Source organism: Dendropsophus ebraccatus, chromosome 14, assembly GCF_027789765.1.
Source record: "Dendropsophus ebraccatus isolate aDenEbr1 chromosome 14, aDenEbr1.pat, whole genome shotgun sequence".
Lineage (NCBI taxonomy): Eukaryota > Metazoa > Chordata > Amphibia > Anura > Hylidae > Dendropsophus > Dendropsophus ebraccatus.
In genome coordinates this window covers 73758299-73830387 of record NC_091467.1, presented here as the reverse complement: position 1 = coordinate 73830387, position 72089 = coordinate 73758299, and the positions used below count along the sequence as shown (strand labels likewise).

At 45.4% G+C, this 72089-nt stretch overlaps 2 protein-coding genes across 4 annotated transcripts in view; one reads left to right on the top strand and one right to left on the bottom strand.

The window, feature by feature from the left end:
• TOP1 (DNA topoisomerase I) overlaps positions 1 to 22281 on the top strand; it is a 26142-nt gene extending 3861 nt beyond the window's left edge. Inside the window, exons 3-21 of the mRNA XM_069951999.1 lie at positions 7671 to 7758; positions 8283 to 8682; positions 8989 to 9041; positions 9800 to 9892; positions 9982 to 10054; positions 11078 to 11175; positions 11271 to 11386; positions 12929 to 13050; positions 13151 to 13273; positions 14313 to 14500; positions 15068 to 15212; positions 15857 to 16000; positions 17614 to 17799; positions 17908 to 17976; positions 18068 to 18182; positions 19172 to 19299; positions 19390 to 19484; positions 19627 to 19776; positions 20733 to 22281. Of these exons, the coding sequence (XP_069808100.1) occupies positions 7671 to 7758; positions 8283 to 8682; positions 8989 to 9041; positions 9800 to 9892; positions 9982 to 10054; positions 11078 to 11175; positions 11271 to 11386; positions 12929 to 13050; positions 13151 to 13273; positions 14313 to 14500; positions 15068 to 15212; positions 15857 to 16000; positions 17614 to 17799; positions 17908 to 17976; positions 18068 to 18182; positions 19172 to 19299; positions 19390 to 19484; positions 19627 to 19776; positions 20733 to 20835 (2489 nt within the window). The 3' untranslated portion in view covers positions 20836 to 22281. The remainder of the gene's footprint in view (positions 1 to 7670; positions 7759 to 8282; positions 8683 to 8988; positions 9042 to 9799; positions 9893 to 9981; positions 10055 to 11077; positions 11176 to 11270; positions 11387 to 12928; positions 13051 to 13150; positions 13274 to 14312; positions 14501 to 15067; positions 15213 to 15856; positions 16001 to 17613; positions 17800 to 17907; positions 17977 to 18067; positions 18183 to 19171; positions 19300 to 19389; positions 19485 to 19626; positions 19777 to 20732) is intronic.
• Positions 22282 to 39714: 17433 nt separating this feature from the next.
• CEP131 (centrosomal protein 131) lies at positions 39715 to 70954 on the bottom strand. Of its 3 annotated transcripts, none has more exons than XM_069953043.1 (27): positions 70789 to 70954; positions 67833 to 68015; positions 66957 to 67039; positions 64518 to 64632; positions 63988 to 64109; positions 63788 to 63901; positions 63089 to 63238; positions 62093 to 62210; positions 61312 to 61428; positions 61051 to 61216; positions 60208 to 60302; positions 58919 to 59086; positions 58629 to 58835; positions 56867 to 57004; positions 56057 to 56182; positions 55188 to 55304; positions 53230 to 53259; positions 49997 to 50099; positions 48221 to 48422; positions 47183 to 47290; positions 46154 to 46271; positions 45853 to 45927; positions 42189 to 42331; positions 41254 to 41431; positions 40985 to 41181; positions 40515 to 40575; positions 39715 to 39948 (listed from the first exon to the last, which is right to left on the bottom strand). In XM_069953043.1, the coding sequence occupies exons 2-27, from the start codon at positions 68004 to 68006 to the stop codon at positions 39877 to 39879; spliced, it is 3297 nt and encodes a 1098-aa protein (XP_069809144.1). In that variant the 5' UTR covers positions 68007 to 68015; positions 70789 to 70954; the 3' UTR covers positions 39715 to 39876. The 3 variants fall into 3 exon arrangements, with proteins under 3 accessions (XP_069809144.1, XP_069809145.1, XP_069809146.1); XM_069953044.1 differs by having other exon boundaries at positions 67833 to 68012; XM_069953045.1 differs by lacking the exon at positions 53230 to 53259.
• Between the last annotated feature and the right edge of the window lie 1135 nt (positions 70955 to 72089).

The following is a 72089-nucleotide window of genomic DNA, read 5'->3' as shown; positions in this document are numbered from 1 at the left end:
CTGTAGTATATAGCTTGTATGGCAGAGTAGTGGGGGCTGCAGTATATTTGGTGTATGGCAGAGTAGTGGGGGCTATAGTACATAGGTTGTATAGCGGATGCTGTAGAATATAGGTTGTGTAGCAGGAGCTGTAGTATATAGGGTGTATGGCAGAGTAGTGGATGCTGTAGTATATTGGTTGTCACTCAGCTTTCCTCAATTCCTGCAAGGTAATGTCTATTCAGCTGTCACTCTTATAGTAGCGGCCATGTTGGGTTACCTTCCTGCTTGGGTGACACCTGACATAGCGGCTGCTACAGCAGTGACTATTCCGCTATATAAGTGAACGGGCTCCAGTAATGTGGAGCGGCTGGGTGACTGTCGCTTCCATAGTCTGTACAATGTCAGAGCTGTGACTGAGCAGCGACTGTCGGGCTGAGTTGCCTCTCAGGAGTTAGGACGAGCTGGGTGACAGCTGACAGCATCTCTCCTGTAAGTAACAGCTTCAGTATAAAACTGGACATAGTGGGAGATCTGCTATAGCAGTTGTCACCCAGCTTTTCCAGCATCTGCTCAGTCATGTGACCAGTATATGGAGGCCCGGATGAGGACATGTGACTCCAGCTCTCCCTGTTAGTGATGATGCATGATGTGTATGTAGATACGGTGTAGTCACCACTGCCAGGGAGTCTGTATATATACTAGGCTGCTAATTATATCATTAGTATATTACACACTGGCTTTAAGGTGCTGTTCACACCTGCGTCATCCGATGTCACGTGACCTACAATGAGGAAGAAATCTAAGCTGTAGGCTTCAGGTCTGGCGAGAACACAGATAAAGTGAGAGATTGGCCTCTGTGAGTAGTAGTGGAGGCAGTGCCCAGGCACACGGCTTCTCTTGATTTCCTTCCAGCCCGATGCAGCTATATACATAGTATATACACCGCCTGCCAAAGTACTGGATTACAAGTCGATCTATTATAATCCCTCATGTGAGGAGCAGGTTAGGGGGAATAGCTGGGAATCTGCCATATGGGGGTTCTGTCTGATCCTGGAGTACCCAAAACTACATCTCCCGTCATGCCCTGACAGCCCATGCCTACAGCTTTTGCCTTTGGCTGTCAGGGCATGATGGGAGTTGTAGTTTTGCAGAAGTTGGGACGCACTGATATAACTTGTTACAGAGGCTGGAAACAACCTTGTATCTTAAACAAACTTCCTTTTTAGAGTTTAGGATTTTTATTTATATTTTTTTTTCTATTTTATGTGGATATTTAATGGAAAAACTTGAATTTACAAATTTAAAGGGATTGTTCACCAAATATATATATTCTTTTAACCTCTTAAGGACATAGGACGTATGCGTACGTCATATGTCCTCACTTGCACTTCAAAGCGGGGCCGCGAGTAGCCCGGGACCGCTGCTATTAGCGGGTACGGTCTGATCGCCGTGCCCGCTAATTAGCTAATCGGAGGCAACGTTTCCCTGGGGTCTAGTGGGGGAGATCGCTCCTCCGGGACCTTGTCCCGGAGGAGCGATCTCCGTTACTGATGCCGGCCGGGGACGCGTCCAAGATGGCGCCGTCCTCGGCTCGGCACTCGTTCGTTTTCGGCTGCAGCAGCCGAAAGCAAACGAGTGCCGATCTCATGGATCTCTGCAGCATATCTATGCTGCAGAGATCTCAATGAGAGATCCAAGTGTATATACTAGAAGTCCCCCAGGGGGGCTTCTAGTATATGTGTAAAAAAAAAAAAAAGTGTTAATAGTAAAAAGCCCCCTCCCCTAATAAAAGTCTGAATCACCCCCCTTTTCCCAGGTTTTAAATAAAAGTAAACAAATAAATAAATAAACATGTTTGCTATCGCCGCGTGCGTAATCGCCCGAACTATTAATTAATCACATTCCTGATCTCGTACGGTAAACGGCGTCAGCGCAAAAAAATCCCAAAGTGCAAAATTGCGCATTTTTGGTCGCATCAAATCCAGAAAAAATGTAATATAAAGCGATCAAAAAGTCGTATATGCGCAATCAAGGTACCGATAGAAAGATCACATCATGGCGCAAAAAATGACACCTCGCACAGCCCCATAGACCAAAGGATAAAAGCGCTATAAGCCTGGGAATGGAGCGATTTTAAGGAACGTATATTGGTTAACAACGGTTTGAATTTTTTACAGGCCATCAGATACAATATAAGTTATACATGTTATATATCGTTTTAATCGTAACAACTTGAGGAACATGCATAACAAGTCAGTTTTACCCCAGGGCGAATGGCGTAAAAACACATTTCCCCCAAATAAAAGAAATGCGTTTTTTTTTTTTCAATTTCACCACACTTTGAATTTTTTTCTGGTTTCGCAGTGTACTTTATGCAAAAATTCAGCCTGTAATTGCAAAGTACAATTAGTGACGCAAAAAATAAGGGGTCATGTGGGTTTCTAGGTGGAAAAATGCAAGTGCTATGACCTTTTAAACACAAGGAGGAAAAACCGAAAACGTAAAAACGAAAATGGGCCATGTCCTTAAAGGGTTAAATAAGCTGGTGGAAGAGATTGGTAATTCACTTACAGCAGCTGATAAGTATTGTAAGACTGGAGAGAATACACCACTTCCTGTAGGACATACAGCAGCTGATAAGTACTGGAGATTATTAAATAGAAGTAAATTACAAATCTGACACCAGTTAATGTGAAAGAAAAAAAAAAAAATGGCTCTGCGTATACACCGGCCTGATGATGGAGCCTTATAGGATTGTACACTAACCTGGAGTGGTATATAGCCATGATGGCTCCACATAGATACGGGTCAGTCCGTGCACTTAAAGGAATTATCCAGGCTAAGGGTCCTATTACACAGAGGGATAACCAGCCAAATCTGGACAATTATCACTCCATGTTTATGCTGTGTTTACACGGAACAATTATGGCTCGAACTTGTGCAATAACTATCACATTTGAGTGATCGTTCCGTGTAAATGTGATCGTTCCGTGTAAACACGGCAAATGATCAAGCGACGAGCGAGAAATGGTTCATTTTGATCTTTCAATAAGTTCTCAAATCGTCATTCGCTGAAAATTTGCAGATCGTTTTGTGTTAACAGTCTTTTAAAGATTCACCCTATGTGAAAGATGGGCTTATGCGATCTTAAAAACGATCACAATAGCGATTTTTCTTACGGATTTTCTAACGATTTTTCTAATTTATTCATTTAAACACTGATCGGTATAAAAACCAAATCGTTAAACGATTGAGCGAATTATCGCTTTGTGTTATAGCAGCATAATAGAGAGCGATCAGCCGATAACGCTATCATTGTCTGATCGTTTCTCTGGGTCCAGAGCGGGCATCACTACATGTAATAGCTGCTGATTGTAGTACTTACCTTATCATGTTCCCCGGTGTTTTCGGAGGACTTCCCTGGTCTCTGCACTGACAGACCACGGCCACTAAACCAGTCACTGGCCACTGTTTGTCTCGGACAGTGATTAGGCGAAAGGCTGCGGCCGTCAGTGCAGAGACTGGGAACAGAAGGCAGATTGACAGACTGGAAAGTTGTAAGGGGAGTGAATACTTTATTTTACACTAAAGGCTGCACGGACATCACTAACGGTGTGTGTACTGTTGCCCATTAGTCGGCCAGTGCAATAGCTCAGTAACTGCACTGATCTAGCAGCTTGGGACTTGCTTACGGTTTGTGATTGGGTCGTGTAATGGTGGGAACATGGAATTACCCTGAACAATTAGTGAGCGAATGCTGAATTAGGGCCCATTCACACAGAATTTCAAGGGGAGCCTGTACTGCGGTCTCGTGCACCCTCCACATGGCATCCTAGTCAATGAGTAGGACAGGCAGAACTTCAAGCGGTATCCGCAGCTCATGCTTCCCTTGAATGTCATTGTAGCTAGAGATGAGCGACCCTGGAGCAGCTGGAGTCGATCCGAACCCGATCGTTCGGCATGTGATTAGCGGTGTCTGCTGAAGTTGGATAAAGCCCTAAGGCTATGTGGGAAATATGGATATAGTCATTGGCTGTATCCATGTTTTCCAGACAACCTTAAGAGCTTTATCCAAGTTAAGCAGCCCCAGCTAATCAAATGCCGAAAGTTCGGGTTCGGGTGGACTCCAGCTGCTCCAGGTTTGCTCATCTCTAATTGTAGCCATTCACACTTCTCTCTCTTTCCCCCTTTTCCAGGAAGAACTGCTGCATAAAGTGCTTTATGCAGTTTTTTTCCCTGATTGTGTTATATTAGTATACATGATTGCTTTTATTTTTTACGTTTTTCCTCCTTGTGGCATCTGTCATGACATGTGATTCTATTGAAAAAATGTGATAGCTGGCACGATGGCAAGGCCCAAAACAACAGAACCTTACCACCTGACCTGATAAACCTAATAAAACACCAAAAAGTAAAACTGAACTTAAACCTAACACTTGGCTGCAGCTCTTTTATTTAACCAGACAAATGCATTAAGGCCCTATTCCACCAACAGATCTGACGACAGATTATCTGCCAAAGATTTGAAACCAAACCCAGGAGTGGATTTGAAAAGAGGAGAAATCCAGTCTTTCCTTTATGACCTGTTCTCTAATTATAGTCTGTTCCTGGGTTTGGCTTCAAACCTTTGGCAGATAATCTGTCGTCAGATCTGTTGGTGGAATAGGGCCTTTACAGTTGTGGTGTGTGTGTGTTTTTTTTTTTTTCTTTTCCTGCTAGATGTGAACATGGCTTAACCTAGTGACGGGTATGTGAGTGTAAAGACCATGGCTGGTCTCCATTGTTACCTGGTGGGGGGGACAGTCTCTTCTGGGCTGGGGTATAATGCTGTCTCTGGCCTGGAGAGTGGCTCCTGGCTCTGTCAAACACAGCACCACAGAGCACATACAGTTAAAGGGCCGGCATTGGCACCTGAAAGCACTTCCTGTCCAGAATTCTGCATGCCCCCTCATAGGGTTCCATGGAAGATCCATGCCTGACTTCTGCATGCCTCGTCATAGAGTTCTATGGGGAATCCATGCTGGAATTCTGGGCAATTACAGGACCAGTTCTATCATTTCTGCCCTCTTCTGGCACAGACATCTGTCAGGGAAATCCTAAAGGGTTGGGTCAGGATTTTCCTGACATGTGAAGGGGCCTAAGACTACCAGTTAGCGCACCTGATTTGGGGGTCAGCAGGGGGATTCGCCATTGCTACCAATAATGATTTATGCTCTATGGAGCATCCTTATGTACACGCACTGACTCCGTTATACGTCTGTGTAAGCCCACGTTACTGAGCCGTGTGTGCCTTACGTGTAGTTCATCCTCCAGGAGAATCTATCACATGGAAGCAGACGTCTCCCGCTCTCCCGATTGATACACATAATGCCCTCTGTGGATTCTCCCACCGTCCCATAAGCCTTTGAAAATCGTACAGTAGCAAATTGCACACGATAAGAGACGTTTGTCTGGGTACGTCTGTCTGGGTATAAGCCATGTTTGTAATCCCTCCTGGGTGCCGGATATTGGGGAGGGGGCAGGAGCCATCCAGAAACTTCCATTGTAGACAAACTAACATGTTCAATACTTAACCCCTTAGTGATTGTGAAGCTTCTGTGTTGTGTTGCCTGCTATGATGGAGCGGAGTCTATGGGCCCTATTCCACGGGACTATTATCGTTTGCATAATCATTAACGATAAACAATCCCAACGACCGCTATTGCGAAAGACCTGAAATCGTTCACCCATTTGCAAGGAACGATAATCGTTACTTATGATCGTTCTTGCAGTCGTCTTGTCGCTATTGCGTTCGTTACTACTGCGAACTACCGAATGACATCTTATTCAATGCGAACGAGCAACAAAAAATAGGTCCAGGTCTTATTGAATGATCAACAATTTCTTGTTCGGTCGTTAATCGTTACCTGCTATTGAAAAGAGCGATTATCGCTGAGATTCGAACAACTTAACGATAATCTGAACGATAATCGTGCTGTGGAATAGGGCCCTAAGGCATAGGTGTCAAACTCAGGCCCTCCAGCTGTTACATAACTACAACGCCCATCATGCCTGGAGAGCTAAAGCTTTGGCTGTCCAGGCATGATGGGTGTTGACTTACAGTATATCCTAAACACTGAGTTGGATTGAGATCTGAATAGGATCTTTATGGCGTTACAAACAGGACATTTAGGTGGCTCTATATCCTAATATATATAATTAAAATATTTGTATATGGTTTGCAGCCATAAGATGGATTATGCTGTATTGATATTCGCATTATCTGGTTGTGACCACAATCTGGAATTTTCTGGCATAGTGATAGTGTTATAGGCAGTGTGACCCCTCTGCATTTAGTGGGGGGGCTCTTGGTGTATTAAGAAATAGCTATGATAGAAGGCAATTATATGTATGGACAGAGCTGTACACAGCGTCTGCCAGTCCAGGCACGGCTCCTGCCGCCATCACACTGACAGCCGCCACACTTCTCCTACAGATACCGTGACCTATCAGTCTGTGCCACTACAGAGACCTCCCAGCATTGAGGCCGTCCCCACAAGCTGTATTACCAGCACTTAGCACCACAACATCTTAGTTCAATCTCAGGAGTCTGATGAAAGTCATGTGGACCGAAACACTGTTTTAAATCTTACAACAGTGCGGAGCACCTAATATTTTATATGCTGCTCTTAGCTTGACCCTTCTCCAGCATCACTTTACTATTGCTTCTAGTACGCGGATCCACATCACAATCTTACTTATAAAAAGAGAGAATTTGGCCGTCCTTAAGACCCCACATGATCAGAGCTGTCGCTGCCATGTCAGGTACCCCATAGTGGTAAAGGGGGGATTCCTTCCTGGTGATCAGAATAAAACCCTGCAATAATGTCCAAACGCTAGAAATCTACATGCTCACCTCTAAATTTCTGTACAAGAAAAGTGTTTATAGTGTGTGTATATGTGTGTGTGTGTGTGTGTGTGTGTAATATATATCACCTATACAAGAAAAAATTTAGAAGCGAGTGTGTTGCATCCTTTTAAAATCTGGGCTTAGTGGTGGAGGGGGGTGTATATATTTTTTTACGGACTTTGTCTCACGTTAGACTTTATTGTAAGTGTGTACACAGGATACACCACCAGCTGCCCGACTTCCACCGTAAACACCTTTTACACCATCCACTAATTCTGTCCATCTCCTCCTCCTCTCCTGCATAGTCTGACGTTCCCCAGAATGCATCAAGTCCGTTGCTTTTGTCGGTTATATTTTTTAGTGTTTAGTTTACTTTGCTATACAGTGAGAGATTGTAAGGAATGCTAAACCAGCAAAAATCCCCAGTCGCTGAACCCTCAGGACTGTAGAAATGTATGCCCATAAGGGGTTTACCCTGACGTCTTGGGCCGCTCCTGTTACATGACACTACTATGTAAACTGGTGTTCTCTGCGGATATATACAGACAGCAGGTCATGGCCATAAATAGTGAGTGTCATGGGGAAGTGTCTTGTCTTCTCTATGGATGTCACTGAATCAACACGGAACATGTATGTTTGTATTGCATATGCACTATATGATATATATATAATTTTTTTTTCTACGTGTAGCTTATATTTTAGCTGCTTTTGTGCATCTGTTGCCCTCTAGCTGTTGCAAAACTTCAGCTCTCCCCTGCCCTGAAGGCTGCAGTCTTATAGTTTCCTGTTCTTCTTTCAGATTCTCATAAACATAAGAAAGACAAGGAACATCGTCACAAAGAACACAAGAAGGACAAAGATCGCGAAAAGTCCAAGCACAACAACAGGTCAGAAGATGCTCAACAGCCCTAGATGTCTTCCACTATCTCTCATACTTATAACTTGCTGCTACTAGTAACTATTGGAGTTGTCAACACCGAGACACCAACTGTAACTTTCTCTGGATTAGACATATAAAAGTTGCTCAAAGACTTTTTCCAGTTCTCCAGTACTTCTGCAGGAAGGGGTGTAATTTCTCCAGTCTGACACAGTGCTCTCTGCTGCCACCTCATGTCAAGAACTGTACAGAGCAGCACCAAATCCCCATAGAAAACTGTTCCTGACATAGACAGAGGTGGCAAGAAAGAGCACTGTCAGACTGGAGAGCATACACCACTTCCTGCAGGGCATACAGCAGCTAAGGACTGGAGATATTTAAATATGTAATAAAAATCTTTATAGCCTTCTAAAAAAATGTTTTACCCAGAGTACACCTTTAACATATGGAACACGTCGAAACTTATTAACCAGCCTAATCTACAATATACAGATAGATATTTATGGGTGTTCCTCCTCCCCTTTTTGTCCCCAGTGAACACAAAGATCCTTCCGAAAAGAAACACAAGGACAAACACAAAGATGGAGAGAAGCACCGAGAGAAGGATGGAGAGAAGCATCGGGAGAAGGATGGAGAGAAACACCGAGAGAAGGATGGAGAGAAGCACCGGGAGAAGGATGGAGAGAAGCACCGGGAGAAGGATGGAGAGAAGCACCGGGAGAAGGATGGAGAGAAGCACCGGGAGAAGGATGGAGAGAAACACCGAGAGAAGGATGGAGAGAAGCATCGGGAGAAAGATGGGGAAAAACATCGAGAAAAGGACGGCGAGAAGCACAAAGAGCATCGGGAAAAAGATGGAGAGAAGCGTAAAGATGGCGAGAAACATCGAGAGAAACATCGGGACAAGGATAAAGAGAAGAGGAAGGAGGAGAAGGTGTGTGTGTGGGTTATGTTAGCAGATAAAGGCCAAGTTATCCTGGATTAGAAAAATATGTCTGCTTTCTTCTCTTATCCTCAGGTTGGTTATTGGGGGGGTACTGCAGCTCAGTTCTGCTGAATTGTAATACCACACACAACCTGAGGATAAGGTTGGTGCTGTTTTTGCAAGAAAGTATTTTTTTTTCCCCACTTTCTATATTCCTGGATAACCCACTTTAACCACCCAGTTCATGATCTATCACTGAAGCTTTCATTGCTGTGCCTGGTTGAAGTTAAAACCTCAATGTGTCTTGTCTTGCAGCTAAAATCTTCCGGTGATGGTGTCAAAGGGAAAAAAGAAAATGGCTTCTCCAGGTAAGGGTATAGCGAACAATGGAACAGTGGTGGGGTTTACGGACTTAAAACTGGAGGGAATGGCCACGTCTTTCTGTATGGCCGGTGCTGGTAGACATGGCAGACGTATACGGCCGGGTTCACACAAGGGATTTCTTAAACCAATATCAGGATAGAAAGACACTGAGAACACGGATACACTGGAAAGAGGTTTTTGTGATAATCCCAGTGTAGCCCCTCTCAGCTTTTTAGACTCTGGATGTTGTGAAAAATGTTTTATTCACTAACCACAAGCAGATCTTTAAGATGGCAATGAAGGAAATGCTAAGTATATTAGTGAGAGCTCCTGGGCCTTCAAATTACTGGGGCACTGACATAGACACCCACTATATCTAACAATGGTGTGTTTGTTCCTTAGTATACTTTGTCATGACATTCCCTACCCAGTGTGATTGGCATATACAACTGTGACCACTAGGTGGTGCTGTGGTTCTCTTTAGTGTGTGTTTGTTTTTTTTTTTGTTTGTTTTTTTTTGTTTTTTTTCCTGGCATCAAACATTGATCTATATTACATACACAGAAGGACCAATTTGATTTTGGTATTTCATCATTATATTAGAAGTAAATTACAAATCTGTAACTTTTTAAAACCAGTTGATTTGAAATGTAGTTTTGCTAGAACTGGAGGGCCGCGGGTTTGACACCTGTGCTTTAAGATTTGCCAGGTCATATATAGGTATAAGTTCACCTTTCATTATTCGCCCTTCTTTCTTCACCAGTCCTCCCCATATTAAGGACGAGCCAGAAGATGAGAGCTACACTTTGTCACCCAAGGAGCATAAGGCGCTGAAGAGATCCCGTGATGATGAAGAGTATGTGGGGACCAGGGACGCGTGCTCGTAACTTCTTCTGTAGTTTTAGTTATTGTTCGTTCTCTAAACTGTTCGTCTCCATTTTTCAGCTCTGACTACAAGCCCAAAAAAATAAAAACTGAAGATGTTAAAAAAGCTAAAAAACGAAAACAAGAGGAAGAGGTAAGTAACCTGGATACCCTACTACTCCATACTACTTTCCTATGAAATAACAACGATCCTGCATCACCCATTATATGGCTGTGCTATGTGCCAATCCTCTTACTAGAAATGCTTGACTCAATAGCCAAGTGGGCGTTAATTGGGGGCGTGTCCCTACACTGTCTGATACAGCCCTGATTGGACACGGTAGAGTCACATCCTAATTCGTTACACCCACTTGGTTATTGAGTCACTCAGTTATAAGAATTGGTGATCCAGAACTGTTTAAAGGGAATCTGTCTATAGGTTTATGCTGCCCTCATTTTTATAGCAGCATAAACTAGTGATGGAAATGCTGAACAGATCTGTGTATTACTTCATTCTGTTCAGCCGTTCTCCTAATATGCAGGAGAAAAGGACTCTTGCCGCACCCTTTCCCCCTGCCCTCCAGCTGCTGATTGACCGTTTCTGCCTATACACAGGCTATTCATGGATAGATAATAGCCAACAGCAGCTGGTGGGCAGAGTTTTCTGCTGCTCATGAATATCCAGGACTACTGGGCTCATGCACATAATAGAGAGGACTACTTATTGTCCATGTTATTCAGGAGATCTCTGGGTCAGTTGCACAGAACAATGTAAGCGATCAATCATTCTGTTTAGCTTCTGTCACTAGTTTATGCTACACTTAAATCCGACAGTGTAAACCTACTGACCTATAAACCTGGTCTCTGTAATGGGCATTGCATGTATTTACCAAACCCAGACAGGGATGGTGACAGGTTTGTTTTTAAAGGGGTTATCCAAGACTAGATAAACCTAGATAAACCAACTTTTCTTCCAGATACTCAGCCATTCATGCCATTGGTTTGTGTGTGGTACTGCAGCTCAGTTTCATTAAAGTGAAAGGAGTTGAGCTGTAATACCACACACAACCTGAAGAAAAGGGGGCGCTGTTTTTGGAATAAAGCATCTGTGTTTATAATCCTAGCTAACCCCCTTTAAGGTGAACCGCAGCTTAGTTTATCTTGATTTTCTTTCTAGGATGTCAAACCTAAGAAAACAAAGGGCAAGGTAAAAGGTCCAGAGGGAGAAGGCAAGAAGAGAAAGGTGAAGAAGGAGGAGGAAGAGAAATGGAAATGGTAAGCCCATCTTCTGAATTTCTTACACACTCGCCTGCTCTTCTGTTCTGGTTCTTTATGTAATGTGTTTTTTTTGTTTTTTCTTTAACTCTTAGGTGGGAAGAAGAGCGCCACGCTGATGGTGTCAAGTGGAAATTCCTGGAACACAAAGGCCCTGTATTTGCGCCGCCCTATGAGCCTCTCCCTGAAAATGTGAAGTTTTATTATGATGGTAATTGTCCTACATCTTTCTATATCCACTTGTCCCCCCCATATCCATTACATGACATTCAACAATGTTTAAAGCCTACTCAAACTGGCATCAGAAAGCCAGTCTTCCAGTACTTATCAGCTGCTGTATGTCCTGCAGTAAGTGGTATATTCTCTCCAGTGTGACACAGTGCTCTCTGCTGCCACCTCTGTCCGTGTCAGGAACTGTCCAGAGCAGCAGCAAATCCTAATAGAACACCCCTCCTGCTCTGGACAGTTCCTGACACGGACAGAGGTGGCAGCAGAGAGCACTGTGTCACACTGGAGAGAATATACCACTTCATGCAGGACATACAGGAGCTGATAAGTACTGGAAGACTGGAGATTTACACAGAAGTAAATGACAAATCTATATAAGTCTCTTATGGGCGGACATGTTTTCCTCCTTGTTAGCCAGGTCTTTTCCAGGCACCTGAGGTGGAGCAGCATGGACTTCAGAGGCAGCCGGCTGCTAAACAGATTGCTGAGCTAACTATCAATAAGCAATTTGCTTTTCATCCTGTAACTTTGCTTATCTCTACTTACAGACCTGGCTAATAAGGAGGAAAACATGGCCGGCCATAGGAGACGTAAATAGATGTAATTAAAGTGTGGACAAAGTTATATTCAATGAATCACCAATGTGTACTGGCAAAGACTAGCTATTATTCAAGTCCTCACCTCGGGAAACAAGCGCTATTTGCAGAGGAACTCCGGCAAAACATTTTTTTCAAATCAAATGGTGTCAGAAAGTTATATAAATTTGTTGTTTACTTCTGTGAAAGTCTCCAGTACTTATCAGCTGCTGTATGTCATGCATGAAGTGGTGTAGTCTCTCCAGTGTGACACAGTGCTCAGTGTTTTACATGATGAATCAATCCATAGTTCTTTGGAAGGCAAAACGGTTGCCAAACTACTATTCCCATCATGGCTGGATAGCTTTAGCTTTGGCTCTCCATGCCTGATGGAAATTGCAGTTTTGCAACTGCAGGAGGGCTGAGAGTTTGACACCTGTTGGATGCAGCCCCAAGGAGTCTGGGAAAACATTGAGGTTCACCCAGCTGCAACCATCAGTATAGAAGGATGAAACCATTGGACACAATCTGCGATTATCTCAGATTGTCGAATATCACACTGGGCTTGCATTCTTAGGGTATAAACACACACACACACACACCGTATACGCAGCGTATTTACTGCTGCGATACGCAGCAGATTAGATCTAAATAACTGAACACAGCATCAAATCTGCTGCGTATACGGTGTGTGTTTGTACCCTTAAAGAGGTTTTCCAGAATTAAAGGCACAGCTATTTTTTTTGCAAAAAGTCACCCCCTCCCTCCTCCCCTCTTAAAAGATCAGTTTCACTTAAAAACATTCATACAATTAGTCATTTTCTGATGACCCATTCCCTTTAAAGAATTGTAACCGTAACAATGGGGTTCTTGGTGAAGATGCACGTTAGACACCTTCTCTTCCTCTTTCAAGCTTTGTTCTCAGATCGCATCTGTTTTATTGGCTGCAGGTAAACACATGAAGCTCAGTCCCAAAGCTGAGGAAGTAGCCACTTTCTTTGCTAAAATGTTGGATCATGAGTACACTACAAAGGACATCTTCAGGAAAAACTTCTTTAAAGACTGGAAGAAGGTATTGTCTTGCCGTACTATTGTCTTGCCTGTCCGGGTTCTTTTTCCTCTTGCTGTTTATGCATCCCGGCTCTTAATTCTCACAACCCGACCTCTCTTAGGAAATGACTTCAGATGAGCGAAACCTGATCACCAACCTAAACAAGTGTGACTTCAATGAGATGAGCCAGTACTTCAAAGCCCAGTCCGAGGCCAGGAAACAGATGACCAAGGAGGAGAAGCAGGTATTAGGAATGACCGGTTTAAAGGGGGTTATCCAGTATTAGGAAGGCAAGGTGGCTTTCTTCTAGGAACAGTGCCACAATTGCTGTCAGTTTGTGTGTGGTATTGCAGCTCAGTCTCAGATGGAGCAGAGTGGTAATGCAGCACACCGGGAGTGGCGCTTGTTTCTAATCCTGGATAATTAGGGGTTTTTAATTTTGAAACATGATCTGTTGGTGTCGCCTATCCTGTCAATAATTTTAGAGGGGGGGTAACCACAAGAACCCAGCAATATTGTTATACAATAAACAGACTGGCCAATGCTGTATTCATTCTCTATAGGGCTTCTAAACAACACCAAACGCCACGCTTAGTAATGTTCAGAAGCCCCATAGTGATTGAAGTGCTCACTGCACTCGTTTCTCCTCCACCCAGGAGCCACAGGGGGCATAGTGGCCCAATGGTCTGCTAATTATCCCTGTCCATGGGCAATGCACAAGGTTTTTATCTATTCAACCAATGCAAATCGTTTAAATAAAACTAATATTAGAAAAAGCTGTGCCATCACTGCCCCCAGGTTTTCTGTGGTATTACAATTCATCTACATTCACTTCAATGGAAATGAGCTGCAATACCACACTCAACCTGAGGACAGGAGAGGTGCTGTTTCTGCAAAAAACCAACCATGATGATCTAAGCCTGAATAACCCTTTTTAACACCATAACATCTTAAAGGGGTCCCCCCACCCCCCAGTTTAAAAATGGCCACTTTCTTCCAGAAAAAGTGCCTCTCCAATTTGGGTGTTAGGTTTTGCGGCTCAGTTCTTTTGAAGTGAGTGGAGGAAACAACCTGAGCACAGGGGTGGCACTGTTTTTTGCAAGACAGATGTGTGTTCTTATCCTGGATAACCCCTTTTTAGAGCAGACTTGGTCTCTTAGTTGTATTATCACCTTGCCCCTGAACCATCCAGACTCCACTGCAACACTCCACTGAGACCTGAGATGGGACTGTGGTGACTTTAGGATTTTTCATTGTCTTTAAATTTATTTTTTTATCTGCAGAAAATCAAAGAGGAAAATGAGCGTCTGGTTACAGAATACGGTTATTGTATTATGGACAACCATAAAGAGAGGATCGCCAACTTCAGGATAGAGCCCCCTGGCCTGTTCAGAGGGAGAGGAAACCATCCGAAAATGGGCAAACTAAAGAGGAGGATTATGCCGGAGGACATCATCATCAACTGCAGCAAGTATGTAGTGGAGGACTCGAGTGCTGGGGAGACAAGATGGCAGCCTTAGATCCAGCATTGTTCATCATGTAGACTGGAGCATCCCGAGTCGGACCTTGTACTATGTTACGGTGTTCCCCTTAAATGGATAAATAACTTTGGTACTATTTAGAAGTGCACAGCTCAGCACTTGAGCAGTGACATGAGAGAAGCAGCACGCTGGGAGGAGGCCAGCTCCATAGACTTACAATGTAGCTTGTCTGCTGTATTGAGGCAGGGGAGTGAAGTACTTGGCCTCGCTCTTCTTCTAGACAACCAGACCCTAAGTGATCAAAAAGTTTTGACTGTAGATGAGCAAACCAGGTTACCAGTGGTCGAAGAACTTGGATGCAGCCCCAAGTCTGCCTGGAAAATAGGGATATAGCCATCGGCTGTATCCACCAGCACTGCCGAGGGCTGCATCCAACTTAAGCCACCAATAATCCGGGTTTGGATTAACCGGAGCATGCTTGAGGTTCACTTAGTCAGGGACACTTTAAAAGCACCATTTGGTTTAGCGTCTCAAGAACGTTTCTTCTATCTGTACAGAAATTCCAAGATTCCCACAGCTCCTCCTGGTCACAAGTGGAAAGAGGTTCGACATGACAATAAGGTCACCTGGTTAGTGTCCTGGACGGAGAACATTCAGGGATCCATAAAATATATCATGCTGAACCCCAGTTCCCGCATTAAGGTAACAGTCTGGTGTATAGACTATAGAAGTTTTTTCGTATTTATTCCCCCAGCTAAATCTTATTGTGCTCATTTAGTTTATTTGCTTTAATTTAGTCCATAAAGGGGTACTCTGGCGCTTTTTTTTTCTTCTCTTCCCCCCCCCCCCCCCCCCTTTCAAATATGTCTGTTTTATAGATTTGTAATTTTTTTTAAATACTCATGTCTTCCAGTACCTTTTAGCTGCTGTATGTCCTGCAGGAAGTGGTCTATTCTCTCTGGTCTGACACAGTGCTCTCTGCTGCCACCTCTGTCCATGGCATGAACTGTCCAGAGCAGGAAAGGTTTTCTTTGGGGATTTGCTGCTGACATAGACAGAGGGGGCAGCAGAGAGCACTGTCAGACTTGAGAGAATAAGCCACTTCTGCAGGACATAAAGCAGCTGATAAGTACTGAAAAACTGGAGATTTAAAAATGGTAGTAAACTGCAAATCTATATAACTTTTTCTGAAAGTTGCCAGGAGTACCCCTTTAAGAGAACTAACACCAATGTAATCTTCGTAGTGTGTGAGAGAGAACTGGAAAGATACTTTTTTTTGGGGGGGGTGGGGGGTAAAAACCATCTTTTTCCTCTTCTAACCTGCTGTCTTTTTACCTTTTGATCAGGGAGAGAAAGATTGGCAGAAATACGAGACGGCCCGAAGGCTAAAGAAAACGGTCGACAAGATTCGTAACACATACAGGGAAGACTGGAAATCCAAGGAGATGAAAGCCCGGCAGAGATCTGTAGCACTGTACTTTATAGACAAGGTGAGAGCGAGGGCGTGCGCAGTCTAGGAGACGTGCTCAGCAATAGGGTTCCCAGCTTGTTATACACAGATCGTTTTCTATAAGACTTCTTAGCTGTAGACATTAAAGGGACAGTGTTATCAGAAAACGACTTATTGTATAAATGTTTTTATGTTGAACATAAGAATTTTTTGGTGACTTATTTTCTTTAATTTTCCATTTTCTATGGTCTAAAATTGGGAAAACTTGCAGTTTTCATTCTCACCACTGGGGATAAAACTGAGCTGAGACTTCCTGTTGTGTTTGTGGTGATAAGAGGAGGCTGCAGTAAAGTGATCTGTACAGCATTGCAGCGTCATGTGACACCAGTAGATAGAGGAGACAATAGCAGCTCCCTGTGGAATGACCTCTTCACAGGTCACAGAGCGCGCTCAGTAATGTCTCATTCATCTCAAGTAAACGTGTAAACAGAAAAAACACAAGGCAGAGCGCCTCATAGCGTGACACCATACATAAAAGTGGCAATGGGCCTAATAACAAAACACACAGGTTTAGGCTCACCTGGTGTAGTTGTGATAAGCCACAACTACTATACAGCGTGTCAAGGAAGCCGATAGAATGGTCGCTGCTGAGGACTCTCACCCGCAGACTCTAGGTGTGCGTAATCATAGACAAAATCCAAAAGGGCGAAAAGGAGATAATGTCCTCGCGCAGACCATAAGTACAATTTCTGGTTTTATTGGTACATAGATATCCACAGGTAACGCGTTTCGAGAGCCCTATGCTCTATCAAACCTCCAGGATGATCATCCTGGAGGGTTGATAAAGAGAGCATAGGGCTCTTGAAACGCGTTACCTGTGGATATCTATGTACCAATAAAACCAGAAATTGTACTTGTGGTCTGCGCGAGGACATTATCTCCTTTTTGCCCTTTTGGATTTTGTCATTCATCTCAAGGGGACAGTCTGTCTATTGTTGTCTATGTCCATGAGGCATGCTGTAAAGCATCTCACTAAGTTCTGTTAAGAACTGTCCAGGCAATATGGCCACCCCCATAATGTACAAAAAGTGAAACAAAAAAATTAATCAGTATAGAAACAGATTAGACAAGTTTTTTTAATTGGTAAAAGAAGATTTAGGTGACCCATTCCCTTTATATGGGTTACACAGGATTAGAAAAAGTACAGCTGCTACTTTTTTTTTTTTACCACAATATTTTCTAGTTTCCAGATTAAAATACATAGTATCAATAAGAATAGTATAAACGCAGAGCAGTCCAGATGTAATAAATGTATAAGCAATTGGATGTTGTGCATATTTATATCAGTAGAAGTACTTTCTTACAGAAATGGCTCCACCACTGTCCCCAAGCTGTGTGTGGTATTACAGTTCTGTCCTATTCATTTCAATGGATCTGAGCTGCAAATCCCACAGCCAAACTAAGGACAAGGGTAGCGCTGTTCCTGAAAGAAAGCAGCCATGTGTTTGTAATCCTTGATGACCCCTTTAAAAACTTTTATGCCGCTTTAGGGTATTTTGAGCATATTGTGGCGGCCGTATTAGAAATAAAAGTTGGGACTGTCGTCCGTGTGATTTTCCGATGTATAACCATAATGCCTTTCTGTATTTACAGCTGGCTCTGAGAGCTGGTAACGAAAAGGAAGAAGGGGAGACCGCCGACACTGTAGGCTGCTGCTCTCTGAGAGTGGAGCACATAAAGCTTTACCCAGAAATAGACGGACAGGAGTACGTGGTGGAGTTTGACTTCCTGGGTAAAGACTCCATCCGTTACTACAACAAGGTGCCTGTAGAGAAGAGGGTATGTACTCCGTTCTGCAAAACTTTTTGTAGTAAAGTCTCCGCTGGACTTTCTTTATGGCCGTATCCCGATGTCTCGTGGCTGATAGTTTTGTCTCTCTTCAATCAGGTCTTCAAGAATCTGCAGCTTTTCATGGAGAACAAACAACCAGAAGACGACTTGTTTGACAGGCTGAATGTAAGCGTCTGGCAGGGATGTTCTGTAGCAGAAGTGAAGGGTGCAGGTCTCGTACTGTATTAAATATTTGTATTGTTTCCCCCAACAATAGACGAGTATTCTAAATAAGCATCTCCAAGATCTCATGGATGGACTGACGGCCAAAGTGTTCAGGACGTACAACGCCTCCATCACCCTGCAGCAGCAGCTGAAAGAGCTCACCAACCGTAAGTGACGTCATCATTCTTGTGTATCGGATAGTAGCCAAACCTGCATGTATTGTAAGGACAATGGACCCAAACGCATTGTCCCTTGAGACAAATGTGTTTGTAGTAGTACCTGCTTTGGACTTTGTCCTATATCTATTATCGGCCTGCGCCTGTCAAGGTTTCATCTACATCCACCGCTGCCAACTGCAGGGACTCTCACCCCACCACTCTGCAATGTACAGGTCATGAGACATGTGGTACACTTTAACCATTTAATAACTACACTAAGTGTTGTCGGCTTGGGGTGGGGAAGCAATCTGTCATATGTACCTGCTTGGTTATCAAGTAGGTTAAACATTCGTGTTGACAAGATGGTTTACCTTAAAGCAATGTATCATTCGTGTTAAGATTTTTACATCACTAGACTGGCGCTGGCTTTTTTTTTGCACTGCAGCTGATTCCCGAGAATAGACCTGCGCCGTGTGCAGAATCAGGCTGCGGTTCAGAAAGACTCCGGCGTCTGTGTATTGATGTAAATTTCTTTTAAAGCGATGTGCTTTAAGTTACCACTTACTAGCTTCATTGTCAGACTTGTACCACCTACTGTCATTACTGCCTTAGTTCAGGGAGGGGGGCATCTGCGGTCCTCCAGCTGTTGCAAAAACTACAATTCCCATCATGCCTGGACAGCCAAAGCTTTTGATATCCTAGCATTATGGGAATTGTAGTTTTGACGACAGATTCTCCCATCCCTGGCTCAGTTGCATAAGATCCATGCATATCCATCTGCCCAAATGTATGTTATGCTGGTGAAGTTTACTGAAGCTTTGGCTACATGGTGATCGGTGGATTTCATACTTCGGATTGTTAGAGGCCGCAGCCCCTCATTGTACATCTCCCATCATAGAGAGTAGAGTGTGGAGCACAGCTTTACCGCTATCGTACAGTATCGTATAGCACATGTGTCCTTGCACCTATTCTTTCATAAACGTCTTTCTATTTTGCAGCCGATGATAACGTTCCTGCCAAAATCCTGTCTTATAATCGTGCAAACAGAGCTGTGGCCATATTGTGTAACCATCAGCGCGCTCCTCCCAAGACCTTCGAAAAGTCAATGATGAACTTACAGGCCAAGGTATGAGCCCCCGGATATGGTTCTGATATTTCCTGCTCAGGGCAGTCATTTATTGTTCGGCTATTTATTAACTTCTACTTATTTGTTTAGATTGATGCCAAAAAAGATCAGTTGGCAGACGCCCGCCGCGAGCTAAAGAGCGCCAAAGCAGACGCTAAGGTTAAGCGTGACGAGAAGACCAAAAAGTAAGTGTTTTTGTGTTTAAAAACTGTAGGGCGTGTATGATGGCATTACTAGTCGCTGTATTGTGTTCTAACACAACATACAATATGTTACCTGTTTGGTACCACGTGCGTTTGAGCTAACTCTTCACCTTCATCCATGTAGACTCGTCGAAAGCAAAAAGAAAGCCGTGCAAAGGATAGAGGAGCAGCTGATGAAGTTGGAGGTTCAAGCAACAGACAGGGAAGAGAACAAACAGATCGCCCTAGGAACCTCCAAACTCAATTACTTGGACCCAAGAATCTCTGTAGCCTGGTAAGACATGGATGTAATTCTATACATTAGTGACTGTCTTAGAGTAAGTCTAAGCTGATTAGTATTGTCGCCTATTTAAAAAGAAAAAAAAATCTTTTCAGATTCGCTCTGATCAGAATGAAGCACTCTGCCAAGAGCTTCTTCCTGTCTGTCTCCTCTCTGCAGGAGCCTATAGAAGTCTATGGAGTGTGTAGTCTGCAAAGACTTTGACAAGTGCGTCTTACCATTAATGCAAATGATCAGGGGGGTTTCTTGGCAACCAGATCCCAAGCAATCAGATTGGGGACCCAACTTTTTAGCTCCACATATTCTTAAAGGGGTACTCCAGTGAAATTCTTTCAAGTCAACTAGTGTCAGAAAATTATTCAGATTTTTTATTTACTTCTATAAAAAATCTCCAGTCTTCCAATACTTATCAGCTGCTGTATGTCCTGCAGGAAGTGGTATATTCTCTCCAGTCTGACACAGTGCTCTCTGCTGCCACCTCTGTCCATGTCAGGAACTGTCCAGAGCAGTAGCAAATCCCCATAGAAAACCTCTCCTGCTCTGGACAGTTCCTGACATGGACATAGGTGGCAGCAGAGAGCACTGTGTCAGACTGGAGAGAATACACCACTATCTGCAGGACATACAGCAGCTGAGTGCTGGAAAACTGAGTTTTTTGTTTTTTTTTTAAATAGAAGTAAATTTACAAATCTGTAGAACGTTCTGGCACCGGTTGATTTGAAAGATTTTTGCTGGAGTCGTCCTATCAATGGAGTGAATCTCCCCCCTGGCTGTATTGGGATCTGAGCAGGTGTCAGGAGTGAGATTCCATACAGTCAGTAATGCTTGGTGGGATTGAGGGGAGTCAGAAGTGTGAGGTCAGAGTGATGTCATTGTAGAACCCATGATCGAGTTTGGCTTTTATTTTATCACTTTGTGATTATAACTTTTTTTGCTTTAATCCCGGACAGGTGTAAGAAATTTGGAATTCCCATTGAAAAAATCTACAACAAAACTCAGCGGGAGAAGTTTGCGTGGGCGATTGACATGGCGGATGAGGACTTTGAATTTTAATGCGAGAGACAATGTTTGTTTTATAATTTTTGTTCTTAATATTATTTTAAGCCTGGATGTCACCTCGGAAAGGGATTTTCTTGCGAGCTGTGAGCCTTACCTTTTATCAACTTTTTATTTTCAGATGGGAAGGGGATATGCAGCAGATTAAGGGGGATAAAAAGTGACCCACAAAGGCTAAAGCCTGCTCATTGGATAATCCGCTCCCCGTGCTGCCTTCAGTATTGTCCCATGGACAAGGAGTATATATACATATGTACAAAAACAAATAACGGGATATGATATTGTGCCGACCTTTTAGTTTTTATGTGTTTTTAAGATGGGAGGCTTTCACCAGGCGTAAAAAAAAAAAATCCGCTTTTCAAAAAAGTCTGTATTATAGAATTAAGAAAAATATCCTGTGTGTTTTTACAGTTCAGATTTTTTTTTTCGATAACTTCTATTTTAATAGAAAATATAAACTTAACCCTTTCCCTTTCATCTGATCATATCCCCTTACCCTGGTTACACTGAAGAGAGAGAGGGGCCTGTCGTCTGGCAGCTGAGGGGGGTCGCCCTGACTTCCCGTTATTTCCCAGTAAACGTGAAAAAATATTCAAGCCGATCCATCCCCCGCGTTGGAGACGCTGGAAATGTGATTCTTCTGTCGAATTCTGAAAGGAGGAAATTTTTCTGAATTTTTTTTTATTTTTCTTTATATTTTTTTAAATGTGAATTTTAATTTTTTTTTTTTTTTTGCCCAAGTTTTATCTATTGTACTGTTCAAGTATTTAATCCTTTTTATCTGTACAAGAAGAGAAGAAAAAACAAACTTTAAGCTGTTGTATAATTGTAGGGATTATCTGAAATTTTTTTTTCCATTTCAGCAAATTTTACCACAGAATTTATTTAATGTGAAGAGTTAAAACTTCTTAGAAGTGCAATGAAGACCAAACTTGTTGTCAATTTTTTTTATAAGAGGAGAAAAAAAAAAAAGCAGTCAGACTGAAGCGCGGTCTCTTTGTTTTATGGGGTATTCGAGTTTTAGTGTTACGAATGTCATTCGGGAGCCGAGGGGTTAACGGCATCGACTATTAACTATTTACTGATCATCGGTTGCCTGCAAGGAATTGTGTGTTTGGGGAAGAGGAAAAAAAAAATACTTGAAAGAAACTTACACTATGGACTTCCTCATGTCTGTAACATCAGTTGCAAAAGATTGAGTGTTTTGTTTTTTGTGCAGGTTGCTTGATGATGATGATGATGCCCTGTAAACAAATTTGTGACTCTTTTGCCTAGAATGCTTTTACATTTTTGTTTTATTTTTTTTTCTTTTCAATATGAAATTGAGTGTTCAGAAGAGTCCTTTCTTTTTGGACATTCCCCCTCCCTCCTATCTTCTATTTTTATCATGAATTGCCATTAACTTGAGTGTAGGTTATTTAAAATAAAACCCTACGACTTGCATTCGCCTGAGTCTCTTCATTTTTTAGTTTAAATATAATATATTCTATATCAGAAAATACTTGCTATAGATTTGCTAGCTGTTATATAGTACTGGGTGATATGGTCTTTTGTCGCCTGTACTTGTAAAAACAGCCGCTTAGTGATTTCTCCAGGTTTGGGACAACATGGTAGTTCTTTTCCAGAAACAGCGCCTCTCCTGTCAGTTTCGGTGTATTACAGGCAGGCTTTTCTATCATGTTAATGTTGATAAATCTGGTGCGTTATTAGGCTATGTTCACACTTTGTAAGCCTTAAAGAAGATGATCATCCCGACCGGAACTGCAGTACCAGCCGGATGGTATTTACTGCCGCTGAATTCTGATGCGGGCGCATCTGTGCACACCCACATCTGACTTCCCCACTGCACACAATGGAGCGGCTGTGATTACTACAGAACTTGCGCAATGGGAACATGGCCTTAGACTGTATGACACGTATCCTGCTGCTCCATTTGTCCCATTGGGCCGGGTTTGTACTGTGGGAAAGCATTGCGTCAGGTTATTTAGCTGCTGTATACAACGGGCCACCCGTTTACTTCAAAGGCCTCTTATGTAATCGCCTGGTAAGGGTCCACTTACACAAAGATTTGAAGCCAAAGCCAGGAACAGACTATAAACAGAATAGCTCATAAAGGAAAGCCTGAGATTTCTCCTTTTCAAATCAATTCCAGGCTTTGGCTTCAAACCTTTGGCAGGTAATCTTTCTGTGTAAATGGACCCTTCATTCAGGCACTTATGTCAGTGTATTTAGCTGGATACAGTAGCATGGGAACAATTCCTTCCATACTTATCTATTCATTCTCCTTCCCTCAGTTCTCAGCTGCTGCTTTCTGCTGAAGACACACAAATCTGCTTGAGCTTTTCCGTTTCCCCCTCCCTTCTGAGACGGCTGATGTAAAGTCCCTGGCATGCTGTATCTGCAGCATTGTAGCTTCTTTGTAATGCTGGGAGGATTATTCAGTGAGTTAATCGGTAACCTGACCTTAGATTAAAGCTGCATTCACACACCCTGTGTTCTGTCCGTAAGACAGGGGTGTTGGATGCAAGTCCTGGACTCTTTCCCCTGATGGTATGATGTAGCAATATCATGCTGGCAGCAGGGAAGCTCTCTGAATTGCCACTGTGCTACAAGACCTGGAAATAGGAAGGAGACTCCATAGATAATCAGTTATGTTTGAGTGGAATACTCCTTTAATGTCAACAGGTGTCTTGTTCTGTCCACTCTAGCAGGAGAGGGGCGCCTTAGGCAGTCTATGGAGTCTGTCTGATATATATAGCTATATCCAGCCATCTATGCCGTCTCAGCAAAACCTAGAAGTCTGTGAAATTTCCAGGTGGGTGGATAATATATATTCCCTGTCGTCCCATTGGCATCACAACAGTATGGGGTATATTCGCCCCTGCGAGCCCCTGGGACGAAGGAATCTTTAATGAAAACCAATTAATCAATCATTTTAATCCCCTCCCACGGAAGTATAAGTAGGTCCTCCCCCTTTACATCGTCAGTCTTTTTTCACTTCGTCCTGTTAAGCCCCAGGGGACCTTACCCCTCCTGCTTAATCTTATTTTGTTTATCTTTCCTAGGGTACCTTAAGAGATGGGGTCCGAATCGCTAGCGGTTCGGGCTGCGCAGTGGAACGCAGGGCTAGGCTTTGCTGTTCATTTGGTCAGACGCTGACGCGGGGAGCCCGCGTCATCACGTTCAGACGCTGACGTTCTCCGTCATTACGCCGGCGCCGCCGTGACGTCAGTCAGCGCCGGTCCGCTCCGCACTTCATCTTCGGTGCTCGGAGCTTACACAGCCTGGTTCTGTGTCTCTCCAGGATCAGGTGAGAGTCTTCCTGCCTTCTGTGGAGTCTACGGTGAATGAGCACCATTACTGAAGTAAGTGGAGATAGTCTCCTGTTACGGGCTGCCATCTAGTGGCTAATCAAGAATATTACAGGCTAGGCCTGTTATCTTATGTCTATATGATGATTTATTCTAAATTGCATGCATTTTTGCCAGATGTCAGCTATGGATACCAGCCCTTCTGCGAAGAGAGTTGCTAAACGCAAACATTTTTCATGCGCTGACTGTGAAACACCTTTGCCTGATGGTTATGAATACTGTACGGAAATTCTGCTATCAAATTTCAGGTTCCATATTATTATTACATTAATAGTTACGTGGTGTATATATGTGTTTTCAGTCCGTTGCGCCTCCTGTCGGCCGAAACCTAATGAGGAGCCCGACGTACAAGATGTAGTAGTTTGGGTCAAAGATTATGTTGAAAAATCTTTGAATACCAAGGAATGTCGTCATTCCTGCCAGAAAAAAAGATCTAAGCGTAGCATATCTCCTTCTGTGTCCCAGCCTGTAAGTATTGATTAAGTGGGCTGGTTGTCTACTGCCTTTCCTCCGGCTAAGTTTGTTTCTCTCCACTTAGGGGTCTATTGTTAAAGTGATTGATGAAGAGAAATCATCATCATCTTCAGAATCCTCCTCTCCTTCTGAGGACGATAATGAAAGCTTCAAAGGATATTTCCCCATGGACAGTATATACAAGCTACGTAGGGCTGTCCAATCCGAGATTCACCCGGAGGAAAGTGAGGAGGGTGGCTCTCACATCAAAATGCCGAGGGCTTTTTTGGTTGGGGAGTCATCACTGTCCATGATGCAAAATGAATGGAAGAAACCTGAAAAAGCTCCTGTGTTAAGCAAAAAATTCAAGACCTTATATGTCCTCAAGGAGGATCATTGTAAGGATTGGATAGAGCCTCCCAAGGTGGATACGGCAATTGCTAAGTTATCCAAAAATACAGTGTTGCCTGCTGAGGATGGCTCTAACCTGAAGGATCCTATGGACCGTAGGGTTGAAGTAGCCTTTAAGAGATCCTACAATGCGGCGACAGCCCAAGGGGCTGTATCTATTTCATCTTTTGAGGTTTCTAGGAGCCTCAGGAGATGGTTAGCTAAGGTCCAAGAGGATCTGGAGGCTGGGGTGAACAGGGACAAGGTCCTTCGTTCATTCAAGAAAGTAAATATGGCGATAGATTTTTTGTGTGATGCTGCTTCACAGGGTACCAGGTTGGCTGCTAAGTCTATGGCCTTATCTACAGCCGGCCGTAGAACCCTATGGTTAAAACCATGGGCCGGTGATTCCAACTCAAAGTTCCAGTTATGCAACTTAGATTATCAGCCGGGCAGGTTATTTGGCCCTGAACTGGATAAAATCATGGAAGAAATGTCAGACAAGAAGGGTAAATCCTTACCCTTGACCGCATCTAGTGGGTCATATAAAAATTGGAGCTCCTTTCGTAGAGGCAGATCCCCTCAAAGGGGGAAAAGTCGTTATCAGTCCAAAGGGAAAGGTAGATATTACTCCAAAAGGGGTGGAGGTAACCAGCAGAAGAAGGAGTCCGGTAAGAAGCCAGATTTCTGACGCCAGGAGTTTACCTGTGGGGGGGCGTCTGAGGCATTTTCTTCCCGCCTGGGAAACCCTAATAAAAGATCCATGGATCATAAGCGTTATCAGACAGGGTTATGTGCTTCCTTTATTAACCTTTCCCCCCCCCCCCCAAGGTTCCTCGTTTCTCGACATCTAGGTCCGGTAAGACATCCTGTGCTGGAAGAAGAGATTATTCACCTTCTGAATCTCGAGGCTTTAGAAGACGTTCCTATCTCAGAGATAGGCCTGGGAGTATATTCTCCAGTGTTTCTCGTGCCGAAGCCATCCGGAAAGTGGAGGCTTATTATAGATCTAAGGTATCTAAATCGGTTCATGGAGAAGAAAAAATTCCGCATGGAGAATATAAGATCCGTAAAGACCCTCCTCCAGGAGGGGGACTTTATGGTTACAATAGACCTCCAGGATGCCTATCTGCACATACCGATCCTGCCTGCCCACAGAAAATTCCTAAGAATAGCTATTCAACTTCAAGGGAGAATGAGACATCTACAGTTCAGAGTACTTCCCTTCGGAATAACATCGGCTCCATTTCTCTTCACAAAGGTTGTGGCAGCAATCATGGTCAACTTCAGGTTGGAAGGAATAAAAGTTATTCCTTATCTCGACGACTGGTTGATTATGGCGCAAACTCAGATTCTTCTGAAGGCTCAATTGGAATATGTCATGGACATATTGCTCCAATTGGGCTGGCTGATCAACCAGGAAAAATCAGACCTGATTCCGTCCACAACAAAAACCTTCCTAGGTTTTATCATAGACTCCAAACTAATGAAATTATTTCTGTCACCTCCCAGGATAATCCGGATCCAGAGAGGCGCCCAGTTCCTTATTCCTCCCAGGCAAGTGTCACTTCGCACCCTCATGAGATACCTGGGACTCCTCTCTTCGGCAGCGGAGGCAGTTCCTTGGGCTCTCTGGCATATGAGATATCTCCAGAGAGAAATCCTGTCGTCATGGAACAAGAAACTAGAGGACCTGGATGCTCTGCATATACTATCCACGGAAACACGGCAATCCCTAATTTGGTGGAGACAGGTACAGCGTGGAGTCTCGATAGCCGAACCACAGTGGATCACTATCACGACGGACGCCTCAGGCTCGGGCTGGGGAGCACATCTGGAGGAGAAGATGGTCTCAGGATTATGGAGCAGTCAGGAATCCTCCCTTCCCTCCAACGCTCGAGAGCTGAGAGCAATCTACCTGGCACTCTTACACTTCTCCCCAGTCTTGGCTCAGAAGGCAGTGCGGATCAAGACAGACAATACAGCTTGTGTGGCATATATCAACAAGCAGGGAGGTACCAGATCATCTCTACTTCTCAGAGAAGTAGAATGTATCTTCAGATGGGCAGAGCCCAGGATAGCCAGGCTATCTGCTCTACACATCAGAGGCATCCACAACACCTTGGCGGATCGTCTGAGTCGAGGGTTAACAGTCCCGGGAGAATGGTCTCTTTCCAGGAAAGTTTTCATTCAGTTAACCCGGAGATGGGGTCTTCCAGAGATAGACCTCATGGCATCAGCAGACAATGCCAAACTGAAGAACTTTTGCTCCCTCTACTCAGCAGACAATCCATCACTAGTAGATGCGATGTCCATTCGATGGACATTCGAGCTGGCCTACATATTTCCTCCAATCTCTATGATACCGAGGGTTCTCATAAAGATCAGGATGGATCAGACCTCAGTGATTATAATCACTCCGTTTTGGCCCAAGAGGTCTTGGTTTACCCTTCTCATGAACATGAGCAAGGGGGAGTTCTGGAAACTCCCAATAATACCGGACCTGATATCTCAAGGTCATCATCTCTGCCAGGACCTTCCCAGTCTCAGTCTAACGGCTTGGAGACTGAGGGGACCATACTAGAGTCACAAGGTTTCTCTGAAAAGGTACTCCGTACTATTTCTCACGCCCGTAGCACGTCTACTAATAAATCTTATGACCGAATATGGAAGATTTTTCAGGCTTGGTGCCTACCAAAACAAATCAACCCCTCAAAACCTAATACTCCTCAGATATTAGAGTTCCTTCAAGAGGGTTTTGATAAGGGGTTAACACCTGGGTCTATTAAGGTTCAGATTGCGGCGATGTCGGCTCATCTGAATCTTAGTCTTTTCAAAATTCTGGAAATAAAAAATTTCTTTAAAGGTATAACGAGACTGAGGCCTAGAGTGTTTAGACATGTAGACTCTTGGGACTTGTCCTTCGTCCTTAGAAGTCTTTGTCTTCCTCCGTTTGAACCTCTAGAGGAGGTTGATCTAAAGTTCCTAGTGTTAAAATGCACCTTGCTTTTGGCAGTAACTTCCGCTAAGCGGGTAGGAGAGCTTCAGGCTCTAGGATCTTCTCCGCCATATGTCATCTTCTCTGACGATAAGGTGACACACAGATTTCTACCGGGATTCCTGCCCAAGGTTCCTTCCTTCGTCAATATCAATGACTCAGTGATCCTTCCAGTTTTTTCCCCAGAAGAGCAACCACAGAATCAGGTTGATCTATCTCTGCTGGATGTTTCCAGAACCCTTAGAATCTACCTATCCAGAGTAGATTCATTCAGAAAGGATGAGAATCTGCTAATCCTATTTGCAGGAAAAAATAAGGGGAAAAAAAGCATCAAAACCATCCATTTCCCGATGGATTTGCGATTCAATCGGGTTATGTTATACATCTGCAGGTAAAACTCCACCGGAATTTACAAAAGCCCATTCCACTAGGTCAGTGGCCTCTTCTTGGGCAGAAAGAGCAGCAGTGCCATTGGAGAACATTTGTCAAGCTGCATCGTGGTCGTCATTATCTACCTTCGTTAAACATTATAGGATTGAGGCTAACCTGTCAGCTAGAACGGCCTTTGCCAAGGCTGTTCTCAATGCAGCCTCTATAGATGTCCCACCCTAGGGGAATTTTTTTCTTGCTAGTTCCCCATACTGTTGTGATGCCAATGGGACGACAGGGAAGCAAAAATTATTATGTTAATTTGTTTTCCCTAAGACCCATTGGCATCACAGGACTCCCTCCTCATATGTTCTTGCTATTAGACTGACGATGTAAAGGGGGAGGACCTACTTATACTTCCGTGGGAGGGGATTAAAATGATTGATTAATTGGTTTTCATTAAAGATTCCTTTGTCCCAGGGGCTCGCAGGGGCGAATATACCCCATACTGTTGTGATGCCAATGGGTCTTAGGGAAAACAAATTAACATAATAATTTTTGCTTCTCTATCAGGATGATTGATTTGGGGAGCATCATGTTCTGTCTGTAGATGTCATTGTGTTATGGTGGGGGGGCTGCCATGTGTAGTGTCACAGGACAATGTATTCACCATACACAGGAGATGACAGCGGCCCCTGACCTCGCCTTCTATGTCAGGTCCTGATGGTGAGATCATGCCACTGACTGCTTCTGGCATGGTGAATGCATTCTGTTTTTCCATGTATCAGGGGATGTTTTATATACAGTGTTTAAAGGGGTTATCCAGTGATGGAAAACATGGCGACTTTCTTCCAGTAATGGCCCTTCTCCTGCCCTCAGTTTGGATGTGGGTCCATTGAAGAGTATCAAGCTGAATGGTAATACCACACAACACCTGAGGATGGGGTGGTGCTGTTCATAAGAAAGCTGCTGGTTTTTAGTGGATCCCCCCCCCCCCCCCCCCTTAATCTCTAGTAGAGGAACCATATTCGTCTTCCATGATCCTCTGCTGCATTTGGTTCCAAGTAAGAACAGGCGATACTACTGGAGGGGTAATCCTATGTGAATATATTGCAGCAAACCCCCAGCTGTGAGAAGTGTCCGGCCTGTACTTAGAGGTGACAATAGTTATAACATTACAGCTGTAAGTAGTTAATGGGATTTATGCCAAACCCCTGTGCTGGATGGGTGGTCCCTGTGTACACTACTCCTGGGGTCCTGTGGGTTGTAGAGGGGACCTGTTCTTATTTATGGGCATCTTAGCTTATTATTCTCTATCCAGAGGAGACAGGACAACCAGCAGATCACTGGGGGATCAGGCCACCACGACAGCCCTATAGAGAGGTCATTGTGTCCCTACTGTCTGGGGCAGTAGGGGTCACTGTGGTGGATAAGAAACAGAGAAGGAAATACCCCTTTAAGGTAAGCTTATACACTTCATAACTGTAGGTGAAATGATAGTAGTAAGATCTGTCCTGATATAAATGACAAATGTTCATGGTTCCCTTTTGGGAAAGGAAGGCAGCTTATCCCTCAAAAAACAAAGGGGTCGGGCTAAGAAAATCCATCATGCCCGACCTTCACAGACCTCATCGGTCAGGCGTAGTCTCTCTTTAACCAGCTGTTACTTTCCCTTTAAAGTATTGGAAATCTTTTCCATCTTCAATGACCAAAATAAATACTGGGATCAATGGCCGATCACAAGTGATATATTACAGATATGACATTAGAATATGAATATATACACACACACACACACACACACACACACACACACACACATACAGTGGTACCTTGGTTTAAGAGTAACTTGGATTGAGAGCGTTTTGCAAGAAGAGCTCAGTTTTTCAAAATTGTGACTTGGTGTAAGAGCTCCCTGTACTGGGTGGAAGTGGGGGAGGGGCATGGTCTGCACAGCGGGGTCTACAGCCCTGTACTCTGACCCAGGAAGTATCCCTCACCTTCCAAATCATAGCAGATCCACTTCAGGCTGAGGCTTGCATCAGGGGACAGGACTGTGGAGGTAATCTCTCCATAGCTGTAACCCCTCTCTCCCCGGACAGAGAGTGCTGCTATACTGTGCTCACATCTTCCTGTGATTCTTACTTGCTGATTGGTCCGGGCTGAACACACTCCCTTCCCCATTGCTGTCATGTGACCACACAGACCTCTGACAGCCGCCCTGCTTCTCTAGTCTAGCATGTTGTACTATACTACTGCATTATGGGGACCTGCAGTTCAATCCTGTATCACAAGCTGCTGCTGCTGTGTTATCAGGGTTATACAGTTACTATACATTATACACCACATGCTGCTATACTGTACAGTAACTTATATATCACATATCCAGCTGCTGTGTTATCAGGGTTATACAGTTACTATACATTATATACCACATGCTGCTATACTGTACAGTAACTTATATATCACATATCCAGCTGCTGTGTTATCAGGGTTATACAGTTACTATACATTATATACCACATGCTGCTATACTGTACAGTAACTTATATATCACATATCCAGCTGCTGTGTTATCAGGGTTATACAGTTACTATACATTATACACCACATGCTGATTGCTATACTGTACAGTAACTTATATATCACATATCCAGCTGCAGTGTTATCAGGGTTATACAGTTACTATACATTATACACCACATGCTGCTATACTGTACAGTAACATATATCACATATCCAGCTGCTATATTATCAGGGTTATACAGTTACTATACATTATACACCACATACGGATTGCTACACTGTACAGTAACTTATATATCACATATCCAGCTGCTGCTGTGTTATCAGGGTTATACAGTTACTATACATTATATACCACATACTGATTGCTATACTGTACAGTAACTTATATATCACATATCCAGCTGCTGTTATCAGGGTTATACAGTTACTATACATTATACACCACATGCTGCTATACTGTACACTAACTTATATATCACATATCCAGCTGTTGTGTTATCAGGGTTATACAGTTATTATACATTATACACCACATTCTGCTATACTGTACAGTAACTTATATATCACATATCCAGCTGCTGTGTTATCAGGGTTATACAGTTACTATACATTATATACCACATGCTGATTGCTATACTGTACAGTAACTTATATATCACATATCCAGCTGCTGTGTTATCAGGGTTATACAGTTACTATACATTATACACCACATGCTGCTATACTGTACAGTAACTTATATATCACATATCCAGCTGCTGTGTTATCAGGGTTATACAGTTACTATACATTATATACCACATGCTGCTATACTGTACAGTAACTTATATATCACATATCCAGCTGCTGTGTTATCAGGGTTATACAGTTACTATACATTATGCACCACATACTGCTATACTGTACAGTAACTTATATATCACATATCCAGCTGCTGTGTTATCAGGGTTATACAGTTACTATACATTATACACCACATGCTGATTGCTATACTGTACAGTAACTTATATATCACATATCCAGCTGCAGTGTTATCAGGGTTATACAGTTACTATACATTATACACCACATGCTGCTATACTGTACAGTAACATATATCACATATCCAGCTGCTATATTATCAGGGTTATACAGTTACTATACATTATACACCACATACGGATTGCTACACTGTACAGTAACTTATATATCACATATCCAGCTGCTGCTGTGTTATCAGGGTTATACAGTTACTATACATTATATACCACATACTGATTGCTATACTGTACAGTAACTTATATATCACATATCCAGCTGCTGTTATCAGGGTTATACAGTTACTATACATTATACACCACATGCTGCTATACTGTACACTAACTTATATATCACATATCCAGCTGTTGTGTTATCAGGGTTATACAGTTATTATACATTATACACCACATTCTGCTATACTGTACAGTAACTTATATATCACATATCCAGCTGCTGTGTTATCAGGGTTATACAGTTACTATACATTATATACCACATGCTGATTGCTATACTGTACAGTAACTTATATATCACATATCCAGCTGCTGTGTTATCAGGGTTATACAGTTACTATACATTATACACCACATGCTGCTATACTGTACAGTAACTTATATATCACATATCCAGCTGCAGTGTTATCAGGGTTATACAGTTACTATACATTATACACCACATGCTGCTATACTGTACAGTAACTTATATATCACATATCCAGCTGCAGTGTTATCAGGGTTATACAGTTACTATACATTATACACCACATGCTGATTGCTATACTGTACAGTAACTTATATATCACATATCCAGCTGCTTCTCATTGTTTCATCTGTTCTACATGTTATTCAGAATAATAATCGGTCTATTTGGGGTGTGGAACCAATTGTCTGCAAATCAGTGATTTCTTATGGAAAATTTGCTTTGGTTTAAGAGTGGAACGAATTAGGCTTGTAATCCAAGTAACCACTGTATATAGTGTATATAGATAGAGAGAGAGAAGTTACCAATGAGCCTATACCAATGTTTTCCTCTACTGCCTTAGTAATACACAGACCTGTGGTTGCTATACTGTATGTTTGTAAAGCGGAGCCATTTAGCAGGGGATCTCGAAAGCCTGGACATTGCTATAAATCAGGATCTGGGTGCTCTGCATCAGGAAAAACAGGGACCCTTGGGACTAATGCTAGTGTACAGGGCCGGCCTTTGGGGTGTGCGCCCTGTGCGCTTGCACAGGGCGCCTCACTTCCGGCCAGCTAGGGGGCGCTCCGGCAGAGAGCTGCACTGCACAGCTCCCAGCCTCGGGTCTCGCAGGAGGAGGGGATCAGCGCTCCATACACACAGCCTGGGCTCCTAACAACAGACTACTGTGCCCAGCACTGCACAGCTCAGCACCAGGTACACCGCCCGCAGTGGGGGAGGAGCCTCAGGCTGGCAGGGGGCGCTCTTACAGTCATGTTCTGGAGGGAGGAGAGGGAGCTCACCCTGGTAGGGCTGCAGCATGAGGAAGCTGAGATACAGGCTGCTGCAGGCATGAGGAAGCTGAGATACAGGCTGCTGCAGGCCTGAGGAAGCTGAGATACAGGCTGCTGCAGGCCTGAGGAAGCTGAGATACAGGCTGCTGCAGGCATGAGGAGGCTGAGATACAGGCTGCTGCAGGCATGAGGAAGATGAGATACAGGCTGCTGCAGGCATGAGGAGGCTAAGATACAGGCTGCTGCAGGCCTGAGGAAGATGAGATACAGGCTGCTGCAGGCATGAGGAAGCTAAGATACAGGCTGCTGCAGGCCTGAGGAAGCTGAGATACAGGCTGCTGCAGGAATGAGGAGGCTGAGATACAGGCTGCTGCAGGAATGAGGAAGCTGAGATACAGGCTGCTGCAGGCCTGAGGAAGCTGAGATACAGGCTGCTACAGGCATGAGGAAGCTGAGATACAGGCTGCTGCAGGCATGAGGAAGATGAGATACAGGCTGCTGCAGGCATGAGGAGGCTGAGATACAGGCTGCTGCAGGCCTGAGGAAGATGAGATACAGGCTGCTGCAGGCATGAGGAGGCTGAGATACAGGCTGCTGCAGGCCTGAGGAAGATGAGATACAGGCTGCTGCAGGCATGAGGAAGCTAAGATACAGGCTGCTGCAGTCCTGAGGAAGCTGAGATACAGGCTGCTGCAGGAATGAGGAGGCTGAGATACAGGCTGCTGCAGGAATGAGGAAGCTGAGATAGAGGCTGCTGCAGGCGTGAGGAAGCTGAGATACAGGCTGCTGCAGGCATGAGGAAGCTGAGATACAGGCTGCTGCAGGCCTGAGGAAGCTGAGGTACAGGCTGCTGCAGGCCTGAGGAAGCTGAGATACAGGCTGCTGCAGGCGTGAGGAAGCTGAGATACAGGCTGCTGCAGGCCTGAGGAAGCTGAGGTACAGGCTGCTGCAGGCCTGAGGAAGCTGAGATACAGGCTGCTGCAGGCATGAGGAAGCTGAGATACAGGCTGCTGCAGGAATGAGGAAGCTGAGATACAGGCTGCTGCAGGAATGCTGAGATATGAGTAGGAAATATCCATCCATTGCTAGTAATTACTATACTGTGTTTTCTCTTGGGTCTGCTGACCACGCCTGCCGGTCACCCAGCTTTCCTAGTGTTCTGTACGGCCATTCTGTTGTTCCTTTCTTACTAAACAACCAGACAGAGTGTATATAGGAGGATATTGGCTGATCATTACCTGTCACCCAGCTTTCCCAGCCTCCTGAATGTGATGCAGCAGTGCTCCCCTTACCCCCTGAGGAGGATGTTGGGGACAGTGTTATGTATGATGTGTGTGTGGACATCACTGGGATGGAGGGCGGCCATGATGTGTGTGATGTGAGCTTCCTCTCATAGAGGAGGCAGAGCTGTGCCTGGCTGGATGGAGGGGAGAGGCCCAGCAACAGGGGGATGGGGAGGCCTGGGGCCTTATATACAAGCCTGGCCTCTACACACATCATGTATATACTGTATGTATGTGTATATACTGTGTGTATATATTTATTAGAGATGAGCGAATCGCTGGCGCAGCGCTCTGTTCTCCAAGCCAATTGCCTTTCAGCGCTGCTCCACTCCCCGTTGCTTCACGCTGGGTGCCAGAGAAAAGCTGGATCCAATCCTGAAAAACTAAGAGAATTTTCCCAGGATTGGATCCAGCTTTTCCTGGGAGGGGTGGCCGGGAGCAGAGCAGGGGTGGCCGGGAGCAGAGCAGCGCTGACAGGCAAACGGCTGGATGAGCAGAGTGCTGAGCTAGCGAAGCACTTAGCTTTGTTGAGATGAGCGTCTCTATATATATATATATATATATCTATATATATACACACACACACTGGGATAGATGAGCTGATATATTAAATGAAACCGCTGTACCAGCTGCACTGCTCTGCTCTTACAGAGGTAGTCACTCAGCTTTCCTAGTCTGCACTGCTCCTACAGAGGTAGTCACCCAGCTTTCCTAGTCTGCACTGCTCCTACAGAGGTAGTCACCCAGCTTTCCTAGTCTGCACTGCTCCTACAGAGGTAGTCACGCAGCTTTCCTAGTCTGCACTGCTCTTACAGAGGTAGTCACCCAGCTTTCCTAGTCTGCACTGCTCCTACAGAGGTAGTCACTCAGCTTTCCTAGTCTGCACTGCTCCTACAGAGGTAGTCACCCAGCTTTCCTAGTCTGCACTGCTCCTACAGAGGTAGTCACCCAGCTTTCCTAGTCTGCACTGCTCTTACAGGGGTAGTCACTCAGCTTTCCTAGTCTGTACTGCTCCTACAGAGGTAGTCACGCAGCTTTCCTAGTCTGTACTGCTCCTACAGAGGTAGTCACACAGCTTTCCTAGTCTGCACTGCTCTTACAGGGGTAGTCACTCAGCTTTCCTAGTCTGCACTGCTCCTACAGAGGTTGTCACCCAGCTTTCCTAGTCTGCACTGCTCCTACAGCTGTAGTGTGTACATGGGTGTATACATGTAAATACTCGTCTTGTAGTGTGTACAATACAGGATGTGTACATATACGTATACAGCTATGTACACACTACAGGACTTGTATGTAGAGGTATACAGCTATGTACTGCATAACTGTATCACGTCCTGTAGTGGCTGTATACCTGTATATACATGTCCTGTAGTGGATGTATACCTGTATATACACTCCTGTAGTGTGAGCTTAGCTGTATACCTGTGTATATATTCATCCAGGTTTCTGCTGAGACCCCCTAATAATAACAAATAATAATAATGGCTATAGACTAAATAGCACGGCCTTGTGTTGATGCTCAGTAAGTTCCTTTTTGGCATGGCTAAGTGGATGTGGCTTGCAAAAAAGGGTGTGGCTTGTTAAAAGGGGCGTGTCATAATTATCGTTATGTTAGTTGTTTGGGGGGGGCTGGGGGTGGTAGATGTGTAAATGGCGGGGGGGGGGGGAGGAGGCTGAAGGAGCTTTATGTTACATTATGGAGGGGGGGGGGGGGCGCCAAAAAAAGGTTTTGCACAGGGCGCCATTTACCCTAAGGCCGGCCTTGCTAGTGTATAAGCTAATTATCCCAATTGTTTTATTTTTTTTTTTAAATGACACGCTAAGCCGTTCAGCTCCTCCTGCTCTATATAACACGAAGCCTGCAGACTGGATGCATTTACAATGTGACACGTTCCTTTATCTATAGACACTCTGCACTGTCTGACACTCACCACTAGGTGTCACCCTGCTAATGCATTCTTTGTATGTACAGCTTTAGAGAGGACTGTACTTGAACTGACCACTAGAGGGAGCATTAGAGTAATATGAACAATAGAGCACTATACAGCAATGATAGTTCCAGCATTGTCCTTATTAGAAGTCAATTCACACATTCAGGTTTCTAATTGCTTATAATGAATACGAAGCATTACAGGATTGGATTTGAGAAGAGGAAAAATCTCAGTCCTTTATATTTTAGTTTACATCTCTCTCTCTGTATATATATATATATATAGGCAAATGTTAATCTATTAGTTATATTTAAGACTAGAAAAGTACAGCAAGATAGCACCACTCCCGTCCACAGGTTGTGTGTGGTATTACATCTCGGTTTAATTCACTTCAATAAACTCAAAACAAACTGCAAGAAAACAACCATATTTTCTAATCTTGGTCAATCCCTTTATGATGTGGCCCTTGCGATTCCCAGATGGCATGTTTATCTGAAATATAAAAAGTGTCCATTTACACAAAGATTATCTGACCGATTATCTACCAAAGATTTGAAGCCAAAGCCAGGAAGATTAGGTCATAAAGGAAAGCCTGAGATTTCTCCTCTTATAAAATCCATTCCTGGCTTTGCTAATCTGTCAGATAATCTTTTTGTGTAAATGGACCCTAACTGTGTACAATATATACTGAGACCCCAATGTCCACCACATAAAGCACCATTACCATCATATGCTCCCTCTAGTGGTCACTTATAGGACATATATAAACAATGCAGAAGTAGAGTGACACCTAGTGGTTAAAAGGGGTAGTGCGGCGCTAAACATTTATTCACAAAATAACACACATTACAAAGTTATCCACTTTTGTAATGTATGTTATGTAAGTGAATGGCCCCGGAAGTGTCGTGCATTATACTCACTGCATTGCTGTCGACCCCCGGCCGCCATCTTGGGACAATGACGACATCTTAGGGAGGTCGCACGAACTGCGTCAGCCTTCCCCCCTCTACCGCGTCATCAGCTGCTCAGCCGCGATTGGCTGAGCACAGTTATGACGCGACAGAGGGGGTCGGCGTGACTTCACTGTCCCAAGATGGTGGCCGGGGGTCGACAGTAATGCGGAGAGTATAATGCACCACGCTTCCGGGTCTAGCGTGGGTGGGAGGGAACATGTATAACTTTGTAACATGTATAACTTTGCAATGTGTGTTATTTTGTGAATAAATGTTTAGCGCCGCACTACCCCTTTAATCCAGGATAACGCCTTTAAGTAGCAAGGAGTTAGAATAACACTGGAGGTGCTGGACGTAGTTGTGAAGGATCTAATAAAGGGGGGGGGGGTCCTCTGTTCTGAGGAAGAATAAGCTACTTCACCCCCCTAGTGGCTGAGCATAGAAATGGAATGGAGGTGGGTCCTTTTTCCCCCTCTATTAGCCATTGGGGAAGGGTTTCTTGCTGTGGAGGACCCAGCTCTCCAGTGCATTACACAGACTGTGGATTTCAATAGGAACAGTGTAATGCTTCATTTAGCCTGTGGTGGCGCTGCAGGAATACGGACCAGTTACCACCAATCTCATACAACAGCTGATCGATTGGGGGGGGGGGGGGAGGGGCTGATCGATTGGGGGGGGTCCAGCTGCAGGAAACCCAGTCAAGAAGAGGAGTAGAGACAAATGACCCAGCAGGGGGCAGTGACTATGAGCTGATAATAGCAATGGGGGACGGGATGGGACCCATTGTCATTGCTCACTTCTTCTTTATGGCCGCCTGTGGTTCTGTTCTGGTTCATAGAGGATAGACCCTCTTCTATGATGGCATACATATAACGGGATACACACGGGGCCGGCTGTCTCCCTACAATCCCTATTATTAATGCTTATAACTCCCCCCCATTGACCAGTGCCCTGAACTCTCTGTGTTTTTCTCTGGATACAGATTACTTCTACCTTAGCGCCATTAGGATAATGCTGTCGCTCGCTAATCGGTGACCACTGGGACCGATGCAGATTGCTGGAATGGGGTTGTGGGCCCAGTGTCAGGTGCTGCACAGGTATCAATAAGGCCCAGGACAGGTGTAATGCAGTGCAGACATTTTCTAAAGTCTTGCCCACTAGGTGTCTACTTCACAATCTGCTGATCACTTCTTGTTATTAAGGAATATCTGTCTCTAGTAACAGCTGCACCAGGACAGAACGCAGGAGGTGTAGGCCTATACTGTGTGCAGGAGAGTGAGTTTGGGCTGTGTACCTGCAAGCTGAGCCAGTGTATGATCCACACTGTGCCTGAAAGGTAAATCAAGGCTTTCCTCTTATCAGTCACCACCCACATAGTTCTAGGCAGCTGTCCCTTGTGCTCCCACTGTGTCCATGGTGCTGCAGTGTTATCTCCTCCTGCCTTAAGATTCTCGGATCAGTGCTTAGTGTAACCCTTTCCTTAATGTGATACTTCTGTTTCTTTCATTTCTGCTCACATAGCACATTGCAAACCCAGTGCATCATTAATCCCTTCACGTGCCATCTATAGTAGTTGAGTCAGTAAGTAACGCCTTCTCCCTCCAGGTGCCGTCTATAGTAGTAGAGCCAGTAAGTAACCCCTTCTCCCTCCAGGTGCCGTCTATAGTAATAGAGTCAGTGCATCAGTAACCCCATATCCCACCACGTGCCATCTATAGTGGTAGAGCCAGTGCATCAGTAACCCCTTCTCCCTCCATATGCCCTCTATAGTAGTAGAGTCAGTAAGTAACCCCTATAGTAGTAGAGCCAGTGCATCAGTAACCCCTTCTCTCTCTATATGCCCTCTATAGTAGTAGAGTCAGTAAGTAACCCCTATAGTAGTAGTAGAGCCAGTGCATCAGTAACCCCTTCTCTCTCTATATGCACTCTATAGTAGTGTACTGCGTAGATCCCCCAGAAAAGTGCAGCCTGTTCATAGCATAGCAGAGAGGAGTATGTGCTTTGCCAGAGAAGTAAGAGAAGGAACGACCATGTATGTGTACTACTGGCAGAGAGTCCCGCTCTGGTCCTTGTTGTCCATCATCCAATAAATCAGACAGACAGTACATTAAAAAAATAATCGTTTTATCATAAGAAATGAGAGGCACCAATGAAAAGTGTGCAAAAGAGAAAGCAGAGAAAAAAAAGCACAAACTAAAACTCCTGCAGTAGTGTCGGTCACAGGGAGGCACGAGGGGGCGCACAGGGGGCACCGGGCAAGGGTTCAGGGTCACTTCGCCAATAGCTGTTTGCGTTGCTGTTCCAGGAGAGATTCAAGGTGATCGGCTCTTTTCACTGCCGCCTGGAAGACCGAATAAGAGTCAGGTGATCAGGACCCCGGTCACAAACAGGTCTCCATCTCATAGCTTGAAGGGCTCTTCCAGGCTTACAAAAACATGGCCGCTTTCTTCCACAAAGAGCGCCTCTCCTGTCCTCAGGTTGAGTGTAGTATTGCAGCTTAGTTCCATTGAAGTAAATGGAGCTGAATTGTAATACCGCACACAGACATGGGCCACTGGTGGCGCTATTTTTGCAAGAAAGTAGCTGTGCTTTTTCTACTACTGGATAACTCCTTTAAAAAGAAGATGGTAGAAAAAACAAAGCTCAAAGACGGGGGTCCTGCTATACAGCCCACGCTAGATATCCCCCAGCACTACTTTCTTCTCCCTCAACAACACCGGGCACTGACTTCAGTCAGTTACAGCCAGCTGCATTCACAATCTCCAGGCTTCAGAGCTGAAATCTCAGAGGCTGCTTTGCTAATCTGCATTCGGTGTCATGTAGGTTTTCTGTAGATTATACATAAACTATACAATGGCGGTCTTCTATCAGTGGCTTTACAGAGGGTGTTAGGGGGTCTTTACTGACCTCACACTGTTTCCGCAGACTGTTAACAGTCTCTTCTTTCTTCACTATGGCAGATTTCACTCTGTGAAAAGAAAAGTCGCGATATAGTTATCCATTCCTGCATGGTGGTGTCTGCTCTCCTCTGTCTGCCACCTCTGTCCATGTCAGGAACTGTCCAGAGCAGCGGCAAATCCCCATAGAAAACCTCTTCTGCTCTGGACAGTTCCTGACATGGACAGAGGTGGCAGCAGGAAGCACTGTGTCAGACTGAAGAGAATACACCACTTCCTGCAGGACATACAGCAGCTGATAAGTACTGGAAGACTGGATGTCTTAAATAAAAGTAAATTACAAGTCTATATAACTTTGTGACACCAGTTGATTGAAAATAAAAACATTTTTGCCGGAGTACCCCTTTAAGTTGGATGCTATGAAGATTATGGCCGGGGGACAGGAGAAGAGTGAATAGCGGCTCTACCATGGCGTCTCACCTCTTGTGCACCTCCTCCAGCTCCTCCTCCTTCTCTCGCGTCACCCTCTCCAGCTCCAGGCGATGGCGGGCCTGACTCTCCGAAGCCTCAATCTTCAATCGCTTGTTTTCTTCCTCGGTCGTTACCAAGCGATCGGCAAACTCCTGGCGGATGACGTCTGACAGGCTCCTCCGCTCCTCGTTCAGCCGGTCGGTGATCTGCAGCCGGGACATCAGTAAGTATTATACAGATGGAGGACACTTCTGCGGGATCTGCAGATCATTACTCACCTTCCTGAGGTCCTCCACCTCCTGCTCCCGCTGTCTCAGGAGCCCCTGCAGCCTGATCTGCTCCCCCTCCAGCTCAGTCACCCTCTCCTTTAATTCCTTGCAGCGATCATGTGACTTCCTCTCCGACCGCTCCAGCTCCTGCAGCTCCGATTCGTACTTTTCACGCACCCTCTTAATCCTGCCAGGATACAAACAGTTTTGTTTGTCAAGTAAAGCCTTCCTAGAATGGAAAATCGATCTATATCTACAAAGAGAGCTACTTTCTTGCAAAAACAGCGCCGCCCCAGTCCCCAGGCTGTGTGTGGTATTACAATTCAGCTCCATTCACTTCAATAGAACAGAGCTGCAATACCAAACCCAACCTGAGGACAGGAGAGGCGCTGTTTCTGGAAGAAAGCGGCCATGTTTTTCCAAGCATGGAGAACCCCATTAAAGGGGTATTCCACTCAGACATAACTTTTAATATGTTGCTGCCCATGGTGAGACTAACAATTCCTTCCATACTTGTTATTATCTATTCTGTCTCCTTTCCCCAGTTTTGAGCTGCTGCTTTCTGCTGAAGACACAGAAATCTGTGTGTAAGCCTTTCTTTCTGTCTCCCCCTCCTTCCCCCTCCTTCCCCCTCCTCCCCCCTCCCTTCTGAGACGACTGATGTAAACAAGTCCCTGGCAGACTGTATCTGTACTCTGTTATGCCAGAGACAGAAAAGCTCACACACAGATTTTTGTGTCTTCAGCAGAAAGCAGCAGATGAGAACTGGGGGAAGGAGACTGAATAGATAATAACAAGTATGGAAGAAATTGTTAGCCTCACCATGGGCAGCAACACATCAAATAAAGTATGAGTGGAATACCTCTTTAATGTATTCTTATTTCTTCTGTGCCGGTTGCCATGTGAAGCAGGGACTGGTTGGTGTCATTAGTTTTGCCCGGTACCTGTTTTCGGCGGCCCGTTCACATTCTTCCCTCGCTGTGGACATTTCGGCTTCCAGCCGCTGGATCACCAGTTCTATCTCCTTGTCTCTCCCCTTCCGCACTTCATCTTTCAGCTCTCGTTCCCTGGTAAGGAGCCAGGATTCCTATAAGGGGAAACAACTTACTGTATATCCTTCTCCAGCATCAAAGAGCGATGAAGGAGGCGACATATACTGACTATACTATATATACTGACTACACTATACATATACTGACTATACTATACATATACTGACTATACTATATATACTGACTACACTATACATATACTGACTATACTATACATATACTGACTATACATATACTGACTACACTATACTATACATATACTGACTACACTATACATATACTGACTATACTATACATATACTGACTATACATATACTGACTATACTATACTATACATATACTGACTATACTATATATACTGACTACACTATACATATACTGACTATACTATACTATACATATACTGACTACACTATACATATACTGACTACACTATACTATACATATACTGACTACACTATACATATACTGACTATACTATACATATACTGACTATACATATACTGACTATACTATACTATACATATACTGACTATACTATATATACTGACTACACTATACATATACTGACTATACTATACTATACATATACTGACTATACTATATATACTGACTACACTATACATATACTGACTATACTATACATATACTGACTATACTATACATATACTGACTATACATATACTGACTACACTATATATACTGACTACACTATACATATACTATACTATACATATACTATACTATACATATACTGACTATACTATATATACTGACTATACTATACTATACATATACTGACTATACTATACTATATATACTGACTATACTATACTATACATATACTGACTATACTATATATACTGACTATACTATATAAACTGACTATACTATACTATACATATACTGACTATACTATATATACTGACTATACTATACATATACTGACTATACTATATACTGACTATACTATACATATACTGACTACACTATATATACTGACTATACTATACTATATATACTGACTATACTATACATATACTGACTACACTATACTATATATACTGACTACACTATACATATACTGACTATACTATACATATACTGACTACACTATACTATATATACTGACTACACTATACATATACTGACTACACTATACATATACTGACTATACTATACTATATACTGACTATACTATACTATACATATACTGACTATACATATACTGACTATACTATACTATACATATACTGACTATACTATACTGACTATACTATACTATACATATACTGACTATACTATACTATACATATACTGACTATACTATACTGACTATACTATACTATACATATACTGACTATACTATACTATACATATACTGACTATACTATACTATACATATACTGACTATACTATACATATACTGACTATACTATACTATACATATACTGACTATACTATACTATACATATACTGACTATACTATACATATACTGACTACACTATATATACTGACTATACTATACATATACTGACTACACTATATATACTGACTATACTATACATATACTGACTATACTATACTATATACATATACTGACTATACTATACATATATTGACTATACTATACATATACTGACTATACTATACATATACTGACTATACTATACTATACATATACTGACTATACTATACTATACATATACTGACTATACTATACTATATATACTGACTATACTATACTATATATACTGACTATACTATATACATATACTGACTATACTATATACATATACTGACTATACTATACATATATTGACTATACTATACTATACATATACTGACTAAACTATACTATACATATACTGACTAAACTATACTATACATATACTGACTATATTATACATATACTGACTATACTATACTATACATATACTGACTATACTATATTATACATATACTGACTACACTATACATATACTGACTATACTATACATATACTGACTATACTATACATATACTGACTACACTATACATATACTGACTATACTATACATATACTGACTATACTATACTATACATATACTGACTATACTATATTATACATATACTGACTACACTATACATATACTGACTATACTATACATATACTGACTATACTATACATATACTGACTACACTATACATATACTGACTATACTATACATATACTGACTATACTATACTATACATATACTGACTATACTATACATATACTGACTATACTATACATATACTGACTAAACTATACATATACTGACTAAACTATACATATACTGACTAAACTATACATATACTGACTATATTATACATATACTGACTATACTATACATATACTGACTACACTATACATATACTGACTACACTATACATATACTGACTATACTATACATATACTGACTAAACTATACTATACATATACTGACTATACTATACATATACTGATTACACTATACATATACTGACTATACTATACTATACATATACTGACTATACTATACATATACTGACTACACTATACATATACTGACTATACTATACATATACTGACTAGACTATACTATACATATACTGACTATACTATACTATACATATACTGACTATACTATACTATACATATACTGACTACACTATATATACTGACTATACTATACATATACTGACTACACTATATATACTGACTATACTATACATATACTGACTATACTATACTATACATATACTGACTACACTATATATACTGACTATACTATACATATACTGACGGGAGGAGAGTGCAAGATGTCAGTATAGAGTAGAAGAGAGTGGAGTTCTGCTGTGACAACTGGGAGAACACAATGTTATCAATGCTGGGACTGCCGGGAACCATGCCAGGAACTGTCCAGAGCAGGAGAGGTTTTCTATGGGGATTTGCTGCTGCTGCTCTGGACAGTTCCTGACATGGACAGAGGTGGCAGCAGAGAGCACTGTGTCAGACTGGAGAGAATACACCACTCCCTGCAGGACATACAGCAGCTGATAAGTACTGGAAGATTAAAGATTTTTTTTTTTATAGAAGTAAATTACAAATCTATATAATTTTCGGACACCAGTTGGTCTGAAAGAAAAAAATTTTTGTGAACTACCTCTTTAAACTTGTGGCCCTCCAGCTTTTCCAGAACTACAATTCCCATCATGCCCGGACGTATAAAGCTTTATGGTGCGTTTACACAGGAAGATTTATCTGACCAATTTTGGAAGCCAAAGTCAGGAATGGACTTGAAAAGACGGGGAATCTCAGTCTTTCCTTTATGACCTGAACCCTGTTTATAGTCTGTTCCTGGCTTTGGCTTCAAAAAACAGATAAATCTCTCTGTGTAAACGCACCATTAGCCATGATGGGGATTGTAGTTCAGCTGGAGGGCTGGGAGTCTCAGGACACTTCTCTCTGGTGATGAATCCACAGTACTCGGCCCCGGATTCCCCTGCAGATATGTATGATGATATTTCTTTGGTGCGTCCGGCTTCCCCTACCTCCTTCTTCCTGTAGTTCTGCTCCCACGCCTGCTTCTCGATTTCCAGACGTTCTTTTATCGCCTTCAGCTCAATCTGCATCGGACAGAGAGAACAATGTAACATGTGTATGATCCGTGTGTGACAGCGGAGACGCCACATCAATGTGTGTATACACATCACATCATAAGCCCGGACACCCTGACGGAGGCCGCGGAGCCCCCACTATAGGTCTGTGTCCATCATGTGACAGATCTGACCGTATGTCTTTGTCCCACCTATCACCCACCACCCCGCTATGTCCACATCCCGTCTTTCGGACCTGGTGGCGGCGCTCCTGCTCCTCCTTACTCTTCTCGTATTCTTCTTTCAGGACTCGGGTGGCCAGCGCACAGTTATCTTCCAGCTGCTTCCGGAGTTCGTCCAGTTCTGCTCTTTGTCTGGGAGACAAAACACTGTAGTGAATACGAGACAACACAATGGGGGGGGGGGGGGGCAACTATAACAGCAAAAACCTGGCGATGTATAACAACATGAGCAGAGAGAGAAGGAGGTGCATCCCCCCAGCACCCAGTCAGGTCACGGCCTTGTGTAATGTACTAGATGCCAGACGCCTCGGTTATATCCACAGCGTCACACCTCGTCCATCAATTCAGTATCGCTTACATGGCAGCTTTTAAAGTGATGTTGTCACCCCCCCCCCCCCCTTCCATATAAGGAGTTCTCAGCAGCTTTCTTAAAGGGGCAGTTCACAAAAAAAAATTCCTTCAAATCAACTGGTACCAGAAAGTGCAAGAGATTTGTAAATTACTTCTATTTAAAAATCTCCAGTCTTCCAGTACTTATCAGCTGCTGTATGTCCTGCAGGAAGTGGTGTATTCTCTCCAGTGTGACACAGTGCTCTCTTCTGCCACCTCTGTCCATGTCAGGAACTGTCCAGAGCAGCAGCAAATACCCATAGAAAACCTCTCCTGCTCTGGACAGTTCCTGACATGGACAGAGGTGGCAGCAGAGAGCACTGTGTCAGACTGGAGAGGATACAGCACTTCCTGCAGGACATATAGCAGCTGATAAGTACTGGAACACTGGAGATATTTAAAGAGAAGTAATCTATACGACTTTATGAAACCAGTTGATCTGAAAGAAAAAGATTTTCGCCGGAGTTCCCCTTTAAGAACGGTGCTGTGAACTCCTTTTAAGGAGAGGGGGGACAGTATCACTTTAAGCACTATGTGTCTGTACAGCCTCTCATTTCAGGACTCTGCATTGTGCTGTTCTTCTGCCTGAAAAACTGCCCCCCCCCATGGCAGATTCCGTCTGTAATGTGATTGGTGGCTGGGGGTCATCTCACCTGGCCGCCTGCTGTTTGAGCCGCTCCTTCTCCTCAGACACCTCGCTGTATAGTCGCCGGCGCTGCTCCTGCAGGGACTGCTCTTCGTGGACCAGCTGCTTCTCGTATCTGAACATATAAAATCCTACAAGTTATATCATCGGTGTCTGAACGGGAGATGCGTCCTCCTCTATGCTGCTAGTGATCTCCCATAGAGCGGCCATTATAGTTCCCATACATATACTGAATGATCATTCATATGCAGTTACCAATCCTTCCATCAGGGGGCAGTCACATTCTGTTATTACAGATGACGTGCAACAGAACAGACAATGGAGTTCCTGGCTGCATCATCATCATTGCGTCGTGGTATAATGCCCCCTTACTCCAGCAGAACATGGTCTTCCTCATATTTCCTAATGCTTCTAACAGCTGAGAGTCTGCTACAATTGTGTCCCAGTCTAGACAATCTCATTTAAAGGGGTATTCCGCTAAGGTAAAACATATGTTGAATCATCCCACCTCCCTGAGACAATTCAGTTTATTATCCATTATTATCTACTCAGTCTCCTTCCCCCAGTTCTCAGCTGCTGCTTTCTACTGAAGACACAAAAATCTGTGTGAGCTTCTCTGTCTCCAGCATAACAGAGTACAGATACAGCCTGCCAGGGACTTTTTTTTACATCAGCTGTCTCAGAAGGGAGGGGGGAGGAGGGGGAGACAGAGAGAGGATCACACACAGATTTCTGTGTCTTTAGCACAAAGCAGCAGCTGAGAACTGAGGGAAGGAGACTGAATAGATAATAACAAGTATGGAAGGAATTGTTAGTCTCACCATGGGCAGTGACAAAAGTTATGGGTGAGTGGAGTACCCCTTTAAGTTTGGGTGCAAGTTTTGCAGCTCACTGAAGTGAATGGAGCTAACCACACCTGTCCTGGAGACAAGAGCGCTGCTGTGTCTGGAAGAAAGTGCCCATGTTTTTCTAATGCTGGAGAAGGTTTAAGGTAAAGCCATCACTGGTGTGAAGTTGTTTATGTATAGCTATGGAGGATCCTGACCTTTGCTTTGCCAGCTCTCGCTCCCTCTGGCTCACTTCCTCCTTCTCTCGCTCCAGGTTCTGCCTCAGCTCCTCCGCCTGGCGCACATATCGCTGGGCGGCGCGCTCGTCAGATTGCAGGAGCTCGGCCTCGTGAAGAGCCTTTAACTTGCGGATCTCCTGCTTGTGTTTGGATATCAGTCTCTGGATCTCGGGCTCCAGGCCTGTAGGGGGCAGACGTCACATATATGGAGGAACAGAACAGATTTTATATTAGGCCCCACCCCTATTCATCTGGCCACACCCACAAAACCACTCCTGGTTGTAATCTCAAAGACCAGTGCCCAGACTCAATGCCCTCCAGACCGACCCTGCTAGTGCCCCATAGTGCATACTGCTAAAATAAGAGTCATGGGGGTGCAGTGCCCCTTATAATACCCCATGGAGACCACTAGGATTGTTCTCTTCTATAAGAACATTGTGAACAGTACCAGGAATCCAGGAACCTTGTTAGTTACAGATGGGAGGGACTGGCTGAGAATACGACCCCTGGTGGTGGAGACCAATGGTGGCCATGCCCTGACCTCGAGTACGGTGCTCAGCGAGGACCAGTGCTCTGTAATCATCTTATTATTTACACTGCCCCATGACAATCAGATATGACTCTGTATTACAGGGACACCTAGTGGCCACAATGGGGAATGACGCCTTCTCAATGGTTTCTGGAAAAGCTGAATGGCGACAAGTGCAGAGTCTGGGAAAGCTGGGCTGAACGCATTGGACTAGACAAGTCCGACCTATGAGGAGGAGCCGGCTGCCTCACAAAGGTTTAAAGAGTGTTCCCATCTGGACATATCCACAGGGTGTGCTATGAATGTCCTATAGGTCCCACCGCTACCCTGACATCTGGGGCCCACCGCTACCCTGACATCTGGGGCCCACCGCTACCCTGACATCTGGGGCCCACCGCTACCCTGACATCTGGGGCCCACCGCTACCCTGACATCTGGGGCCCACCGCTACCCTGACATCTGGGGCCCACCGCTACCCTGACATCTGGGGCCCACCGCTACCCTGACATCTGGGGCCCACCGCTACCCTGACATCCGGGGCCCACTATTACCCTGACATCCGGGGCCCACTATTACCCTGACATCTGGCGCCCACCGCTACCCTGACATCTGGGGACCACCGCTACCCTGACATCTGGGGCCCACCGCTACCCTGACATCTGGGGCCCACCGCTACCCTGACATCTGGGGCCCACCGCTACCCTGACATCTGGGGCCCACCGCTACCCTGACATCTGGGGCCCACCGCTACCCTGACATCTGGGGCCCACCGCTACCCTGACATCTGGGGCCCACCACTACCCTGACATCTGGGGCCCACCACTACCCTGACATCTGGGGCCCACCACTACCCTGACATCTGGGGCCCACCACTACCCTGACATCTGGGGTTCACCACTACCCTGACATCTGGGGTTCACCGCTACCCTGACATCTGGGGTTCACCGCTACCCTGACATCTGGGGCCCACCGCTACCCTGACATCTGGGGCCCACCGCTACCCTGACATCTGGGGTTCACCGCTACCCTGACATCTGGGGTTCACCGCTACCCTGACATCTGGGGTTCACCAGCCCCCTCCAGCCTGTTTCATGCCGTTTCCCATTAACATTAGAAGCCGCTGATCTCTCCCAGAGGTGGTAAATCTATAGGATATATAGGGGTACCCTGCTGACAGGTGAGAAGACCCCGTGTTATATGTACAAGCAGCTCCGCTCTCTAGTTACCCTTCACTGTGATCTCTTTTATCTTCTTAGTCTTCTCATCGATCCACTTCTCTCTCCTCACTTTTTCTGTAGCCGCCATCAGTTCTTGCAGCTTCTTCATCTCCTGGAAGACACAATGTGAAGACAATGGATATATTGTACATTATAAACAGAGAACTGCCTGGCTGCACAGTCCTCTCTATCCCCTCCCTGCACTCATCTCTATGATAATAGTTACAGCTGTACAGTCCTCTCTATCCCCTCCCTGCACTCACCTCTATGATTATACAGTTACAGCTGTACAGTCCTCTCTGTCCCCTCCATGCAGCCATCTCTATGATTATACAGTTACAGCTGTACAGTCCTCTCTATCCCCTCCCTGCACTCACCTCTATGATAATAGTTACAGCTGTACAGTCCTCTCTGTCCCCTCCCTGCACTCATCTCTATGATAATACAGTTACAGCTGTACAGTCCTCTCTGTCCCCTCCCTGCACTCACCTCTATGATTATACAGTTACAGCTGCACAGTCCTCTCTGTCCCCTCCATGCAGCCATCTCTATGATTATACAGTTACAGCTGCACAGTCCTCTCTGTCCCCTCCATGCAGCCATCTCTATGATTATACAGTTACAGCTGCACAGTCCTTTCTGTCCCCTCCATGCAGCCATCTCTATGATTATACAGCTACAGCTGCACAGTCCTTTCTGTCCCCTCCATGCAGCCATCTCTATGATTATACAGTTACAGCTGCACAGTCCTCTCTGTCCCCTCCATGCAGCCATCTCTATGATTATACAGTTACAGCTGCACAGTCCTCTGTCCCCTCCCTGCACTCATCTCTATGATAATAGTTACAGCTGTACAGTCCTCTCTATCCCCTCCATGCAGCCATCTCTATGATTATACAGTTACAGCTGCACAGTCCTCTCTGTCCCCTCCATGCAGCCATCTCTATGATTATACAGTTACAGCTGCACAGTCCTCTCTGTCCCCTCCATGCAGCCATCTCTATGATTATACAGTTACAGCTGCACAGTCCTCTCTGTCCCCTCCATGCAGCCATCTCTATGATTATACAGTTACAGCTGCACAGTCCTCTCTGTCCCCTCCCTGCACTCATCTCTATGATAATAGTTACAGCTGTACAGTCCTCTCTGTCCCTTCCATGCAGCCATCTCTATGATTATACAGTTACAGCTACACAGTCCTCTCTGTCCCCTCCATGCAGCCATCTCTATGATTATACAGGACGTCCAGGTAATGGCCCCCAAAGGGGATCTTTAAACCATTTCCTTGCCATCAGTGATTCTGACATTAACCCCTTCACTACCCTACATCACAGGGGACACTGACATCCCTCCTGTCACTGGACCAATGACTTCTCTTTGCTGAACATTGAATAATTGTAAAGTGAATGAACCAACAATGCTCCAGTAACGGACATGAACGTCCTTCATGCATAACCGTGCCGCCGTGCAGTATTAATGGTGTTATGTCTCCTGTCTGTATCATGCAAAGCGAAGCAGCGAGAGAGAAGAAAGTCAGAGAGTAAAGAGGGATGTGGGCAAAAAAATAAAATAATTCTATAAAGAATCAGCACCCCCCCTTGTGCACAGGCAGAGTCTGGTACTGCAACTCAGCCCATTTATGTCTTTGTGATATCCTTTTCATACTCTGCTATAGTTTCCGCCATTGATCTAATTCTATAGGTTATGATATCACATGATCTATCATATGGAGACATTGAGGGGTCATACACTGTATTAGCATGGGGGAGGGGGGTCATACACTGTATTAGCATAGGGGGAGGGGGGTCATACACTATTAGCATAGGTGGAGGGGTCATACACTGTATTAGCATGGGGGAGGGGGGTCATACACTGTATTAGCATGGGGGAGGGGGGGTCATACACTGTATTAGCATGGGGGAGGGGGGTCATACACTGTATTAGCATAGGCGGAGGGGGGTCATACACTGTATTAGCATAGATGAAGGGGGGTCATACACTGTATTAGCATAGGCGGAGGGGGGTCATACACTATTAGCATAGATGAAGGGGGGTCATACACTGTATTAGCATAGGCGGAGGGGTCATACACTGTATTAGCATAGGCGGAGGGGGGTCATACACAGTATTAGCATAGGCGGAGGGGGGGTCATACACTGTATTAGCATAGGCGGGGGGGGGGGTCATACACTGTATTAGCATAGGCGGGGGGGGTCATACACTGTATTAGCATAGGCGGAGGGGGGTCATACACTGTATTAGCACAGGTGGAGGGGGGTCATACACTGTATTAGCACAGTTGGAGGGGGGATCATACACTGTATTAGCACAGTTGGAGGGGGGTCATACACAGTATTAGCATAGGCGGAGGGGGGGTCATACACTGTATTAGCATAGGCGGGGGGGGTCATACACTGTATTAGCATAGGCGGGGGGGGTCATACACTGTATTAGCATAGGCGGAGGGGGGTCATACACTGTATTAGCACAGGTGGAGGGGGGTCATACACTGTATTAGCACAGGTGGAGGGGGGGTCATACACTGTATTAGCACAGGTGGAGGGGGGTCATACACTGTATTAGCACAGGTGGAGGGGGGGTCATACACTGTATTAGCATAGACGGAGGGGGTCATACACTGTATTAGCACAGGTGGAGGGGGGGTCATACACTGTATTAGCACAGGTGCAGGGGGGTCATACACTGTATTAGCACAGGTGGAGGGGGGTCATACACTGCATTAGCATAGGCGGAGGGGTCATACACTGCATTAGCACAGGTGGAGGGGGGTCATACACTGTATTAGCATAGGCGGAGGGGGGATCATACACTGTATTAGCACAGGTGGAGGGGGGTCATACACTGTATTAGCACAGGTGGAGGGGGGGTCATACACTGTATTAGCAAAGGTGGAGGGGGGTCATACACTGTATTAGCAAAGGTGGAGGGGGGTCATACACTGTATTAGCACAGGTGGAGGGGGGTCATACACTGTATTAGCATAGGCGGAGGGGGGATCATACACTGTATTAGCACAGGTGGAGGGGGGTCATACACTGTATTAGCACAGGTGGAGGGGGGGTCATACACTGTATTAGCAAAGGTGGAGGGGGGTCATACACTGTATTAGCAAAGGTGGAGGGGGGTCATACACTGTATTAGCACAGGCATAGGGGGCGTCACAGACAAGGATTCCTGTACACAGTGTAACACAGAGCGTTTAGCGGGTACGGGGCTATTACCTCACACAGGGGGCCCAGAGTTTGCCAAACCTGGGGGAGAGCAAAGAGAAGAAGAAGAAAAAAGGAGGAAGGGAACAAATCAACCAGAGAATAATAAGCAGCAATATATACTACAAGGTTGTATGAAGAGGCGTCTGTAAGGATAATGGCTTCTCCTGGGTACGGCCCGCAGACCCCGCGATCACTGCAGAACCTCTGCGAGGGGTTTATTACAGACTGTCCTATACAGGGGGCATAACGTGTCCGGCGTGGTATACATATCCCCGTGTTCTACAGCCCACGTTATCACCAGGAAATAATCCCAATGTTCACCAGACGTGGCCGAAGGCTTTAAGACACCGTACATATACAATACATATACAATGGCCTGTTCAGCAAATCGTTTTTTCTCTGTATGCCCTTTGTTCTAAATAGGGTAAGCCGCTGACAGGCTCCTCTGGTGGCGGCTTATCTTCCTAAAAACAAAAAAGCTTGGGCAGCTGAGATTCAATAAATCAGAGTTTGATCTGTTGTCCGGAAGTCAGGGGGTCCCCACATACATTAACGTCATGACTGCCCGCTGCCGGATCAGCTGAGATTTCCTCTGTTGATCCAGAAGTTCAGATCTCCATAGCAAAGAATATGCCATAAGACCGTCATGCGCTTTAACCACATAGGATCCAAGGGGCACACATTACGGTCTCATGACGTGTTCGTACCAACGGAGACCCGAACTTCTGTATTAACATCTCCACTGATCCGGATGTGGGCCGTATACATAAGTGCACCCGTCATGGCGGTCCGCTGCCGGACCAGCGGAGATTTCCTCTGCTAATCCAGAAGTTTGTGTCTCTTTGGTTAGGCACACAACATAACATGGTGATCTGTTTGACCCTCCCCCCTATTGGATCAGACAGCAGGCCGCCGGGACAAGTACACCAGCTGATCCCAACAAAATTATTCTGGCCAAGTGTTTTTTCTAATGGCAACTGTACAAGCGGAGTTCACACTATGTTTTTTCATCCGTTTTTCCATTGACTTCCATGGTAAAAAAAAGAGAAAAAAAAAAAAAATCACAATGCATCCAACATAAACAAAAGTGAGGTCGGCCCTGTTTTTTATGTACATTAAAAAAAAGAAAAAAAAAGGATCCTTTTTTTTTTTTTTTTATAATGGAAATGATGGAAAAACGGATGTACACAAATATATCCGCTTTTCTATCCTTTTTGTAGCAAAAACAGATGAAAAAAAAAAGTAGGGGGGAACCCAGCCTAAACCAGGGGTATTAAAGGGGTATTTTACTCAAACATAACTTTTGATATCTGTGTGTGAGCTTTTCTCTCCGCCCCCCCCCCCCTCCTTCTGAGACAGCTGTAAAGTCCCTGGCAGGCTGTATCTGCAACATTGTAGCTTCTTTGTAATACTGGGACGATTAATCACAGTGAGTTCATTAGCAACTTGACCTCGAAATAACCCTCCCAGCATTACAAAGAAGCTACAATGTTGCAGATACAGCCTGCCAGGGACTTGTTTACATCAGCTGTCTCAGAAGAGAGGGGAGAGGAAGGGGAGACAGAGAGAAAAGCTCACACACAGATTTCTGTTTTTTTCAGCAGAAAGCAGCAGAGAACTGGGGGAAGGAGACAGAATAGATAATAACAAGTATGGAAGGAATTGTTAGTCTCACCATGGGCAGCAACATATCAGAAGTTATGATTGAGTGAAGTACCCCTTCAAACTCATAGCCCTCCACTAGATTCCCATCATGCTTTGGCTGTCCAGGCATGATGTAGTTTTGCAACAGCTGGAGGGATGCGAGTATGACACCCCTGTAACCAGTACAGATCTCCCACAATGCACCTTGCTGTATAAGCCCTGCACCAGGAGGAGGCGGCGGCCGTATAATGTGATGGGACGCAGCCGAAGCAGAATCCTGCAGCAGCTTCGGAGGGGAATGGAGTATAAGCCGATCTTCTCACCATGTCATGCTGCTCTTGCATCTGGGAGATCTTGCTGGAGTACTTGTGATCCACCTGCTTCAGCTCACTTACCAGCGACTCGCATCGCTCACTCAGGGCCTTCTTGTCATCGATGAGCTGGGAGAGGGCAGAGGTCAAGGAATACATAGATGGCATCAGCAACACTATATATATATCTTGTCTAGTCTATATCCATTGTTCCTTCTATAGGTGGAGGTCCCCTGGGGGGTTTACCACTGATTATAGTCAAATATGCTTTGTATTTCAATTCCTTCCCATTCAAGATCTCTGCTTGCAGTTAGTAAACAGAAGCATTACTTATACCAGGGGTGGCAAACTCACCGCCCTCCAGCTGCAGCACAACTACAAATCCCATCATGCCTGGATAGACAAAGCTGAAGGTTCAGCAATCTGGGCATGATGGGATTTGTAGTTCTGCAACAGCTGGAGGAGAGTGAGTCTTCTTCCTCTGTTCCCAGTTGCAGACTGTAAGCAAAGAACAGAGAATGTATTTAAAGACATCACACTGTCACTCCACCTGTCCCATCTAACACCAGAATCCCATCTAAACTTTATTTAAAAGCTTCTGAAATGTTATTAAAGGGGTACTCCAGAAAAAAAAAAATAAATCAACTGGTGCCAGAAAGTTATACAGATTTGTAAATGACTTATACTTAAAAATCTCCAGTCTTCCAGTACTTATCAGCTGATGTATGCCCTGCAGGAAGTGGTGTATTCTCTCCAGTCTGACACATAGAAGTAAGTTACAAACCAGTATAACTTTTTGAGACCAGGTGATATGAAAAAAAGAAAAGTTTCCCCGGAGTACCACAAAACTAACTGTGTGCAGAGTTCCTGAGTCGACTTACCTGGTCGATGAAGGTGAGGTGGCGCTGGATTGTGGCCTCGTACTGCTCGCTCTGCTGTTTCAGCTGGAAGCTCATGTCTTTCTCTGTTTGCTTTACATGTCGCACAGTTAATTCCCGCTGCTGGGCCTGAGGCGGACAGGGACACAACATGGGGACATTAGGGACTGACTCCCGACAACAATACTGGACAGGCGCAACCAATCAGAGGATTACTTTCACTTTTGTACCCGTACAAGGAATATTAAAGGGGTACTCCAGTGAAGTTCTTTTCTTTTTCTTCTTCAAATCAATTGGTGTCAGAAAGTTATATAAATTTTACTTTTATTTAAAAGTAATTTAATTTATTTAAAAGTCTTCCAGTACTTATCAACTGCTGTATGTTCTGCGGGAAGTGGTGTATCCTCTCCAGTCTGACACAGTGCTCTCTGCTGCCACCTCTGTCCATGTCAGGAACTGTCCAGAGCAGGAGAGGTTTTCTATGGGGATTTGCTGCTGCTCTGGACAGTTCCTGACATGGACAGAGGTGGCAGCAGAGAGCACTGTGTCAGACTGGAGAGAATACACCACTTGCTGCAGGACATACGGCAGCTGATAAGTACTGGAAGACTGGAGGTTTTAAAATAAAAGTAAATTACAAATCTATATAACTTTTTGACACCAGCTCATTTGGCACTGACATCTGATTGGCCACCAATGCTATGATCTATGGCGACATCTGAATGACAGCAGAGGTGCCCCATAAATTGCACGAGGCGTCACATGACAGGTTGTACAACAGGAGAAGACAACGTCACGGGGGAAGACACTCACTAGAGCAGTCTGCAGAAGGCGCACGGCTTTCTTCTTCTCCTCCAGCTCCAGCCGCATCTTCAGCATGGAACTTGTCACCTCAGTAGCGACAGCCGACGCCTGCTCCAGATGGTTCAACTCTTCCTCAGAGAGCAGGGCCTGTGTCAAGGAGAAGCAGTAATAACAGGATAAGAAGCACTTAAAGGGGTTATCAAAGCCTAAAACATGTCCGCTGTCTTCCAGAAGCCGCAGCATCTCTCCTGACCTCAGCTTCATTCTAGTATTTCAGCTCAGATCCATTGAAGGGAATGGAGCCAAGTTATAATACCACTCCCAACCTGAGGACAGGGGTGGCGTTGTGCAAAGGGAGAAACCTTTAAAGGGGTTCTCTGTCCAGCTTACTTCTAGAGGGAAGTGTTACGCTTCAGTGTTCTGTGCAGTGATGTTGCTGCAGTTGTTCCAGGCCGTGCCGCCTCCTCTTCAATCACAGTGTTACACAGGGCAGAGCGATTGTCCCCTCCTTCTCTGTGACGTCCCTTCGAGGTTAAATGATCTTCTTGGATCCACGCTCTGCCTAAGCGCATCTAAAAAGATCATGTGACCTTAAGGGGACATCACAGAGGAGGAGGGGACAATCGCTGTGATTAAAGAGGAGACGGACGGCCTGGAACAACTGACGCCCACTGCAGCAACGTCATGGCACAGAATGGCTGCCCTGGAAAGCGACATGCTGTGGGGTCACACTTCCGTTGGCAGCTCGGGCTATACTTCCATCTAGAAGTAAGCTGGCCGGAGTACCCCTTTAAGGGGTGTATGAAATGACAACAAAAGGATTTTCTTTTTCCCATACTCCTTTCGAGCTGCAATACCACACGCAGCCTGACAAACGGTGGCGCTATTTCACGGAAAACAAAGCCGACCTTAGTTCTAATCTCATACATACGAGTGGGACGTTACCCCTCTGTGAGTGTGACTGGTGACACGTTACCCCTCTGTCAGTGTGACCGGTGACACGTTACCCCTCTGTCAGATCCACGCTCTGCCTAAGCGCATCTAAAAAGATCATGTGACCTTAAGGGGACATCACAGAGGAGGAGGGGACAATCGCTGTGATTAAAGAGGAGACGGACGGCCTGGAACAACTGACGCCCACTGCAGCAACGTCATGGCACAGAATGGCTGCCCTGGAAAGCGACATGCTGTCAGTGTGACCGGTGACACGTTACCCCTCTGTCAGTGTGACCGGTGACACGTTACCCCTCTGTCAGTGTGACCGGTGGGACGTTACCCCTCAGTGGGTGACGGGTGATCTTACCCCTCTGTCAGTGTGACCGGTGACACGTTACCCCTCTGTCAGTGTGACCGGTGACACGTTACCCCTCTGTCAGTGTGACCGGTGGCACGTTACCCCTCTGGGAGTGTCATAGGTGATCTTACCCCTCTGTCAGTGTGACCGGTGACACGTTACCCCTCTGTCAGTGTGACGGGCGACACGTTACCCCTCTGTCAGTGTGACCGGTGGGACGTTACCCCTCAGTGGGTGACGGGTGATCTTACCCCTCTGGGAGTGTGACCGGTGGGACGTTACCCCTCTGGGAGTGTCATAGGTGACCTTACCCCTCTGATAGTGTGACGGGCGACACGTTACCCCTCTGTGAGTGTGACCTTACCCCTCTGTGAGTGTGACCGGTGGGACGTTACCCCTCTGGGAGCGTCATAGGTGACCTTACCCCTCTGATAGTGTGACGGGCGACACGTTACCCCTCTGTGAGTGTGACCTTACCCCTCTGTGAGTGTTGGAGCCCGAGGATCGCGGCCGTTCTTGTTCGGCTTTTTCCATTTCGTCCAGGAAACTAATGATGTTTTGCAGCTTGGCCTCGGACAGCAGAGCCCCCACCCCAGCATGGACGTCCTTCTGCTCCACCTGTCCATTGCGGGTCATCTGACTGTGACGCTCCAGATTGTCCGTTGTGAGTGATGTGTCGGCGTCCTGGAAGAGTCATTGGTAAAGCCCATACAGTCTAATACTAAAGCACAAACTTCCATCCTCTCACAGCCGGCGGACTCTCTTACCCCATCCATCCAGTGGAACTTGTCTTTGCCATCCGATCTAATATCTATCAATGGTTCCGGCTCTTCCAGCTGCTTCAGGGTGTCCAGCAGATCCGTCAGGGTGGTCTTAGACTGGGCCGAGGCTGCTACATCCACTTCTCCCAAAACCTGGTTAGGAGCTGACAGCCCCTATAGAAGAGGAGTATTAAAGAGGAACTCCGGCAAAATAGTGTTTCTTCCAAATCAACTGGTTTCAGAAAGTTAAACAGATTTGTCATTTACTTCTATTTAAAAATCTCCAGTCTTCTCTATGTCCTGCAGGAAGAGGTGTATTCTCTCCAGTCTGACACAGTGCTCTCTGCTGCCACCTCTGTCCATGTCAGGAACTGTCCAGAGCAGGAGAGGTTTTTTATGGGGATTTGCTGCTGCTCTGGACAGTTCCTGACATGGACAGAGGTGGCAGCAGAGAGCACTGTGTAAGACTGGAGAGAATACACCACTTCCTGAAGAACATACAGGAGATGATAAGTATTGGAAGACTGAACATTTTTAAATAGAAGTAATTTACAAACCTGTATAACTTTCTGACAGCAGTTGCTTTGAAAAAAAACAAGCAAACTGCGGAGTACCCCTTTAAGGGGTCTGCTCATGAAGTACATTAATCCCCTTTCAGCAGAAGTGTTGAATATCTGATGAATAGGGGGTGTGATTTCTGGACCCCACCTAAACATGACAGCTGAGTTTACTTTACTAGGCCGTCTTCATCAGGCTCGGCAGAGTTGAACAAACCAGCAATAGCATGTATGTCCAACCAGCATGCCAAGAGTGATCCAGGTCCCCCGATCTCATGGTTGGTGGGGTTCTCAGTGGTTGGACTCCTACCAGTCAGGACACTCAAGCAGATGGGTGTTGGGTGTCATTGGAGGGGGAAACCTCTTTAAAGGGGTTTTCAGATTCATTCTTACTTGTCCCCATCTACAAGCATGAGATTGTGGGGGTCCCTGGGGATCTCTGGATCGGTCCTTTGTTTTGAATGGAGCCGGTCAGCACAGGTGAAGGCAAGTACAGCACTCGGATATCACTGGTGGCTCCATACAGAATGGAGAATAGTCACACACCAACCCAAGAGCCGATCTAGGGACCCCTGGGGGGGTAGAGGGGCAGAGGTCAGACCCCCCCCACAATCTCATATATGTCCTCTATCCTGTGGATGCGGAACAAGTAATAAGTCCGAAAATCCCTTTGATTATAGAAAGAAAGAGAGAACATTGCAAACCATTGGCCTTGTCTGTTTTATATGGCGGACTCACCTGGGGGCCGGGCTCGCTGCTCCTGTAGTCTGGTGACGGCTTGAAGAGCGGGATCAGCGAATTATCATTGTCCAATGTGTCTTGCACTTTACAATCTAATAAGATGGATAAGAGCCGTCACTATCCAGATGTCATATATGCAATGTCATCTAAGAAACCCTAAGCTATGTCAAATGGGGGCGGAGCATGACACAGACATAAAGGGGGATGAGTCAGCAGGAAATGACTTATTGTGTAGATAATTTTTTGTTTTTTTTAAAACAGTTTTTGGTGACATTTTTTGTAATTTTTAATTTTTCTCTCTATATTATAAAATTATCCTGAGATCTTGCAGTTCTCATTCTCACCACTGGGGCTAAAACTAAGCTGAGACTTCCTGTTTTGTCTGTGGTGATAAGAGGAGGCTGCAGTAAAGTGATCTGTACAGCATTGCAGCGTCAAGTGACACCAGTAGATAGAGGAGACAATAGCAGCTCCCTGGAAATGACCTCTTCACAGAGCACACTCAGTAATGTCTCACATTCATCTGAAGTGGAAAGACTCCAGCTATTGTCGTCTATGTCCATGAGACTTACTGTAAAGCATGTCATTAAATGCTGTCAAGAACAGCCCAGGCAAGATGGCCGCCCCCATAAAAATGTACAAAAGCTAAATCAAAAAATTACTGTCAGATAATAGAAATAAATTAAAAGAAGAAGTTTTAGCATCTGATTCTAATCACTAAATGGAGGAGAAATCTCAGTCGTTCCTCTATGACCTATTCCCTGTTTATAGTCAGTTCCTGGCTTTGGCTTCAATAATCTGTCAGATAAATCTGTTTGTGTATCCTGTGATGTCTCTCACCTGTATAATTATTGTTGGACTTGCTGCTCCTCTGTAAGGGAGAGTTGCCCAGATTGCGGGTGACCTTCTTCTTCCCCACCTTCCCGCTCTGCTCCAGCAGCGCCAGCTCCTCTTCCACCATCTTCTGGACTTCCAGGGCTTTCTGTGCCCGCTTCAGCTGCAGTTCCTAGAAGGAAGCAGCAAATCATAAACCATAGAGCAAGGCCTGTCAGCCGTCCCGGTCAGTGCAGCATCTCGTGGAGGATGACATGTAGCACACACCTGGATGGCCGCCCGTCGGGCCTGTCGAGCTTTCTCTTCTCGGATTCTCTTCCGTTCTTCGTCTTTGGACTGATGTGAATTTAAGTAGCTGCCCTCATCTGCTTGATGCTGCCGTTCCTTTAAGAAGAAGCAGTGTTGTAATATCTCAGAGACACTCAGATCAGCTCTACAAACCTGAAGGTTCTCCCAGACTACGCATCAATAGTAGCCAAGAGCATGGAAACCTTTAAAGGAGCACTCCAGCAAAAGTGTTCTTTCTTCAAAGTAACTGGTGTAAGAAAGCACCAGAGATTTGTAATTTACTTATAGTTTAAAGCCTCCAGTCTTCCAGTACTTATCAGCTTCTGTATGTCTTGCAGAAAGTGTCGTATTCTCTCTAGTCTGACACAGTGCTCTCTGCTGCCACCTCTGTCCATGTCAGGAACTGTCCAGAGCAGAAGAGGTTTTCTATGGGGATTTGCTGCTGCTCTGGTCAGTTCCTGACATGGACAAAGGTGGCAGGTGGTTCCTGCAAGACATACAGCAGCTGATAAGTATTGGAAGACTGGAGATTTTTAAATAGAAGTAAATTACAACTTTCTGAAGCCAGGCGATATTGGGGGGAAAAAAGGATTTTTCTCAGAGTACCCCTTTAATTCCATAGAGAGTAATGAGGTAAATGAGTTGGATTTGACTGACAGCCGGGGAGAGACAAGATTGCTCCATCTACATAATGACAATACCAGGGGCCGGGCCTCCAGCTCACACAGAGAACGTGTATTATTGTCAGCATTACCCTTACCTCCTTTTTAGAAGCCAACATATGCTGTAGAGCATCCTGCCCGGACCTCTGCTTCTGACGCTGGCGTCTATACCAACGCTGGATGGTGACTGCCGCATTGTTCACTTGCAGGATAAACCTGTGCAGGAGAGAGGTGCCTGCTGTCAGAGATAGCTATAGAATCAGCTAGAACAATAAAACCTAGTGTCCTGTGTTATCTAACACCAACACATTGCAAGGTCCCGCAAGGAGTGAGGTGCGGCCCCCATAGATCAGACTTCCATTTCTCTCAATCAGATTGAGATCTGGGGAACCTCTCCTGCTCTGGACAGAGGTGGCAGCAGAGAGCACTGTGTCACACATACACCACTTCCTACAGGACATACAGCAGTTGATAAATACTGGTAGAATCTATATAACTTTCTGACACCAGTTGATCTAAAAGAAAAACATTTTTGCCGAATTACCCCTTTAAGATGACACTATGTTATTTAGATGGGTTCTCCCATAGGATATAGAAATATTTGGGGGAAAGAATACACTACTTTAGGCAGGACATACAGCAGCTGATAAGTACTAAAAGAATGAAGATTTTTTTAAATAGAAGTAAAATACAAATCTATAACTTTCTGACACCAGTCAATTTGGTTTTCAAAGAGTTTTATTAGACGTTTTTTTTATATAAATATGCATACAAATAGCCTTACATAGGCGTAACAACAAGGCCTAACGTAAGGCCAACAAAGAACAACAGGCAGAAGCCTTAACAGTGTCAACAAGAAACATCACATCATGTCCCGTAATAAACATAATCTAACAGTCTCATTGAGGTCTTATGGAACCCCAGAACCAAAATAAAGGAAGACTCTTCCGCCCTTGGCAGACACAATATGGATCCAACACAGAACATGTATCAAGCATATACACACACACACACACACACACACACGAGAGGAGTGTGCAGATCCTGAGGAGAGGAGATGTATTATGTAATGTCAGGAAGATGGATGCACTGACCTCTCTGCCTCCTCGGCGGTCACCTCTTTCCTCTTCAGAGCTGCGCTTCCTCCGCTGTTGTTCCGTCCCAGGTTGTTGGTGCTGGACAGGTTCTTCTGGGATTTCTGGAGGCTGCTCCCAGCTTCCTCACCGTTGGGCGTCCTCTGGTTACTGTGGAAGATGAAGAAGACAAGGTCTGTCCTATACGTCACAATGCTGCACGTGGTGCCCCATACAACAGTGTCCAGTAACTAAAACCGTGAGGTCCTAAGAGTAATAGATGTCACTGTATGTGAACACAGGGGGGCGCCACCTCAAATCAGTGACCGGTCTGAGCCGCAATACCAGATACAACCTATGGGCGGCAGTGGCACTGTTCCTGAGATGCAACAGAAACTGTTTCTCCTAATCTAATAAAACAGTAAAATACCATATACCAACAGTCCCCCTTATTGCCACCTCTGTCCATGTCAGGAACCGTCCAGAGCAGGAAAGGTTTTCTATGGGGATTTTCTGCTGCTCTAGACAGTTCCTGACATGGACAGAGGTGGCAGCAGAGAGCACCGTGTCAGACTGGAGAAAATACACCACTTCCTGCAGGACATACAGCAGCTGATAAGTACTGGAAGACTGAAGATTTTATAATAGAAGTAAAATTACAAATCTATATAACTTGCAGTTGATATATACCATACCACATACTGATTCTTCCCCCCTTACTTGAGAGATGGCGGCTTCTGATTGGAGCTCTTGGCAGTGAGCCCCCGATCACCGGACGAGTAGTTATTGTGCACCATAGTGGTTACGGTGTTCCCCACGGTTCCTTTGTTACTCCTAAACATAAAAAGGAAAGAGAAACAAATAGCCTGGAAAACACGTATATTTATAGTCACCAACCAACGCAATGCGATGTAAGGTACCTGTTGTTGGCTGGAAAGCTAGGCGCCAGGGTGGGCATGTCTCTCCTCTTCATGCCCAGGCTCTGCACCGAGCTGGCACTGCGGGCGCTCGAGGGGAGAGGAAAAACACGAGGCTGGTCGTCCTGTAAATTAAGGTATTGAAAACGTTTTCGTTTGCTGACAGTAAGGCTGCGTTTACACTACGTTTTGTGTTTTTCATCCGTTTTTACAAAAAACGGATTTGCATTTCGATCTATTTTTCCATTGATTTCTAATATATATATATATATATATATATATATATATATATATATATATATATATATATACATATATATATACATACACACACATATAAAAAAAACACGGATCAAAACGCAGCCTTTTTTCTAGCATGGTTGAGCAAATTTTTGTGTACGCTGAAGAAAAAAAAAAAAAAGCATGTGTTTTGATCCATTTTAATTAAATTTATAATGGAAGTCAATGGAAATGTATTTGTCGCGTGTAGTGTGAAGTGCCGACCCCGGGAGGGTTATTCCCTGGGAACCTACCAGAACGTTCCATGTGGTCTTCTTTCCCGGAGGGGTTTTGGCCAGGCCGTGCAGCTTCTTGCGTCCGACTGAGCTGCTCTCGAAAAAAGCCAAGAAATCTTCCTGCTGCTCCCCGCTGAGTGATGGAGACGGAGGGGGAAGAGGGGAAGAGACAGGTGACAACCAATAGCGCTAATGCTACAGCACAGACGTCAAACCTGCGGCCCTCCAACTGTTACAAAACTACAACTCCCATCATGCCTGTCCTATAGCTTTTGCTTTGGCTGTCCTGGCATGATGGGAGTTGTATTTTTGCAGCAGCTGGAGGGCCGCAGGTTTGACATAAAGCATCCACAGGGGTGGTCACCCAGCTTTCCCAGATTCCTGAATGTTCAGACCTCCCAGGTGTCCCAATGATATTCATACATCTCTGCAGCTTCTGCAGGACTACAAGTGCCAGCATGCCCGTCTAGCTGCAGGTGGGTACTGCATGCTGGGTCTTGCATATCTACAAGTCTTGTGTGTTGTAAATGTGGAATTGGGGGGGGGGGGCTAAGCTCGGAGGTAGACCCCTCTCTGCCCTTCACCTACCCCCTCCTCCTCCTCCTCCTCACCTTTTGTAAGTAAGCATAAGGAGATAATCTGCAAGGTCTGACAAAGAGTCAGCGGCCCCTGCACCCTGCCCGCAGAACATCTGTCACATTCCAGCCCCCCCCCCCCCCTCTGCAGATGTATTCCTACCCCGGGGGACAGCAGCTGGGAACACAAAGGTCACTATGAATAGGCTGCAATGTTACTCCAGACAAAGGCCAGTGCTCCCCTGTCCAGGACACCAGGACCTGCTCACTATACAGCCCTGTCCTATCTATCACACCAGGACCTGCTCACTATACGGGCCTGTCCTATCACACCAGGACCTGCTCACTATACGGCCCTGTCCTATCACACCAGGACCTGCTCACTATACAGCCCTGTCCTATCTATCACACCAGGACCTGCTCACTATACGGGCCTGTCCTATCACACCAGGACCTGCTCACTATACGGCCCTGTCCTATCACACCAGGACCTGCTCACTATACGGCCCTGTCCTATCTATCACACCAGGACCTGCTCACTATACGGCCCTGTCCTATCACACCAGGACCTGCTCACTATACGGCCCTGTCCTATCACACCAGGACCTGCTCACTATACGGCCCTGTCCTATCACACCAGGACCTGCTCACTATACGGCCCTGTCCTATCACACCAGGACCTGCTCACTATACGGCCCTGACCTATCACACCAGGACCTGCTCACTATACGGCCCTGTCCTATCACACCAGGACCTGCTCACTATACGGTCCTGTCCTATCTATCACACCAGGACCTGCTCACTATACGGCCCTGTCCTATCTATCACACCAGGACCTGCTCACTATACGGCCCTGTCCTATCTATCACACCAGGACCTGCTCACTATACGGCCCTGTCCTATCTATCACACCAGGACCTGCTCACTATACGGCCCTGTCCTATCACACCAGGACCTGCTCACTATACGGCCCTGTCCTATCACACCAGGACCTGCTCACTATACGGCCCTGTCCTATCACACCAGGACCTGCTCACTATACGGCCCTGTCCTATCACACCAGGACCTGCTCACTATACGGTCCTGTCCTATCTATCACACCAGGACCTGCTCACTATACGGCCCTGTCCTATCTATCACACCAGGACCTGCTCACTATACGGCCCTGTCCTATCTATCACACCAGGACCTGCTCACTATACGGCCCTGTCCTATCACACCAGGACCTGCTCACTATACGGCCCTGTCCTATCTATCACACCAGGACCTGCTCACTATACGGCCCTGTCCTATCACACCAGGACCTGCTCACTATACGGCCCTGTCCTATCACACCAGGACCTGCTTACTATACGGTCCTATCTATCACACCAGGACCTGCTCACTATACGGCCCTGTCCTATCACACCAGGACCTGCTCACTATACGGCCCTGACCTATCACACCAGGACCTGCTCACTATACGGCCCTGTCCTATCTATCACACCAGGACCTGCTCACTATACGGCCCTGTCCTATCACACCAGGACCTGCTCACTATACGGCCCTGTCCTATCACACCAGGACCTGCTCACTATACGGCCCGGTCCTATCACACCAGGACCTGCTCACTATACGGTCCTGTCCTATCTATCACACCAGGACCTGCTCACTATACAGCCCTGTCCTATCTATCACACCAGGACCTGCTCACTATACGGTCCTGTCCTATCTATCACACCAGGACCTGCTCACTATACGGCCCTGTCCTATCACACCAGGACCTGCTCACTATACGGCCCTGTCCTATCACACCAGGACCTGCTCACTATACGGCCCTGTCCTATCACACCAGGACCTGCTCACTATACGGCCCTGTCCTATCACACCCGGGTCCGGTTACCTGAACAGCGAGCTGTTGCCTGGTGTCACCTGGGTGGTACTGTTGGATCTGCGTAGGTTATTGATGGCTCGAGGCGAATCCCTCTGCTCAGGAGAGAAACCATAGGAAGATCAGAAGAATTACTTTATTATGTGCATATAAGTTCTATAGGGTCAGAGATCTGCTTCACTGATACACAGCTCCAGATCCCCTGCACAGCTATAGGTACATGGTAAAACTGGGCTAAAATGGTGTCCAAAACAGCGCCACCCCTGTCCTCAGGTTGTGTGTGGTATTAAATATTAGATCCATTTACTTTAATAGAACTGAGCTGCAATACCGCACCCAACCTGGAGATAACCTGGTGCTGTTTCTGGGAGAAAGTGACCATGTTTTTCTTTAAAGGGCAACAACAAAAATAATTCAAATCATCTAGATTTGTAAAATACTTCTATTAAAAATCTCCAGTCTTCCAGTACTTATCAGCTGCTGTATGTCCTGCAGGAAATGGTGTATTCTCTCCAGTCTGACACAGTGCTCTCTGCTGCCACCTCTGTCCATGTCAGGAACTGTCCAGAGCAGGAGAGGTTTTCTATGGTGATTTGCTGCTGCTCTGGACAGTTCCTGACATGGACAGAGGTGGCAGCAGAGAGCACTGTGTCAGACTGGAGAGAATACACCACTTCCTGCATGACATACAGCAGCTGATAAGTACTGGATGACTGGAGATTTTGACATAGACGTAATTTACAAATCTAGATGATTTTTTGAAACCATTTGATACTAAAAGGAAATGTTTTTTTGCCGGAATAGTTTGAGGCTATGGGGCGGTACCTAATCACATGACCAGGAACCTGTGGTCCCAGGATTAGTCGGGGTGCGGGGGTCTTCTCTTACCACCTGGTTTCCTCTGCTCCTGGTGTCGGTGATAACGGAGATGGAACGTGCGATGTGTTTGGTGTTTCCTGCGCTGCTTGGACGCCGGGTGACGGAGACCTGAGAGCCGGTGAGGGCGAGACCCCCGTTATTCTCCCCACCCTGATGGGAGGGGGCGCCGAGTGGGCTCTGCATGGGCGCCTGCTGGAGACACAAACGTGGGAGCGTTCACCATAACATAACCCTAGGGGACACACACCAAATAACCCCCCCCCCCACCCCCACCCCCCCCGACTGCTTCATGATGAGGATACGGACATCTGTATAATCATAAGGTATTATAGTCTAATAGCATCAGCTGCCACTCAGCTCCCCCAGCACCCTGACCGGTAAAGAGGATATATATATATATATATATATATATATATATATATATATATATAGATATATATATATATATATATATATATATATACACACACACTATAGGACCTGTGCCCGCTGTATACACTCTATATACACTATGTACCTCCTGTGCCTGCTGTATACACTCTATATACAATATATACCTGTGCCCTAGTGATACACTCTATATACACTATATACCTGTGCCCTACAGTATACACTATACACTATATACCAGTGCCTGCTGTATACCCTCTATATACACCAAGAGAAGTGAATGATTCCTTAGTATATAGCTATCCTGCAGCCGGGATCTGGGGATGGGGGAGGGGAGTAAATAGCAGCTGCACAGGGCAGTATTGAGGGGTCACCAGACATGAAAAGTTCAGGGTCTCCCCCATTGTTTGCCTCCCCCGGTGAGGAGGGGGGGGGGGATCAGACACGGCTCCTGATTGGTTGGATCCACAGTGATGAAGGAGCCAAGGCCGCAAGGAGGGGGTCACATGGGGACAGCAGCATTGTATCCGGGGGTCTCCCTCTATCAGTCTAGACAGGCCGAGAATCCCCCATAATAGAGAAGAAAAAGCAATGAGGCACAGCTACCCCGACCACCACCACAATACCAGTCTATAGTAGAGGCTCAGCCTCCCGGGCGCAGTCTGTGGTAGAGGCTCAGCCTCCCGGGCGCAGTCTATGGTAGAGGCTCAGCCTCCCGGGCGCAGTCTATGGTAGAGGCTCAGCCTCCCGGGCGCAGTCTATGGTAGAGGCTCAGCCTCCCGGGCGCAGTCTATGGTAGAGGTTTAGCCTCCCGGGCGCAGTCTATGGTAGAGGCTCAGCCTCCCGGGCGCAGTATATAGTAGAGGCTCAGCCTCCCGGGTGCAGTATATAGTAGAGGCTCAGCCTCCCGGGCGCAGTCTATGGTAGAGGCTCAGCCTCCCGGGCGCAGTCTATGGTAGAGGCTCAGCCTCCCGGGTGCAGTATATGGTAGAGGCTCAGCCTCCCGAGCGCAGTCTATGGTAGAGGCTCAGCCTCCCGGGCGCAGTCTATGGTAGAGGCTCAGCCTCCCGGGTGCAGTATATGGTAGAGGCTCAGCTTCCCCTATGCAGTCTATAGTAGAGGCTCAGCCTCCCGGGCGCAGTCTATGGTAGAGGCTCAAGGCCCTATTCCACGGAACTTTTTTACCGTTCATAAAATCGTTCAAACGACCGCTCGTTAACGATATTCGTTCTGTGGAATAGCTGTAAACGAGCGAACGACAACAGCGAAATCGTTGTTGAGTCGTTCACTATTTTTTTCCAACATGTCGAAAAAAAATCGTTGGTCTTTCAACAATAATTCGCTAATCTTTTCGTTGAATAAAAAATCTTTCAGTCGTTCTTGAAATGTCTACCTACATTTCCCCACGTTTTAAACGACCATGTAACGATCGCAAAAAAATCGTTACACTACAGATATCGTTCACGTTCCTACATGTATTATGTGTTATCGTTCACTTAAAAAAATCGTGCTCGTTAACGAGCCGTCGTTGGAGCGAGTCTATGAACGATAATCGTTCCGTGAAATTGGGCCTCCCGGGTACAGTTTATAGTAGAGGCTCAGCTTCCCCGGTGCAGTGTATAGTAGAGGCTCAGCCTCCTTGATGCAGTTACTAGTTTATAGTAGAGGCTCAGCCTCCCGGGTGCAGTATATAGTAGAGGCTCAGCCTCCCGGGTGCAGTATATAGTAGAGGCTCAGCCTCCCGGGTGCAGTATATAGTAGAGGCTCAGCCTCCCGGGTGCAGTATATAGTAGAGGCTCAGCCTCCCGGGTGCAGTATATAGTAGAGGCTCAGCCTCCCGGGTGCAGTATATAGTAGAGGCTCAGCCTCCCGGGTGCAGTCTGTGGTAGAGGCTCAGCCTCCCAGGTACCAGTCTATAGTAGAGGCTCAGCCTCCCAGGGTGCAGTCTATAGTAGAGGCTCAGCCTCCCAGGGTGCAGTATATAGTAGAGGCTCAGCCTCCCCGGTGCAGTCTGTGGTAGAGGCTCAGCCTCCCGGGTGCAGTATATAGTAGAGGCTCAGTCTCCCGGGTGCAGTATATAGTAGAGGCTCAGCCTCCCGGGTGCAGTATATAGTAGAGGCTCAGCCTCCCCGGTGCAGTCTGTGGTAGAGGCTCAGCCTCCCGGGTGCAGTATATAGTAGAGGCTCAGCCTCCCGGGTGCAGTATATAGTAGAGGCTCAGCCTCCCGGGTGCAGTCTATAGTAGAGGCTCAGCCTTCCGGGTGCAGTATATAGTAGAGGCTCAGCCTCCCGGGTGCAGTATATAGTAGAGGCTCAGCCTCCCGGGTGCAGTATATAGTAGAGGCTCAGCCTCCCGGGTGCAGTATATAGTAGAGGCTCAGCCTCCCGGGTGCAGTATATAGTAGAGGCTCAGCCTCCCGGGTGCAGTCTATAGTAGAGGCTCAGCCTTCCGGGTGCAGTATATAGTAGAGGCTCAGCCTCCCGGGTGCAGTATATAGTAGAGGCTCAGCCTCCCGGGTGCAGTATATAGTAGAGGCTCAGCCTCCGGGACTGATGGGCAGATTGTATGTACCCACCTCTGGTGTCCGGCTCTCCTGGGTGTAGACTCTCACCCGCGGGTGTACAGCCTGCAGTGACCCCACAGCCTCCTTTACGGCAGAGAACGGACCGTAACTGACAATGTTACACACAGACTTCCATGGCAGCAACACACAACAACCTAACGAACGTGCCTGTCCTGCCTGCCCATTGGCTGCCGCATTACATCACTGCCCGGTGATTGGCTGTTCTCCGGTCACTCAAGCACATGGGCGGGACCCTGCGCCGCAGTTTGGTGGAGAGAACACAGAGGGGGCGGGGCTACTTCACGTTGTGTCTGGTCCATGCGGGAGAATGACGTCACCGGCCACTCAGAAAGATGGAGACTGTGACTGATGTACTGTACAGACTGTATCAGAGACTGTGACTGTACACACTGTATCAGAGACTGTGACTGTACACACTGCATCAGAGACTGTGACTGTACACTCTGTATCAGAGACTGTAACTGTACACACTGTATCAGAGACTGTGACTGTACACACTGTATCAGAGACTGTGACTGTACACTCTGTATCAGAGACTGTAACTGTACACACTGTATCAGAGACTGTGACTGTACACACTGTATCAGAGACTGTGACTGTACACACTGCATCAGAGACTGTGACTGTACACACTGCACCAGAGACTGTGACTGTACACACTGTATCAGAGACTGTGACTGTACACACTGTATCAGAGACTGTGACTGTACAGACTGTATCAGAGACTGTGACTGTACACACTGTATCAGAGACTGTGACTGATGTACTGTACAGACTGTATCAGAGACTGTGACTGTACAGACTGTATCAGAGACTGTGACTGTACACACTGCATCAGAGACTGTGACTGTACACACTGTATCAGAGACTGTGACTGTACACACTGCATCAGAGACTGTGACTGTACACACTGTATCAGAGACTGTGACTGTACACACTGCACCAGAGACTGTGACTGTACACACTGCACCAGAGACTGTGACTGTACACACTGTATCAGAGACTGTTACTGATGTACAACTGTACACACTGCATCAGAGACTGTGACTGTACACACTGTATCAGAGACTGTGACTGTACACACTGCATCAGAGACTGTGACTGTACACACTGTATCAGAGACTGTGACTGATGTACTGTACACACTGTATCAGAGACTGTGACTGTACACACTGCACCAGAGACTGTGACTGAACACACTGCATCAGAGACTGTGACTGTACACACTGTATCAGAGACTGTGACTGTACACACTGCACCAGAGACTGTGACTGTACACACTGTATCAGAGA

Excerpts from the sequence above, each read along its gene's own strand:
- CEP131 (XM_069953043.1), bottom strand. The coding sequence starts at position 68,006 with ATGCAGAGCCCACTCGGCGCCCCCTCCCATCAGGGTGGGGAGAATAAC. Across the intron at positions 64,110-64,517 it reads AGACCACATGGAACGTTCTG|GACGACCAGCCTCGTGTTTT; the intron begins GTAGGTTCCCAG and ends CTTAATTTACAG. Across the intron at positions 56,183-56,866 it reads GCCTTCTGCAGACTGCTCTA|GCCCAGCAGCGGGAATTAAC; the intron begins GTGAGTGTCTTC and ends TGTCCGCCTCAG.